This window comes from Glycine soja, chromosome 18 (assembly GCF_004193775.1).
Source record: "Glycine soja cultivar W05 chromosome 18, ASM419377v2, whole genome shotgun sequence".
Taxonomy (NCBI): Eukaryota; Viridiplantae; Streptophyta; class Magnoliopsida; order Fabales; family Fabaceae; genus Glycine; species Glycine soja.
Genome location: NC_041019.1, coordinates 40,029,127 through 40,099,807, shown reverse-complemented (window position 1 = coordinate 40,099,807; position 70,681 = coordinate 40,029,127). Strand labels below are relative to the sequence as shown.

Below are 70,681 nucleotides of genomic sequence, written 5' to 3'. Positions count from 1 at the left end.
AATTTGAGAAAGAAACTTAAATGGAAAAAAGATAAGAAAAAAAATGTTCTATACTCTCTTTTTTCACAAAAGTTTCATCCTCATTATGAATTTCTCCCTTTGCCAAGAGAGGTTACCATTAAAGATTTATTTGCTTAATTAACCATTTAAGTATTTGAAGAACCTACCAACCATTTCCTATGATCCAAAGATCTTTCCTACAAAGAAATTTTTAATAGAAGATCAAACTTTTGGCTTGTGGGAATAAAACTTTGGTTGGCTTTTTGTCAAGAAGCAACAATAACAATAGTAGACCAAGCTGGGAGGAAAACTCCAGCAGGGAGCTATGTACCAAATCATGAGATACAAGTATAAATCTTGGAGTCTAAATACACATTTGTTAACACATTTTCTCAATGTCAATCCTCTAAAGATATATTTATGCTTCTCAAAACACACTTTTCACACTTAGCTGTTAGCTCCTCCTCCATTCCCACTCTCCAGGGACAGCCCTAACAAGTCCGGAGGTATGACGACATAGGACTCACAACTAAAAGGGACCCAAAATATTTAAAAAAAAATTATAGTCATTAAATATTTTTTATATTATTTAGGTTATTTTTATAACTAAATTAAAATTATTTTTATTTTATATCTCATTTTTGTTCAAATTAAGATGTGACATATGCGATTAAAAAGATTAAAAAGTATTATTATGTTCGTTGTTAGTTTCTTTTTTATTTATTACCTTCATAAGCCTATACTGAATGCATTTTTAGCTCAATGCAACCTATCAACATGTAATTGATCTATGATAATGGACTTAAAATATTTTTTTAACAAAATAAGAAAAAAAAACAAAAACTCAAATTATAAATGAAAAAAACTAAATATTAGTATATTAATAAAGAACAAAAATATGAAATGATATTTTGTTGACGATAGAATTGAAACATAGTACAATTAAATTAAATTATAAATATATAATGTTATAGCCATTTTTGTACATTCAATGTACTCTACAGATAGAGGATTACATAGAGTTAAAAATAATAAAATAAGAAATTGAAAGATTTTGTTGAAATTAATTGTTTGGAAAGTTCCCTAAAAGCTAATCATAGGTTCTTTCTGCCCATTGGAACAATAGGGGGTCATTATGCTCATTACTAAACTTGTTGAAGAGATAAAAAAGAACCAAGGTATATATTTTTTATCAGAGGTTGAATCAATCATCAGATGAAGAATTAGGCCAAAAATTGGGATACATTCTATGATAATAAAACTTCCATTGAAGGTATAAAGAATGTGATGGTTTCCTCATAGCTTTACCTAAATTTGTAAAACTTAATCGAGATCAAGATGGATCTAAAAAATATATATCTACCTTTTTAAATGTGAACCTATCTCACCTTTCTGAATGGATGGGATAGGGAGAGTCCATCCTATGATCAACTTGTTCCATTGTCATGCCTACATTATGTGTAAATATTTATGTTATGTAATTGTTTTAGGAATAAATTGAATTAAAAATATGGTATATCATTTTGAGATTTATTAAAGCTATGTTATTCGTTTAATATAAGAAAACATGTAATTTTTAATTTAATTATGTGTCTACTTCTTTTTATATAAGCCAAATGATTTTTTTAGTCCTTTTATCTTATTTTTTTGGTTCAGTTTAGTCCTTTATCTTTTAAAAAATTTATTTTAGTTCTTTATCTTTTTTAAATTGGTTCAAATTGGTCCTTCCATCCTTTAAAAATGGATGTCATTAATAATTTACAAATATCAGTGACTAAATGCATCCTCTCTAGTATTGAATTGAATGACACCAGCGAGGAAGTTGCACGTCTTGATGTGGCCACCGTCGACAAGGGAGAAGAAGTCTTTATTGTGGACCTTGATGGTAAGGGAGAACGAAAGGTCGATAATGCATGGGTTTGGCGTTGGCTTGAATCCCAATGCAATTGAGTCAAATCTAGGCAAGGCAGATCTTCGAGTCATACTGGTAGATGAGGAAGGCGCCACCGTTAGAGGTGTTAGGTTTTGCCATTTGATTTTCGGTTTTGGGTCTTTGAATTTCTGAATTTATGGCATGTAACACAGTGATTATGAATTGTACTCTTCTCCATTATACTGCCTAAATTGTTTAAGTTTTAGTGAATCTTGTTGTGGTTTGATCATTATATTGGAGATCGAGTTCTTATATTTTATGACATTGGTGTAGTTTGAATTTTGTCCAGTCATGTTTTCCTATATGGTGGTGAGTTATAGGAAGTTTAATAGTGGAATTATTATGGTGGCTCGTTGTTGGTCTTTGGGAAGCATGCATTTTTAGAGGTGGTTACCTTAGGTGGGAGGGGTTTGGTTATATTGGTTCACCTGTAGTTTGTTAGTGGGTTCATAACTGTGTGTATATATTTTGAACTTCATTTTGGAACTAGATTTGAAGATTTTTGTTGTATGTTATTGAGTTGAAGATGAAAATGGTATAAGATAAGGGAGAAGGGAGAAAAAAAGGAAGAAGGTGAAGGGAAAAAACTAAGAAACACATTTGTGGCGGCTTTTAGCTGCCAATTTTTTAAAATTATTAACGACGTTAATTTTCAATGGACAGAAGGACCAATTTGAACCAATTTAAAAAGATAAAGGACTAAAATGAACTTTTTAAAAGATAAAGGATAAAATTAAACCAAGAAAAATAAGATAAAGGATCAACTAGATCATTAGGCCTTTTATATAATATATATATTTATATTTTCCAATACCTAAATATAAAAAGGTCCAAATTAATTTTTTGCCATGGGCCTATGAAATCTCAACACCAACCCTACCATTCTCTTATCATCCATCTCCTCTAATATAAAATTTTACAAAACTCCGATAATGCTAAGAAAAAATTAAATAAGAAAGTGTAAAATATGTTTGGGGTCCATATAAAATTTGAAAAGTATTAGTCTTATCCTCATAATATTTTTCATATAAGGACTAAATTAATATTTTTCAAATTTTACTAGAACCTCAAACATATTTTACCCAATAAAAATTTAAGAAAAAAGAAGGAAAAACACTTTTTTTTTTAATTTCCACTTACTTTGTGTTGTCTAAAATGACGTCAACTAGCATAGTCCCACCCTATGGCAACAAGAGAAAGAGGAGTGCAGTCCTATAACAATGAGAGAGAGAGAGAGAGAGAGTTGTACCTGCTGAAGGAAAAATGTTCTATTTTTTTTAATATAGAAAGGATTGGATCTCAACCTTTGAAATATTATAAGGTTAATGTCATGTACTAGTGAAAAGAAATGGAGATGTCTATTAAATAATGGAGAGGATTTGAACTCCCATATTGCCTACCTTCAATTGGGTGTCACATTTTAGAGGTTTCATGACATCCAGTAGAACTCTCACCCTCAGGAACTTATCAAGTATGTTATCCTCCACTACATCCCACTCCATAACACGACCCAATTTAGGGTGCTATTATTGGCCCCTACAAAATTGTTCTTGGCCTCTACTAGCCAAGTGCAAAGACCAAAATACCCTTTGAGCATTTTCACCCCACCCTTCCTCACCCCACTACTCTTTCCTCCTTCCCTTTCTTCATTCCTTTTACCCTTTCCTCTTTTCTTTTCTTAGTTCATTCATTCCTTCCATTTTTCCTTCTCTTCACTCACATAGGTCTCCAATGTTAGGAATCATGATTCCATTTTTTGTGTTTTTGGTAACACAACGAAATCTAGATTCTGTTGTATTATATTTTTTTATTGCATAACAGAATCACGATTTCACTGTACTACAAATTCACATCTCATGCAACACAATGGAATCTAGATTCTATTGAATAACAAAACTTGTTACATAACGAAATCGTAATTTTGTTGGGTTGCAAATTATACAATAAATATTTTTTTTTAAAAAATAACAAGTTATTTTATGTTGATTGTGTAGCCAATGGATTGGAATACATATATATTTGATAAGGTTACAATGCCACCTTGATAGGGAAATATAGATGATGGAAGCCAAGGTTTCTTTTACTATCCCTCTGTTTCATATGGAGTCGAGTCTAGTGATACTGGTATAGGGAATGATAATGATGATAATGTGGGTAGTGGTGACACTAACATGCATTTGCAACCTTGCTATCTTGACTTTTCTAGTTATTTCATGATTTTTATAGGTATGTGTTTATGCAACCTTGTGTTTTGTTATTGAATAATTTTTTCGATTCTTTTAGGGTTTTGAAGAGTGCGATGATTTGTTAAATTCGGCTCAATGTCTGGGAAATGAGCATGGGTTTGTGATTATGATTCCAAAGTCAGAAGTAAAAAAAATGTTATATTGGTTTGCAAAAAAGGAAGGAAGAAAAGTACAAACAATACAAAGACAAGTTAGTGCACAAGTCTACAAGAACCAGAAAATATGGGTGTCCTTTTAAATTAAAAGGGAGGTTGGTAAGAACTATAGGGTGGAGAGTTACTGTAGAATATGGTTTCCATAACCATAAAGTGATGGCAACCTTGCTTGGTCATTCATATGATGGTCGTTTAAGCAGTGAATGAAAAACTATGGTTAATTAATTAACCAAAAACATAGTGAAGCCTGGTCAAATTTTGTTGATAATCAAAGATCAAGACCAAAAAAATGTTAACACCATCAAAACCATATATGTAACAACTTGCCTTGTCGCTACGATATCACCATCCTAAACCGCGATAAATTCAATTTTTTTAAATAAAAACACCCTTAATTTTTTGCTTATGAAAATAAAGTAATTTTGTCTCGACATACATTCACCCAACAACACACCATTACTTAAGTGAATATATAATTATGTAGGAATAGTAACTCGGTACACGTCATACACATAATGGAAATTAAATTTGTTCATACATATATATAAAATCTGAGGTTTACATCTTTAACTCAACAAAATAAAACTTGAAAACCAACTATGGAGGAGTTGATTACAAAAACACAACTCTCTCTCCCAAAATAATACCAATGTCATCACGTCGGCTCGGCGGCTCCTCACTAGAATCTTACTCCCTGTACCCTACTGCTGCCATTCTGCTCCCACGAACAAGGTTCGCGATCATCATAGGTATCAACCACACGATGCAAAATTGCAAGGGTGAGTTCATTATAAAAAAACCAATATCCAATCCAAATAACCACAATTAGCAAGAAACATAGGCAAACATTATGAGCTTACACAACATTCGTTATTCAACATCCACATTCAGCAATTACTCATCATCCATCTATGGATTCAATCAATACTGCACAGAGTGATGCATGCACCTGACCTCAACTCTCAGATGCAATGTGGCACGTACCATCAACCAATACCAGGAAATAGCCTAAGCGTGTCCGCATGACACTCTCACTTAGGAAAACTAGGCAGTAAGTGTCGAGGCCACCCTGTCGTGCAAGGCAACTCCTCCCCCACGGTGATTAACCTGAGTCTCAAGGGAGTTCCAAACCAAGTGACACACCCCCTAGTACAAGTATTCCTCCGCATAAGGTCTACAAGTACTTACTGGCAAAGTTTATACTATTTCCCGTGTCATATGAGGCATGAAACATGGGAGTCTCAAGTACATGACCATAGATGAATTAAAGCGCCTAAGCATTCCCTCCAAAATGCTTAAATTCTTTAACCACTCTATTTCCCTCACCAGGGACATCCGACAAGGTCAATGCACCCCCTTCATGATCATACACAACATACGACGTATGGACGTAGGAGTCTCAAGTACATGACCATGGATGAATTAAAGGGCCTAAGCATCCCCTAAAAAATGCTTAAGTTCTTTAACCACTCTAGTTTCCCCCACCAGGGACATATGACAAGGTCAATGCACCCCCCCCCCCCACGAACATATACAACATCCAACGTATGAAACATGGGCATCTCAAGTACATGACCATGGATGAATTAAAGCGCCTAAGCATCCCCTCAGAAATGCTTAAATTTTTTGACCACTCTAGTTTCCCACACAAGGGACATCCGACAAGGTCAATGCACCCCGCCCATGAACATACACAACATGCACATGTCAATGCATTTCCAACATCATCAACATTTCATTTCAATATCATTCTCAACATAAACATCATCTCATCTCAATGACGTTATCAACAACAACAACAACCTCATTTCATATTCACATAAGCATCAATAATAACATCAATTCATATTGGCATGATCTTCATCACCACATATCAACACTCAAATCATGTTGACGTCATCTCAAATCAATATCATCATGGATATCAACATCACCACATATCAATTAAAGTCATCAATAGCAACATCAACAGTAAGTCACATTCCGCATATACATGTATTTTTCATGCCTGAGATTCACACTCCCTAGGTCTTCAAACAATACAAGTCAAATAGAGACAATAATTTCATTCATCAACAGTAAATATATCGCATCCCATTCGTCAAAACATAGTTTTTCTTGAAAACTAGCATGCACATCAATAATAATTATATCACATCCCATTAGTTAAAAACATTGTTTTCTATAAAGGAAAAAAATCATCATGCAACAAGGACATGCATATATTCTCATAGATAGGTTCCCTGACTCTAACTATGGTGTCAAAACGGTAAATCTTATAATAAACTCCCCTCACCTATTGTGAGCTTCCCATCGACTTTTTCTTTGCGTCACTTAAAGGTCTCTTTCTCATTCATGCTTGTCGGTCCAACGCGAGTTTTAGAAAAGCAAGACAATATTCTGAATCAAAACCCTTGTCAAAACGTAAAGGGCTCAAGGGCGTTTCGGATTTTAGAAAAGCAACATCATTTTGAAATTCCGATCATGCCAATGTGACCGGGGTTCAGTGAAGGTCACAAAAAAAACACCCATTTCATGAAAAGATAACGTTTACGAAGTCTCTTTCTCTAGTGTTTTTCAAAGGAAGCGCAAAACATACAATGGTGGTTCCAAAGTCAGAAAAGATGCAAAGACAAGCTAAAACTAACAAGGAACAAGCATAGAATCACGGTTACCTCAAGGAAAACCACGAAGGTCAGACCGGGCTTCGTTCTCAACCAAAACCGCGAGGCAAGTTTGGAAGATTCCACTTCGGTTGAAGGGTTCCTCTCGGTGTGGGGTTTCAACGGGGAACAACGGAGGTTCGTGGTGGCTACTAGTGGCTGTGGGTGATGGAGAAGAAGCTTGAGACATTGGAAATGGTTTTGGAAGAAAGAAGGAGAAAGAAATGGTTGTTTTTCCAAGGCTATACGAAAAGCAAAGGCTGAAACACTCAAGTGCTTCTGCTCGCGGGAAAGGAAGAGTTCCTCACACGCCAGACGTCGTATTGAAGATCGCAACGGTCAGATCATGGAAATTTGTCCTATGAACCTCTAGGAAAAGTTTCAAGAATATCCAACGGTTAACAAAGGCAGGGGGGCACTTTTACTGAGACAGTTTCAGATAGCTTCCTTGAGAAGCTTCATTAAGAGGCTCCCTCGAGAAGCTTCCTCGTGAGGCTTCTTTGAGAAGTCAACGCTTTAACTACCAACACCCTTCTAATAACTAAACTCACCTCCTTGAAAATAAAACACTAATAAAATAACACAACAAAATAATCAAACATCAAATATAATTACTAATAATATTTCAGGGTGTTACAATATACAATGAACGTCTAAAATATCATTGCGAACAAAGGAGACCAAAACAAAAATACAACATTCAATGAAGTTGATAGAATGCGACGAATATGTTTACTGATTTAGACGGGTAGACAATGAAGATGTTGTCAGATATATATGGTGGGCACATCCAGATTCCATCAAACTCCTAAATCCATTTCCAACATGTTGATTTGTGATAAAACTTATAAAACAAACAAATATTGTCTTCTGATGTTGGAAATTGTAGGTATCACTTCAACAAACATGGCTTTCGTTGTTGCCTTTACTTTTTTAAGTTTATGAGAGAACAAATAATTTTGAATGGGATTTAAGTAAGGTGAAAGGATTGTTTGTGAAAGATGATATGTTGCCTCAAGTTATTATCAGTGATATGGATCTTGCTTTCATGAATGCATTGGAGAGTGTGTTTCCTTCCTCAATCAATTTGTTATGTGTGTTACACATTACGAAGAATGTCAATGTAAAATGAAAAATCCTCATGGATAAGGCTGAAGAGTGGCAAAATATCATGGATGCTTGGGAACTATTGTTGCATTCTCTGGATGAAGAATCGTATAATGAATGCCTGAAAAGCTTTACAAATTGGTAAGCACGTTATAAAGAATTTGTTGACTATGCCCAAAATACAATGGTTGATGCCTTTTAGGGAGAAGTTTGTAAAGCATAGGTTAATCGAGTGATGCATCTTGAAAACACAACAACAAACAGGTACATAAATTATTTGACATGTTTTTAATGTTTCATTTTGTTAAGTTAAAAGTATTTTTTATATTATCATTTTGTTACATAATAGGTTTGAAGGTGCATATGCAAGATTGAAGAGGTTGCTTCATGATAGCATGAGATATTTGTGTAGTTGTTGGAATGCAATGAATAACATGTTTGTCTTGTAGCATATGTTGATTAAAGCTTCATTTCAAAAAAGCATAAATATGGTTGAGCACATGTTTAATTCCCCAGTATATAAGAAGTTACACTACTTTATATCAAGAAAAGCACAAGAGATCCTTTTCCATGAGTTACAAAGGGTTGACTCCATAGGTACTGATAATTCTATTTATGGTTGCACACTTAGAGTTACTCACAGTCTACCATGTGCTTGTGAACTTAAACAATTTTCAATATATATGGCTCCATTCATGTACATTGAAATATGTTATCTATTCATAGTTTAGAAGACACAGGTGACTCTTGGGGAAACTTAACCTTGACACATGAGGTTAATGCATTGTTAAAGAGACTTTCACCACTAGACGTGTGCGGTAAAATCACCTTAAAGACTAAATTTTATGAACTTGCATTTCTGAATACCACTTCAATGTGTCCCCCTCCAGAGAAAGCAAAAACAAAGGGTGCGTTGAAGTCTGTAAAATGTACTAAACGTGAACCTTCAATGTGGGAGAATGTCAATGAAATGAGCACAATGGTTGGTAGTTTTGGAACTCCAAGTGTGGCTCACAAGGTTGGTCGTGACAAGAAGAAGAGAAAAATGGATCATTATATGGATGAATTTCTTGATGAGTTGCAACAATACATTATGAACACTAAAGATGTCACACCAGATGAAAATTGTGGTTATAGGACAATTGTAGCTTTGCTAGGCCAAGGTAAGGAGTCTTGGTCTCTCATTTGTCAACATTTGATTTGAGAACTTCAAACGTGACACTCTCTCCATGTTCAATTATTTGACTCAAAAGAAAGATTGTTGGAATTAATAACCTCTTTGTATGTTGAATTTGGTTTAGTACCCAAAGAGAAGTGAACGATCATTCCTGACATAGGTTATGTCATTGCCAGTAGGTATAATATTGTATTGGTCCACTTATATAGGCTACAAAGTTGGACTTTCTTTCCACTTAGGAATCTCGTGATAGTTGCGTCTTATCTTATTGCAATTGAATTTCTCAATGGAAATCACTTTGTGCATGTATACATTATCCACTAAAGATATCATTTACTTTTGTAAGCTAATATTTATTTATTCACTAACTCCATCTTTTATATGATAATATAGTTATTTTTAAGGGATAATTGTCCCTTGCCTCCTGTTGTACCCCAATGGACAAAATATTGCACACCGAAGCCCGTTTATGGAAAAATCCTTACATGAAATACATTCAAGCTTTCAACTCAATACATTTCAACCAGCTAGAGGATCTTAATATGTAATAGACCTTTCTAAGGATTGAAATTATTTTAAATGCTCAATGCATATCCAATTAATTTTATGGATGTGTATGTCAATATGTAGTAGACATTTCTATGAAATCTCATTTAATACATACGTTTTTTTCTCTCTGTCAAACCACTAGAAAAACAAAAAATGTACAATGGAAGAATCATACTCACTGAATAGTTTTTTATAGAAAAAAATTGTACAAGAGAATTGTCATTTTGCTATACTGTGCAACAAAATCATAATTTTATTGTACATGTCGTATTTAGCCTCCTTTACACAATAAAGTTGTGATTCCGTTATATATTTTTTCATAAATCATAATGCACAACAAAATCATAATTATGTTGTATATGGAAAGTGTAAAATAAAGTACAATAAAATGTCAATTCCATAGAACAATGGTTTGCACAGCTCCCACAATGCGTGATTCCATTGTGAGGGCCAATATTTGAAATTTTAAAATGGTGGTGAGGGCCAATATTTGGTTGGGACCAATACCCAAAAAAAAATTTGGCAATATGTTGAACTATTTTCTCGATCCTCGGTATAGGACTAACGTGACCAATGTTGATTTGAAAGCCCGAATATTCATAGGGCCTTGAGAAAGGACCCTTCCCACCAGCCAAAAGTCTTATAGTTCAGCATTGGCCGGTTTTTTTACCTATCTACACACTGATGTAAGCTCCATTGGAGCCTGTAGGCCTAGGATCTTCTTCATCAATGGATTCCTTTGCTTCTTGGAAGATGAATGGCAGCGGAATGGAGAAGGAAGAGAGACAAGAGACGCCACTTCAGGAGAAGATGAGACAAGAAGAAGCTCACCACTATAGGAGGCCATGGATAAGAGCTTGGAGGAATAAGGAGATAAATGAAGGGAGAGGAAGAGAAGAGCACGAAATTTTGTGCTCTAAAAGAGCTCTAAAATCTAAAGTTTAATTTTCAAATGATCAAAGTTGAAAAAATGCACACACATGATCTCTATTTATAGCTTAAGTGTCACACAAAATTGGAGGGAAATTTGAATTTCAATTCAAATTTCACTTGAATTTGAAATTGAATTTGTGGAGCCAAACTTTGGAGCCAAAATTTCACTAATTATGATTAGTGAATTTTAGTTATGGTTCAACCCACTAATCCAAGATCAATTCCAAGATTCTCCACTAAGTGTGCTTAGGTGTCATGAGGCATGTAAAGCATGAAGGACATGCACAAAGTGTGACTATATGATGTGGCAATGGGGTGTAGTAAGCAAATGCTCACCTCCCGCTTTAAAATTTAATTGGATTAGGCTTCTAAATGACTTTGGCAAGTCTTCTAAATGCATGAAATGCATCATTTTTATGAGTAAGAAATAAAGTCCAAGTATACCTAGAATAGTCATCAACAATTACTAATGCATAGTAGCTTCCACCAAAACTCATGACCCTAGATTGTCTAAACAAATCCATGTGCAATAATTGTAATGGTTGAGTGGTAGAAACAATATTTTTAGACTTAAAAGATACTTTTGTTTGTTTACCTTTTTGGCATGCATCACATAACTTATCTTTTTCAAATTTTAATTTTGGTAAACCAATAACTAGATCTTTTGAAATTAATCTATTTAGATTATCCATGTTAATATGAGCAATTCTCTTATTCCATAACCATGGATCACAATCTTTACTTAGAAAGCATCTATCATTTTCAGATTTTTGTTTTAAATCAATCATGTAAACATTATTTTCTCTGAAACCTATATGTTCAATATCTTTGTCATGCTCATGCTTGATATCACATTTTTCAGAATCAAAAGATACTTTATCCTCTATCACATAATTGACTAACACTTAATAGGCTATGCTTTAAACCTTCTACAAGTAACACATTTTCAATAGGAGTAGAGGAACTCGTACCTATTTTACCGATTCCAAAGATTTTGCCTTTGTTGTTGTCGCCATATGTAACATGTCCACTTTTCTTGGGGAAAATAGTTGTAAATTTTGATACATCTCCCGTCATATGCTTGAACATCCACTGTCGATGTACCACTTCTTCCTTACAGATTCTTCTTTGTTGTTTTCATGAGATTTTGTCATGAGACACAAGTTGACTTGGTCTTCATCATGATCTGGGAATAACCTATTCCTGAAAATACTTTTGAAAAACAAAGAATTTAAAGAGGCCATGAATCTTGAAGTTGTTAAACTTTCTACAAGATACTTGCTCTGATACCACTTGTTGGATCATGTGGCCTCGGAATAATTAAGAAGGGGGGGGGGGGTTGAATTAATTATTAATGAACCTTTACTAATTAAAAATCTATCCTTCTTAATGTTACTAAAATCAATTAGGCTTTTACTATAATGTTAAGAAAGTAAAGAACAGAAATAGAAACTTAACCAAAAGTAAAAGCGATAATTAAAGTGCATAGCGGAAATTAAAAGTGTAGGGAAGAAGAAGACAAACACAAGAGTTTTATACTGGTTCGGCAACAACCCGTGCCTACATCCAGTCCCCAAGCGACCTGCGGTCCTTGAGATTTCTTTTCAACCTTGTAAAATCCTTTACAAGCAAAGATCCACAAGGGATGTACCCTCCCTTGTTCTCTTTGAACAACCAAGTGGATGTACCCTCCACTTGAACTAATCCACAAGAGATGTACCCTCTCTTGTTCTCAGTCACAACAACCCAAGTAGATGTACCCTCTACTTGTACCACAAAGGATGTACCCTCCAATGTGTTAAGACAAAGTTCTCAGGTTGTTCGTCCTTTGAAACTTTGTGAAGGGGAAACAAAAGATATCTCAAGCGGTTAGTCCTTTGAAATCTTTTGTTTATGGGAAAGGGAAGAATCAAAAGAATTCTCAGGCTGTGTCGTTTTGAATTCTTTGACAAGGAAGAAGGGAGACACAAAAGAATTCAGGCGATTAGTCCTTTGTTCTTTTGGAAAAGGGAGAAGAGAGACACAAAAAGAATTCAGGTGGTTAGTCCTTGGAGAATTCTTTTTGGCAAAAGGAGAAGAGAATGAAAAAGACGAATAGCACACTTTTGTTTTATGTGAAAGAACAAAATTTGGAAACCAGAAAACTCAGAAAGCTTTTGGCAAAGGAAGAAGAAGAAGAAGTTCAAGAAGATGTTCAAAGAGATTCAAAGGTTGTAAAAGAATATATATAAAAAGTTTTTGAAATGCAAGTCAAGGTCTTGCTTTTATAGACTCTTCATGTCTGGTCAAGAAAACCATTAGAAGAGTTATAACCTTTAGAAAAACCTGAAAACCATTGGAAGAGTTATATCTTTTGATTTTTATTCAAAACTTGTCACTAGTAATTGATTACTAAAACCATGTAATCGATTACACAAAGCTTTTTATGAAAGGATATGAATCTTCACAATTGATTTTGAATTTCAACGTTCAGATACACTGGTAATCGATTACCAATACCTTGTAATCGATTACACCATTTTGAAATCAATTGGAACGTTGCAAATTCAGTTGCAAGCTTTTGAAATCAAACTTTGCCACTAGTAATCGATTACAGGAAACTGGTAATCGATTACCAGAGAGTAAAAACTCTGGTAACTTAGAAAATTTTGAGAAAAACTCTTCTGAAAAACAAAATTGTGCTATGTTTGTTTTTTTGAAAAATCTTTTCAATACTTCCCTTGTGAAGTCTTCTTGATTTCTTCTCTTGAAACTTGAATTCATCTTCTCTTGAATCTTGAAATCAAACTTCTCTTGATTCTTGAATCTTCTTGATTTCTTTTCTTGAAACTCGAAATTAAACTTGATCTTGAACTTGTTGACTCAATCTTGAAATCATTCTTTGGGATTTTTGTCATCATCTTTGTCATTATCAAAACTACTTGAATCAACTTGATTTATCATCATGAAGCTTGTTTCTACAAAATCTATCCTGAGGTTCATGAGAACCCTAGGGCCTTCTTCAGCAACTCTAGCTCAATCCTCTTGGAGCCTCTTGCTCATGGCTCTAGTGACTGGTCCCTTCCTAGGAAGGATTGCATCATCCCCTTCCCCTTGAAGAGGATTTGACCTCAAATTTGTTATTTCCTCATCCTCAATATCAGCTCCACCTGCAAAAGGAATTAAATCATAAATGTTAAAAGTGGTGCTGACTCCATACTCTTCTGGGAGGTCCAACCTATAGGCATTGTTATTGATCCTCTCCAAAACCTGAAAAGGTTCATCCCCTCTAGGGCTAAGCTTGGATTTCCTTTTCGTAGGGAATCTATCCTTCCTAAGATGGAGCCAAACCCAGTCACTGTCATTAAGAACTAGCTCTTTTCTTCCTCTATTGCCTTTAGTTGAATACACCTTTGTTTGGTTCTCTATTTGGTTCTTAACCCTCTCATGCAACTTCTTTACAAACTTTGACCTAGATTCCCCTTCTTTATGTATAAAAGAAGTGTCCAGTGGGAGGGGAATGAGGTCTAACGGTGTTAGGGGATTGAACCCATAGACAATCTTAAAAGGGGATTGCTTGGTGGTTCTATGAACCCCCATGTTGTAGGCAAATTCTACATGAGGAAGATACTCATCCCAAGACTTATGGTTGCCTTTCAGAAGAGCCCTTAAAAGGGTGGATAAAGACCTATTCACTACCTCTGTTTGCCCATCAGTTTATGGATGACAAGTGGTAGAGAAAAGAAGTTTAGTTCCTAGCTTAGCCCATAAGGTTTTCCAGAAGTGGCTAAGGAACTTAGCATCTCTAGCTGACACAATGGTCCTAGGAAAACCATGGAGTCTCACAACTTCCCTGAAAAAGAGTTTTGAGATGTGGGAAGCTTCATCCACCTTGTGGCATGGTATAAAGTGTGTCATCTTGCTAAACCTATCCACCACCGCAAAGATAGAGTCTACACCTCTTTGGGTTCTAGGAAGCCCAAGGACAAAGTCCATACTAATGTCTACCCAAGGTGCAGAGGGGATGGGTAAGGGTATGTATAGCCCATGAGGCATCACCCTAGACTTGGCTTGTAAACAAGCCACACACCTAGTGCAATGCTTATGGACATCTTTCTTCATATGGGGCCAATAAAACTTTTCTTTGAGTAAGACAAGGGTCTTGTCTATCCCAAAGTGGCCCATGAGCCCACCCTCGTGGCTCTCTTTCACAAGTAATTTCCTAATGGATCCTTGGGGTATGCAAAGCTTTCCCTCTTTGAACAAATACCCCTCAGCCAAATAGAATCCATCTTGGGCCTTTTTCCCACAACTCTCATAAATGGGAGAGAAATGTTCATCTAAAGCATACAAGTCCCTAATATTATCAAATCCTAAAATTTGGCCTCCTAGGGAGCAAAACCATGTGTGTCTCCTAGAGAGGGCATCAGCTACCACATTTGTTGTTCCCTTTTTGTATTTGATAACATATGGAAATTGCTCTAGGTACTCTACCCATTTTGCATGCCTCTTGTTTAACTTGATTTGCCCTCTAATGTACTTAAGTGATTGATGATCACTATAAATGACAAATTCCTTGGAAACAAGGTAATGTTCCTAAGTTTGGAGGGCTCTTATTAAGGCATAAAGCTCTTTATCATAGGTGGGGTAGTTGAGGGTGGCACTATGAAGTTTTTCACTAAAATAAGCAATAGGGTGCCCACCTTGTAACAATACATCTCTAACTCCCACTCCAGAGGCATCACATTCTAGCTCAAAAGTTTTAGAAAAGTCAGGAAGAGCTAGAACAGGAGCCTTAGTAAGCTTTTCTTTGAGCAAAGCAAAGGCTTGCTCTTGTTTTTCACCCCAGGTAAATGCCACATTCTTCTTCACAAGCTCATTGATAGGTGATGCAATTGTAGAGAAATTAGGAACGAACCTTCTATAGAAGCTTGCTAACCCATGGAAGCTCTTAATATCTCCCACACTTTTTGGGGTGGGCCATTCTTGGATGGCCTTGATTTTCTCAGGGTCCACTTGGACCCCATTTCTACCAACTACAAACCCTAAGCAAACTATATTATCTACACAAAAAGTATACTTCTCTATATTTGCATAGAGGGTGTTTTTCCTAAGGACTGAAAGAACTTGCCTGAGATGTCCTAAGTGATCATCTAGGCTCCTATTGTACACTAAAATATCATCAAAATAAACAACTACAAATCTACATATGAAATCCCTTAAGACAAGATGCATAAGCCTCATAAAGGTGCTTGGTGCATTACTGAGCCCAAAAGGCATCACTAGCCATTCATTCAAACCAAACTTGGTCTTGAAAGCGGTTTTCCACTCATCACCCTTTTTCATGCTGATTTGGTGATACCCACTTTTAAGATCAATTTTTGAAAAGATATTGGCACCATGCAACTCATCAAGAAAATCATCAAGTCTAGGAATGGGGTGCCTATACTTTACAGTGATGTTGTTGATGGCTCTACAATCTGTACACATTCTCCACGTACCATCCTTTTTGGGCACCAACAACACTGGCACAACACATGGGCTTAGGCTCTCTTGGACCCAGCCCTTCTCCAACAATTCTTTAACCTGAGACTCTATCTCCATAGTCTTCCGAGGGTTAGTCCTATAGGCTGGCCTATTAGGAAGGCTTGCTCCTGGGACTAAATCTATTTGGTGTTCTATTCCCCTTAAAGGAGGTAGCCTAGGGGGTATCTCTTTGGGAAATATATCACCAAATTCATGTAAGAGTTCTTGGACCTTTGGGGGTAAGGTCTTGGACCCAGCCCTTCTCCAACAATTCTTTAACCTAAGATTCTATCTCCTTAGTCTCCTAAGGGTTAGTCCTATAGGCTGGCCTATTAGGAAGGCTTGCTCCTGGGACTAAATCTATTTGGTGTTCTATTCCCCTTAAAGGAGGTAGCCCAAGGGATATCTCTTTGGGAAATATATCACCAAATTCATGTAAGAGTTCTTGGACCTTTAGGGGTAAGGTCTCAAATGTAGGAATTGTGGCAGTGCTAAGGGATGTTTCCCTTGATAGGAGAGGATAGAAAGATTGTTTAAGAAGGAGTGCTCTTTTAATATCACCTTTTGTTGCAAAATGATTTTCCTTTTTAACAATATTCTTGGAGGAATCCTTTTCCTCTTTTTCCTTCCCCTTGGCCTTTGAAGACAAGACCTTACTATCCTTCTTTTTCTTTTGTTTTTCTAGTTTTTCTTCCTCATCCCTCTTATCTTTCATAGTTAGTTGATCTTTGGCCACCTGTGAAGGTGTTTGAGGATGCAACACAAATTTAGTGCCAAGATGGGTGAGGGTAATCTCATTAGTTAGGCCATTGTAAATGATCTTCCTATCAAATTGTCACAGCCTTCCTAAATGAATATGTCCTGCCTCCATGGGAACTATATCACAATTAACTTCATCCTTATATGTCCCAATGGAGAAAGTACCTTCACTTGTTGGTTAACTATCATTTCCCCTTGCTCATCGAGCCATTGAAGTTTATAAGGTTTTGGGTTGGGAATGATAGTGAGGTTTAACTTGAAAACTAATCTTGTGCTACAAAAATTGCAACAAGATCCACTATCCACAATGAGAGAACAAGTTTTATCTAAAATTTTGCATCTTGTATAAAAGATGTTCTCTCTTTGGGATTGAGATAGATCACAAGATTGACCTCCAAGGAGCCTTCTAACCATTAAGAGGTCACCTTTTTCATGGGGGTAGTCTTCCTCACTAGACTCTTCACCCCTTAATTCATCTTCACTTCCACTAGAGGAAGGGAAAGAAGTAGTCTCCTCTTGACTACTATAAATGTCTTGACCCCTCATGATCATGGTTTTCTTTGTGGGGCATTGAGAGGCAATGTGACCTCTCCCAAGACATTTTAAGCATTTAATGTTGCTAGTCCTTTCTTGGGAACTAGTCTTAGGGGTGTATTTCTCTATGGTCTTACCCTTATCTTCCTTGGGTTTTGAAGGTGCAGCCCCTAAAATTCCATGGGCTTGGTCCTTCCTTGGACAAGAGTGAGAGCCATAAGATTTTGAAGAAGGCTTTCTTTTAAGTTGTTGCTCCACTCTTATACAAAGTTGGACTAGCTCATCTAGGTCCCTATATGGAAGGAGTTCAACCTTGTCCCTCAGTTCCATATTAAGCCCACTAAGGAACCTAGCTATGCTTGTTCTTTCCTCCTCCCTAAGTCCAGCTCTTAAAAGGAGTAGTTCCATTTGTTGTCTATATTCTTCAACACTCATACTCCCTTGTTTAAGCCTTTGGAGCTTGTCCATAAGCTCCCTTTCATAGTAGAAAGGAATGTGCCTCTTCCTAAGGGCACTCTTAAGATCATTCCAATACTCTACTGGAGGATCCCCATGAATCCTTTGTTCCCTAACAAGGGAAGTCCACCAATAGAGGGCATACCCTTGAAAGCTAAGGGTAGCCAATGGAACTTTTTCTCTCTTCTCTAATATGATGGCAAGCAAAGAGTTGTTCAACCTTCATTTTCCAATCTAAGTAGCCTCTACATTGTCCTTCCCATGGAAGTATGGGAGGTTAATGTTAGCCTCTTGAGGCTTTCTTTCCTTTTCTCTCGTATGGGAGTGAGGTCTAAGATGTGACCTATGCCTTCCTTCATAATAGTCACAAAGTTCCTCACTTAGGCTTTTGCAAGAGTTATGACTACTATAGGAGGCATGTTTTTCTTTTCTTAATTCTTTTAGTATTTTCCTTCTTTCTTCTTCCCTTATTTGTTCCCTCTCATCTTGATTTATTTTTACCTTCTCTTTTCCTTTTTCTTTTCTTTCTAGTTTTTCTTTCCATAACTTGAGGGAACTCAACTCATCTAAGATTCTAGATAGAGGGTCCTTATGACTAGTACCCTTGCCATTAACACTAGATGAATGATGACTCATGTTGGTTCCTAAGTTGTGGTTCTTTCTTGTTGGGGGTTTGTAAAAAAAAAAAGGTAAAAGCTAAGGTTCCAAAATAACTCAAGATAAGCGTGATAAGAAAGAAGAAATTACTATGCAATAACAAGATAAACTAGGTGTGACCAGTAAAGAAAATAAACTATGAAAGTAAGCAAGAAATTAAAGTGAAAGAAATGTAAACTACGCGGATCCTAAGAGTCTTTGGATGACCTCATTTAAGGTTCCCAACAAAACACTCACTATCCTAAGGAAAAATTGCCTAAAATTATTACACACAAATGGAAGTAGGGTGACTTATTGGAGGCTCCCAACTTACTTCCAATGAAAGGCCTTTTTGTTACAAAATTTGAAAGCAATGAAGGTAAGTAAATTCTCAATTAAAAAAATTACAAAAAGATCCTCAATTTTTGGTGATTGTTCTCTCTTTAGTGATTCACTCAATTTGGAGTGCTTCTTAGTCCAATAGCTCTTAAGGTGGTTTTCCCCTTGCTTCTTGACTCAAATTCTTCAAGGGATGGCACCAATCCTCCTTTTCAATTCCCTATATGACAACTCACAAACAAGGAAACAAAGAGACAAGCAATAACCAAAGACCAAAAAAATTAAATGAAAGCTAAACCAATAGAGTTTTAACAAGAAAAATTTTCAAGGATTATTCAACAATTAAAGCAATGAAAAGCACACAAAAGCAAGCTAGGACTCAAAGAGAAACCTAAAATGGCTCTAGAGTAGAGTAGAAAAAAACTAAAAAAAAAAGACTCAAGAAACCTCTAGTTTTGGAACTTGTATTAACAGTAATTTTCAATTGAAATTTCAAAACTAGGATTGGTATAAAATAGGCACCAATTATAGAACAAATTTTGAGCCAAAACAACAAGCACACTTCCCTTTCACTTTTTTTTTTCTTGGACACTGATTTTTCAGCCAACTTGTGTGATTTTTATTATTTTTTCCTTTAATCCAAATCGCTTGGTTCTTTTTTCATAATTTTTTTCCATATGTCTAGCAAATTCATTAACAATTTCAGCACAAAACACGTAGTGACCAATTCCCAGTAATTTATACAAGTTCGTATGTTCAAGCTGCCAACACCAGCGATTTCAACCTAGAAATCAAGAGTAGTGTTTATGTTGCTTAAGGCATGAATAGTTACAATTTATGTTTGCTTATGCTCAATTATCTTGAATAACACAATTCAAGAGAGATTAAGACTTATTTTGATTCACAAATCCAGCCACAACTAAGCACCACAACTCAACTTCATCATAGGCATCATGTAGGAAACTTAGAAAAAAAAAGTTCAACAACAAGACTACTTCTAGGAATTGATTTAGAACATGTTATGAACTAAATAACATGCATGAATTAGACTCAAAATTAAAAAGATAGGCTAAGAATGACAAGAATACATGAACAAATGTATCTAGAATTCAATCAACAAAATAAAAATTCAACACAAACTTAGAACATAATGTAACAATTACCATGACTAAACATGACTCTAAGACAACATGGATTAAGTGATTTGCACTTAGATTTTTGTGTTTTTTTTTCTAATCAATATTTTGGAAGAAAATTTAGATCTAAGGTTCAGCGCAAGAATATTATGAATGAAAAATGATAGAACATAAAATCAACACAAAAACATGATTCAAAAGTATGTCTACAAAATTTGAACCATAGAAACGCAAGAACAAGTGTAGATCTAAGATTTAATCGGTTTATTTTTTTGAATCTACTCTAAACAGCACCAAACCACAATACAATGGAGGGTATACATGGGGAATAAGATGAAGAACAAGGAATTAAAGAGAATTCATCGAACAAAAAGATAGAGGAAGCAAAAGAACATCACCTAGATGAAGATGCTCTTGATACCACATGATGTAAGCTCCATTGGAGCTTGTAGGCCAAGGATCTTCTTCATCAATGGATTCCTTTGCTTCTTGGAAGATGAATGGTAGCGGAATGGAGAAGGAAGAGAGAGAGGAGATTCCACTTCAAGGAGAAGATGAGTCTAGAAGAAGCTCACCACCATAGGAGGCCATGGATAAGAGCTTGGAGGAAGAAGGAGATGAATGAAGAGAGAAGAAGAGAAGAGGATAAAATTTTGTGCTCTAAAAGAGCTCTGAAATCTGAAGTTTAATTTTCAAATGATCAAAGTTGAAAAAATGCACACACATGACCTCTATTTATAGCCTAAGTGTCACACAAAATTGGAGGAAAATTTGAATTTCAATTCAAATTTCACTTGAATTTGAAATTGAATTTGTGGAGCCAAACTTTGGAGCCAAAATTTCACTAATTATGATTAGTGAATTTTAGTTATGGTTCAGCCCACTAATCCAAGATCAATTCTAAGATTCTCCACTAAGTGTGCTTAGGTGTCATGAGGCATGTAAAGCATGAAGGACATGCACAAAGTGTGACTATATGATGTGGCAATGGGGTGTAGTAAGCAAATGTTCACCTCCCCCTCTAAAATTTAATTGGATTGGGCTTCTACCAATTCAATTAAATTTTATTTCCCAACACACACATCAAATATTCATGTAGTGCATGCGAAATTACAAAATTACCCCTAATACAAAAACTAGTCTAGGTGCCCTAAAATAAAAGGGCTGAAAAATTCTATATTTCTAGGGTACCCTACCTACATTATGGAGCCCTAAATACAAGGATCGAATATAATGACATTCTAGTCTAATATGTACAAAGATAATTGGACCCAACCTTGGCCCATGTGCTTAGAAATCTACCCTGAGGTTCATGAGAATCCTAAGGCCTTCTTCAGCAACTCTAACCCAATCCTCTTGGAGCCTCTTGCTCATGGCTCTAGTGACTGGTCCCTTCCTAGGGAGGATTGCATCACACACACTCTCTTATAAAAATACCTAAACTACACTACTTTTGTATCTTATTCCTAAACTACACCAGTTTGCTTTTTTTTTTTTTTCTAAGGAAGTCGGGTTTGGCCACCCCAACTTCCATTGGTGATGTTTTGCTTTATATATATATATAAATTAAAATTTAATTAAAATTAAATATTATATTATATAAAATTATTTTTATTATATATTAAAATATATATTTATTAAATTAATTTTTGAAGGATTATTTTATAATTTTTTTAATTAAAAAATGATATTATTAAATTTAATTATTTTTTTTATATTATTTAATTTATTTAAGATATTTTTTGTTGAATATTTGTTTTAAAATTTGAATTTAGTATAATAATATATTGATTTTAGTCAAAAATTTTAATTTTAAATTTAATTATTTTACTAAATATAATTAGTTTATTTATGTCATTTGATTTAATTAGAAATGATAAAACTAAAGCTTTTAACAATTTATCTACAGAAGAATATTACATTGCATTATCAATAAAATATTTAAACAATGACATTTGGTTAGGGAAAAACTTAAGATGAGGATATATTAGGACAATTGTTTATGCTATGATCGTGTTGTCGGCAAAGTCCACATTTTTTTCTACGTGCTCGTTCATTTTTGTCTTCGTCTCTAAAAAAATTAATGTCGCACCAATAAAACTGACATGACGTGGATAACTCAGTTTTTTTTCACTCAATTGTTTTTTTTTTCACTCTGCAATTTGCACATTATGGACCCTTGTAAATATGCTTAAGTGTTCATTTACCCGTTCATCTAAATGCACAATTAACTAGTAACTCACCCAACTATAACCAAATTCTATAAATACCCCTACAACTAAAGACATTCGCAACAATTTCAAATTTTCATCTCAATCCCTACCACAATGTGTCACCTAACTGCATATGTTTGTGTTTACTACGACGACCAAATTTGCAATACTAATGAGGGCACCACCTTCGTTAGTAACAACACAAAAACTTTCATGGTCAACAAGGTCATAACCTTTACACAATTGTTTGAACTTGTTCACCAAAAACTAAACATTGACCCAGAACAACATATCCAACATCTCCACTTTCGGTGCCCTATATTTGAGTCAGGACAATGTTATATGTACATATCTTTTATTCTGCGAGATGATGCCGATGTTCGACAAATGTTCAACATTTTTTACAACAACCCATCACTACCATTTGTGGAGTTATTTGCCATAATCTGTCACAATAATAACCCACCAGGCAACCAACATGGCTCAACCTCTAATCTTGAGGACTTATCAAATGAATACGAGACTTGTTGGGTCAAAAACCATGATAGTGATACTGACTCCTCTTCCGGGCTCGAAGGAAGTAACCTATTTCCATCCCACGAACCTATATTCAAACAAGATTGGTAATCTACGGATTATTCATGTCTAAGTTATTTCTTCTTTGAGATTTCCATGTAATGTCTTATGTCCGTCTTCAGTTATCACTTTACGTATTGAAATAATTTTTCCTTTAAATTTAAATTAGCAATTTTCAGTTTACCCACTTTTACTGCAGTAGTTGACATGGTAACATAACTATCAAAATTCATAATACTTTGCCATTTACACTACATTATTTCTAAAAATTAAATGTCTCATCGACAAAACTGACATGAAATGGACAACTCATAATCTCTTTGTTCACTCTGAAAATAATCATGGGCGTTTGTTGCTTTAATTACAAGGGAAAAATCACAGTCCAAATTGACAACACTCTGCAATTTGCACACGTCTCTAAAAATTAAATGTCTCACCTGCAAAACTGACATGAAATGGACAGCTCATAATCTCTTTGTTCACTCTGAAAATCATCATGAACGTCTGCTGCTTTAATTACATGGGAAAAATCACAATCCAAATTGACAACACTCTACATTATGAGTTGTCCATTTCATGTCAGTTTTGCAGGTGAGACATTTAATTTTTAGAGACGTGTGCAAAACTGACATGAGATGGACAACTCATAATCTCTTTGTTCACTCTGAAATTATAATGGGCGTTTGTTACATCACTAACTAGGAAAAAAGAAACATTGGATTCCAATACACATCAAGGTGGCAGAATACTCATACAACTATAAATAACACAACACACACAATACAAACACACAATCTCACATAACATAATTTCACAAACCAAATTCAATCTTATTACTATGTCATTTTTGGGAGAAACAACCAGTTAGACCATTGCTAACTCCATATTAGCTTTCATTTTTCCAAATGGATCAATCACTCACAACCAAACTGGTGTTTATTTTCAAAGTCTCACCCAACACCAATGTGAGTTCCTAACAATTGTTCTTTTGATACACTCAAGCGTAGAATGCACAACACCCTTCAACTAACCAACGATCAATTACTGGATGAAATCTACTACCGACAACCATTCATAGATGTAGGTCAACAATATTTTTTTCAATCTCTACAACTGAAAAAATGATGATGATATTTACACAATGTTAATGTGCAATGAGCAATACTCGTGTGTTGGTCCTATAGAATTATTATGTACCATTATTAAAACACTGGATGGTATACTCAACCTGCTTCAATCAGCCATCACTCCTACTCATAATGCAATTATGTATTACAAGGGAAGTGGAACATACCACGTCAAGGTAAGTTTTTGGGTTACTCCTTTACTAGAACTAATCCAATAAGATTTGGCATTTCTTCGGGATATGGCATGGAGAAACTCAAGGATTAATCAAGCAAGTTGCACCTATAGGGGTTCTCCCTAATGGAATTCACGGGTCGTAGTTGGTTAGACGATTGTTCTTTCGACAACCAGGTCATTCTAAGTATTCCGAAAATTTGATTGAATATTGGACAACATAATTGAAAAATGATGAAGACGTGCTAAAGGTGTTAGCACAATCCAATTATTGGAAACGATTCTACACAATAGAAATTTTGGCTATTTTTAGCAAACCAGTAATCCAAATAGAAGAAGACATGTATTCTGCCCAACATATTTCAGATTCTCATTAGTTTTGTTATGTTTGCGTTGTAATTGTAATTTTTAATATGTTTCATTATTGTTGAGTATCATTTCAGTTATTGTAATTTGAGTATTTTGTCTACTTTATAAGATAGATGTGACATATATTTTTTTGCGGTGTTTTTTTTTACTGTATTTTAATACTACTAACTAATTTTATTATTTTTTAATTATAAGAACATAAAAAAATTAACAAAACATAAATTTAATTACACAATTACATATAACATAAATAAAAAATTATACTCTAATTTTATCCAGTTTTTATATTTTTCTTTATATGTACATTTTTGTTAATAAAAAAAATAATTTAATCAATATTAAAAAAAATAGTTTAGTAATTAAATAATTTTAAAAATAATTAAAAATATTTGTATATAATATAATATTTAATTTAAAAAAAAAACACATGAAGGGAAGTCAGGGTATCCAAACGGACTCTCCTAAAGGAAGCAAAACTGGTGTAGTTTGAGAAATAATTCTCAAAGTAGTGTACTTTAAAAATTTTGATGAGAGAGAGAGTGTACTTTGCCAGCAACATGGTTAGATGTAATATTGATAATGCAGTGTAATAAGTTTTTTCTTAAATTTTTGTCTAATATATTCTCATCCTAGTATATTCTATTGATAATGCAGTGTAATAAGTTTTTTCTTAAGTTTTTTTCTAATATATTCTCATCCTAGTATATTCTATTGATAATGCAGTGTAATATTTTTCTGTAGATAAATATTCTCATCTTAAGTTTTTTCTTAACCAGATGTTATTGTTTAAATATTTTATTGATAATGCAGTGTAATATTCTTCTGTAGATAAATTGTTAAAAGCTTTAGTTTTATCATTTGTAATTAAATCTAATGACATAAATAAACTAATTATATTTAATAAAATAATTAAATTTAAAATTAAATTTTTTGACTAAAATCAATATATTATTATACAAAATTCATATTTTAAAACAAATATTCAACAAAAGATATCTTAAATAAATTAAATAATATAAAAAATAATTAAATTTAATAATATCATTTTTTATAAAAAAATTATAAAATAATCCTTCAAAAATTAATTTAATAAATATATAATTTTAATATATAATAAAAATAATTTTATATAATATAATATTTAATTTTAATTAAATTTTAATTTATATATATATATATATATATATATAAAGCAAAGTTTAGGTATTTTTATGAGAGAGTGTGTAGATAGGTAAAAAAACCACATTTGGCCCCTTGATCGGTTTTCCCCATAACAAATATTCTATGAAATGAAACCTATAAATTAAATGTATTTTATATCCATTAGATTCAAAACTTTGTTTTTTTATGAAAAGATCCATTGGAATCATAACTAAAGAAACGTGTATATGATCACTGTAATTTCATAATTCATGCATTATTGAATATCCAATCTACGGAGATAATAAACATTAACTCTTATTTTGCAACACTACTGAGAGTGGCCCAGAGTAATCATTTCTTCTCACAACAACACACGGCATATCCCAAACAAGCACCTCTCTTGAAACCACGGATAATGCATTGATGGTCGCAATCTGGCACGCAGTCTCCTATGCAACCTCCTAACTCTGGTAGTTGCCCATATTGTTCTGGTTCCCCTTGTTCGAGACATATTGCTGGACCTACAATTTTTTTTATTTAAAAAAAGTTAAGAAATTTATGCACATAGCTCATATTGCTTATTATCAATTATATCTCCGTTACATATTGACAAAGATTGAAACGAAACACATGAATAAGAAATATGGCTTAATATTATTTTTTAAAATTAAAACTACTTATTTTTTTTTAAATAATATATAAAATAGATTTTGACGGAAATCACCAATCGTACATATATGACAAAAAACTGGTTGGTACTAGATAGCATTTTTCCTCAATAGAACATATCTAAAAAAAATCTTCTATTTGGTTCTTTAGAGATTTTATTACCAATATAATGATCTTAGGTTTGTGAAAAAGGTGTTTTGATTTTCTTTTTTATTATCACTTTTAGTTTCAAAATAAGATTTTTTTTTTAATTTCCTATCACCATAAAAAAATATTATGAGTACTCGTAGAAAAATTCAAAAGTTACTTTTATTTTTTATTTTTAATTCCAACTTAAATATTTGAAAATAAAAAATGAAAAAAATAATTATTTTTTATTTTGGAAAGTTAAATAAAAATTAAAAACAAAACATAATTTCTGAAAGTAAGCAGGATCATAGTCATTCAAATATTAAATGTCATTATATTAGTCCTTCAAAGATTTTCCCCACGACATAAATCAATGCCTTAAAACATAAAACCTTTGACAAATTTATATTTTGATGTGATTGATACTTTAGAGCTTTAAAGCTTTTTGCAATACTAACACGATAACAAAATTCATATAAAAAAATATGCTGACACATTAGTTAACATTCTAATGGATTAATTTAGCAATATAAACATTTAAAAAATTAATGTAATTATATCCTAATTCTCAGGAAAATGTATGAAGACTTTATTTAACATATATCTTGCTTTAAAAATTAGCTTACAAAAGTTCCAATTAAAAACTATTAAGAATTTTTTGAAGGGGTTTTACCTAGCACCAAATGATATATTCTTGGATAAATATGAAACAACATTGAAAATATATATATTTTTTCATAACTGTTTTTTCTTCAGAAAAAAAAAAAAAACTAATCTCTTTTTGTTACCTGAGGCACATAGGATTAAGGCGACGCATAGAATTCCAACGATCGAAGATTGATAGAGACTACTTTCCATTGTGCAAAGTTTTGTCCTTTAAACACTTATATTTTTCTTTTTTGAGGGATGTGTTTCTTTTTTTTTTTTGACAGCTTGTGTTTTAGTTTGTAAAAAAATGATCCTTATATATATGTTTATGTTGTAAAATAAAAGGTAATATGCATTAATTTTTTTAGTCTTTAATCCTCAGATTTATTTCCTTATAATGAATTCTTGACTTAACATTCATTAAATATTGAATATTGAATATTAAATAAGAAATATTCAATATTCAAGTTTTTTTTCTTACCCGAGGCACATAAGATTAAGGCAATGCATAAATTTCTATCGACCAAAGATTGATGTTACGCGCCATTATGTGAAATTTTGTCCTTTAAACACTGATACTTTTCTTTTCTAAGTTGTATTTTTTTTAGGGATGTGTGTGTTGTAAAATAAAAAGTAATACATATTAATTTTTTATTTTTAATCTTTAATCCTCATATTACTTTCCTAAAACTGAACTATTGACTTAACATTCATTAAATATTGAATATTAAATACGGAATATTGAATATTCAATTTCAAGGATTAAGGCAATGCATAAATTTCTATCGACCGAAGATTGATAGATGTTACGCGCCATTATGTGAAATTTTGTCCTTTAAACACTGATACTTTTCTTTTCTAAGTAGTATTTTTTTTAGGGATGTGTGTGTTGTAAAATAAAAAGTAATACACATTAATTTTTTATTTTTAATCTTTAATCCTCATATTACTTTCCTAAAACTGAACTGTTGACTTAACATTCATTAAATATTGAATATTAAATACGGAGTATTGAATATTCAATTTCAAGGAAGCAAATTGCAAGGACTTTCTAGACTGTATTTGAATTTAAGTCTTTCTAACAGACAAGGAGATTATTTTGTTATTAGTTCTTTATTTAATCTTCACCTACCAAGATAAGTATTATTTGGTTTCGTGCAATTATTCTTTTTTCGTAGATAATCATTTCAAACTATCATTTTTCGCTTTTACTTCATATACTCTGTATTTAAATTAACTTTTAATATATTTTTATTATAAAAAATCAATAATATAATTATGTAAAATATAATGTGTATTCCAAATATTTTTTGATATTAACTATAGTTTTTAATTATAATATAATTTTTGAATTCAAAATATATATTTATCAGAAATTTTAATTATTGTATAAAATAAATACATATTATATGCAACTTATGAGAGCTAAAATTCTATTTATATTTATTTCATGACAATTATTTATAGTAATGAGTAGTGCATTTCATTAATCTATTATAATCAATAAATATTTTAAATATCAAATTTATTCATATTTAAAGTTTTTTTTCCAGGAAGTCAACATATTTGTGTTATTTGAAGTTTTTCAGAAGAAATTTTTTGAAAAATTGAGAGAAATTCCATTACTCGAGATTTTAAATACCTTTTTATCGTCATCTATTTGTTAAAATTTATATTCAACATTATGTATTTTAAAAATTATATTTATTTAACAAAGCACCTTTAATTGATTAAATAATAAATAAATTGCTAATACGTTGATAGAGGAAAAAGTAAAAAAAAAATGCCTAAGATCTTAAAACAATAAATATTTTAAATCTTTATATGTTTTTTTGGAAGGACAAACTATATTTTGATGAACTTTCTTGAAAGACCGAGAGAAATTTCAATATGATAGAAAGTTGATCACACCTTGTCTGTTGTACGCATCATATATGTACGTATAAAGCCCCGTCCTTCACACCTATTTAATCGAACTTTCAAACTCAACACTGCACACACTCTCTAAGTGGATTTCATAGGCATTATTTATGTTTTCCTTTGTTTCTATTATGTTTCAATATTTCCCGTTGACTTCAGATATCCTATTAGCTAAAACCAAAGCAAACCTTTTCCAATGTTGCATCCTCCTTCCACAATTGCCTATGCTAATTCAAATATATTTGGACGTTCAGTACAAGTTAACACTAGCTTAATTTTTATCATGTTTTCTTTTAATGTTGCAGTGCCGCCGTCTCGGACATTTTTTAGACTCGCAAAAATTAAAAAAGAGATCCTTAAATAATGGAAACATATTTTATAAATAATTTATTAAAAAAATTTGTAAATTTATAAATTTAACCATAAAAAAATAATACACAAAACCCTTATATATTAAAAAGTTTACCAAAATTAAGTTAATATTTTTTTTTTCAAATTTTAAAAAGCCTTGGAATCTCTAATGGAGGTTCTGATCCGTCGATCACCTTATACATGTGTTCGAGATGACATTACAATGTTGGTGTCAGTCAATACCAACAAAGCTAGCATTCCTATGAGAGTGGGAGAAAGAGCAAATAGTATGGGAGGCGCAGAAGGAAAAAATCCAGAGAGACAATCAAAAGCGATATGCCATTTTCAAGGCAACAAGAGTTTGGAGGAGGAAGTTAGAAGGAGAATGAGACTAGAAAGAGAGCTGGGAAATCTGAGGCAAAGAGAAGAGGGGATTTTGGCTCCACAAATGCCAGGGGAGATCTTTGTTCCAAAAGGATTTTCAGTGTCTTTTAGCCCAAGAATGAATCTAGGTCATCTATTATGAATGTCAGCAGTTACATCAACAAATGGGTTCTTTCGTGGAACACCGTCATTCTCTCCTGAAGCAGATGGCAAAAGATGATTCTGCCTACCTTGCTGTGACAAAAGATTTAGACCAGGTATCTGACCTCGAATTCCGTATCCATAAGGTGCAGATTCATTCCCATCGAGGAAAGATCTAGACCAGGTATCTGACCTCGAATTCCGTATCCATAAGGTGCAGATTCATTTCCATTGAGAAAAGATCGTCCATTAGATAATAAAGTCCTAGAATCTGGAACACCATCAAGAGAACTATAGTGGATAGAGGGTGCAACTCTCTCATATGTCTCATTTCTAACAGAGGGCTTCTCTGGAATAAATTGATATTCATGCAGAGTCCTTGAAACATCCTAGATAATGAACTTTTCAGCCAAGCCATAAAGATGAATATAAAATATGTTTTTCACCTAGATAAGATATATAATTACAAAAACAAAGGAGATAAACAAAGATATAGATAAAATACAATATTTAACTAGTAGCATGCTTGGTACAATATTTAATCAGTAACAAAAAAAAGTGATTATTTCTATAAAGTAAGCTGAACCAAACATGCACTAGTACTAACCACAGTTGTAACCTAATGACTTTTAAAGTAGTACTACATTATTCAAAAAGATTTCTTTAAAACTGTAAAACTGCAGAAAGAGAAAGAATAAAAGAAATATAACCTTGTCCAGTTGTTCATAAATTTTTGCCTCAAAAGGCCTTCCACATTGCCTGTGCACCATCCCTGGAATAATAGAAAACATTGTTGAGGGTTCAATAGTAGTACTTACAGCACAAAGTCATGCCAACTGAAACAAGTTTACCAAACATCTGTCATGCACAACATTGACAAGAATATGTTTTACGTATCCTTTCCAAAATTACTTTTTAAGGGCGCAAATGTTGTGCCTTTTTAAAGGAAAAACATTTTCTATTAAAAAATATGATATAACTATTATTAGACAAGCTTTCCAAAAGGTGAAACAAGTGTTCTAGTGCTTCTCTTAAAAGCTAAAAATAGTAGCCTCGGTGGGAAAAAATTTAGAAAATAGTTGTAATATAAGAGAACTTTTTCAAAGCTTATTTAAAAATGCACCTTAAGTGCATGTTTGGAAAAGATTAATTTTCTGGAAATATTCGCTTATTCTTTGAAAGTTCTCTTCAAAAGCTAACAAAAAAAAAAGTGATTATCTCTAGAAAATAAGTTGAATCAAACATGCACTAAATATTTTAAGAGCTCAAAAGTGATTATTGGCTGCAAAAAAAGACTTCAATTAACCAAATTTATTCAAAACAAGCACTAACCAAATTTCTCTCATGTACAACATTGACAAAAATGTGTTCTACTTCTATGTGCCCGTTCCAATTTCCAAATTCAGTTTCTAAAACTTTGAAGAGCTTGAGTGAATACTGACCTTAAAAATCATATTTTCAGAGCCAAAAAGCAGTGAGTTATGGCACTCTATTACTTACAACAAAAAAAATGCCAAATACCTGTTATCAAAAGGGAGATAATAATTTGAAAGCATATAAATAGATATCATTCTCTTCAAATTAACCAATAAATGTGCCAAGACTAAAATGGACTACTACCCAATCAAATCCAGATGAAGACTGACTCATTTAAATGAATTATTAAAGTTTACTTGCATGACAAGTGCATTTTAATAAGCAACTAAACTTTTTTTTTTCCTATATAAGTTGTGTTTAGGTTATTTTCACAATTAGCTGGTAGGTTTGCTTGTTCTTATAAGCTATGAAAAATATCCATTTAAATGCACAAAAGAACTTGTATAATTGCCATACTTGTGACATTAATCCATTGGGATCATACACTTACAAGCAACAACAAAAAAAAGTTAATCCATTCAGCTCATACATACCCTATACTAGTCTGACATTGCAAATATCTTGTATGACCTTGAAGTCACAATCAGGTAAGATCCTTAGGCTTCATTTGAATATCTAAGTGTATGGAGCAATGCACAATAAAATAAAGTGGGGTGGAATGGAATGGAACAAAATAGAATAAAAATACCACTCCATTGTTTCATAGTTCGGATACTTGAATACTTTATGATGGAATGGTATAAAATTTCCATTCCTTTGTTTGGGAAGTGGATAAAATGGCATGAGCTAAATTATTAAGAGAGCAAATATAGATCCATCATCACAAACAACTGTTAGAAACATGTTAGTATGTCAAGGCTCATTGTAATATCTAGGTTCAGTGCATCAAGTAAATATGGTAATCAGGAAAACTGAATCTTCGTATTTAATATATTCATTAGATAAATATTGAGTCCATGGTGTAGTTGAGTTGATACACATGATTTTCAGCATAAGCTTCTCTTTTCTATCTCTACGAGAAATCATAAGTTCAAGGAATAATTTTAGGACAAACAAGACCTTGAATAGGGACCTTAAAGAAAGAGATAACCTGGCACAAACAGGTGGAGAAAAGTATACTTACACGATAATGAAAAGCTTGTATAAGTTCATCCAAGGTAAATGGCCATATTCCAAGAACATCAGCAAGGGTAATCAAGAACCTCCAAACCTAAATACAAAGCATTTATATTCATCACACAGTTGAGAGAAAATTCAGTAAACCACATATAGTTACTAAATGCAATAAAAAGAATTAATTTTATATTTTGAAAATATTGGTATAGTTTAATAGCTTTAATTAATGGTCTTTTAGAAAAAATAACTCTAATTAACGTGACAATAAATATCTTCACAAGAAAAACTAAGCTCAATTACAGGCTCAATCCGGGTATTTGATTGACCAGTGGAGCAGAGAGAACACAAATGACAAAGTGATTTTCCCAAGTGGTGAGTGAGCAGGTCACATGGTTCAATAACATTACATTCCACGAGAAAGTAAGACCATGCAGAAAATAAAATGAGTCATTTATCACAAGATACAATAATGCACAATCAGAAACATATTTGAACCAACTATAACTAGGTTGCAGATTTTATATTGGTGAAGGGAGATAGTTTTTCACAACTTTGGTTAGCCTCACGGACAGTAATAACATCAGAGTCTCAACAAATTTCATCTACCAATCAGAAAATCCAAAAAAAAAAAGATACAAAAAATGAGAAAAACAATCTTACCATTAGAAGATTTCCTATGTTCTCATCAGAATCTGGCCAAGATTTTAACCGAGGGAGAACAAAATTCTAAAACACGGAGCAAGCTTCTTGTTCAATATGGATCAAACAGCAATGTGATAAAAGTTGTGTGCATACACTACTAGACAAAGCGCTTTCTACATCGGTTATTTTTTACATTCTACATCGGTTACACAACGTCATTGTAGCGTGTGTCGTAAAAAGTTGGTTGAACGACCATGACGGTTGAGGGAGACCGCCTTAGAAAGTACTACATTCTAAGACAGTCGGTGCTCCGACCGTCTTAGAATCTTCTAAGACGGGTGTCTTAGGATGACCGCATTAGAATATAGTGCATTCTAAGATGGATTTAGGTTTTAACCACAAAAAATAGCAAGAAAAAACTCAAAGGAACCTAAACACAACACAATTCATGGTTCAAGAAAAAGAATAAGAAATTTGAACCATAGAAAATCAAATCTAGCTTCTATAACAAGTTTAATCGGTGGGAAACTCTAAAGAATCATGTTAACAACATTTAGCACAAGACATGTGAGGAGATACATGGAGAAAAATGAAGAAACAACAATGGAAGAGAAGGTAAAGATGAAAACTAATGGAGGTTTAAGGAGCACCTACTTGAAGCTCTTGTGCTCTGATTACCACTTGATGGAAACTTGCTTGAGAAGCTTCTATGGAGGCTGGATCTTTGAGCTTCATTAAGGTCCTTCAATGGTGATTTTCAACCATGGATATGTAGCGGAAGATAAAGAAGAAGAGGTGAGAAGAGACACCATCCACTAGAGAATAAGCCATGGAAGGAGGAGCTTCATCACCAAGAGAGTGTCTTGGATAAGAAGCTTAGAGAGAAAGCTTCAATGGAGGAAAAGAATGAGAGAGGGGGGGGGGGGGCAAGAAATTGAAGGAGAATAAAGAGGGAAAGAAGTGGAACTTTGAAGTATGTCTCACAAGACTCTCATTCATCAAAGTTACAACAAGTGTTACACATTCTTCTATTTATAGCCTAGGTAGCTTCATTGAGAAACTTCCTTGAGAAGCTTCCTTGAGAAGCTAGAGCTTAGCTACACACACCTCTCTAATAACTAAGTTCACCTCCTTGAGAAACTTCCTTGAGAAGCTTCTTGAAAAGCTTCCTTGAAAAGATTCCTAGAGAAGCTAGAGCTTAGCTACACACACCCCTCTAATAGCTAAGCTCACCTCCTTGAGATGAGAAGCTAGAACTTAGCTACACACACCCCCTATAATATCTAAGCTCACTCCCATACCAAAATACATGAAAATACAAAAGAGTTTATATTACAAAGACTACTCAAAATATCCTGAAATACAAGGCTAAAACCTTATATTACAAGAATGGCCAAAATACTAGGCCCAAAAGAAGGAAAAACCTATTGTAATATTTACAAAGAAGAGTGGACCCAACCTTGGTCCATGGGCTCAGAAATCTACCCTGAGGTTCATGAGAACCCTAGGGCCTTCTTTAGTAGCTCTAATTCAATCTTCTTAGAGTCTTCTATCTAATACCCTTGAAGGGTAGGATTGCATCAGTGAGGATGATAAACCTTTAGTCTTCAAGAAAACAAAAGTTGCACCCCCTTCGAATGAGACCTTTGTGCCTCAAGTGAAGAAGGTGAAACCATCTCAATAGGCTCCTCCTCCTCCTACTCAACCTCATTCAAGCAAATGATAAAAAAAAAAGGAGCTCAGCGAACCAAGCATCTAAAGGGTGAACAATCCTCAATTCAAGATAATGTTGCTAACGACCCCCCTCTAACTGATATTCAACTGGTTCGTCAACAGGCTTCAATTGTTCAACAGGTTAAGCGAAGCCTTCGAAGAACTGAGACTATACACCTCAGGAAGAAATGAACTGAGTGCACTACTAATATGACAATGATGTTTAGAATGAAGCACCTCCATCTCCCATCCACCTTGATCACTTTCAACATCAAGGCCCTCCTGTCGTAGATCCTAACCTTAAAGCTGAAGACATTGCAAGGTTGTGTTTTCCCGTTGTTTATGCTTACAACATTCAAAGAACAATGGGAGCAGAATTCCAACCTCCAATTGATTGGACACGGTTTTGACTTGACATTGAAGAATGGAAGCATAATTTAATGTTGCATCCATAGCTTCTAAGCAAGATCCACCAACAAGGATCAAAGTTCTTCCTCCACTAAAGTGGAAGTGACTTCACCCTAAGGTATCCAAGCCTTCATCTCTCGTGGCCCAACGCAAGAATATCTACATAATTCCTTTTGGAGCTTGCAGAGAAAAGGTTACATATGACAAGGACACCATTGGGTGGTTTCACAAGATTGACGCACAGATTGATCCATCTTCTGATGATTTTCTGCTTTCTTTCTACATCCAAAATATGTCCAACTTTTCACTCCCATGTCTAAGTTTGTTCCCTTAGACTATGGCCATCAAGCTCTCCCCCTAACTAAGGATGATGTATATAATGTTGGGATGATGAAGATGCGATGTGGGTTGACAGATCAATGGCCAAGCTATCCTCCAGGTCTATATATCTATTGCAAAACTACTATCAAATTCATGCCTAACAGAATAGCTCCAAGATTGCCACCCTTGGACCTAATGAAGCAGAAAAACAAAGTTCCTCCCCACAGTAAGCACTAGGGGTGGAAATAGGCCAGGCTGGCCTACAGGGGCCTACGACCTGGCCTACATAAAGTCTGGCCTGAACTGGCCTATTTAATTAAAAGGTTAGGCTCAGGCTTTTTTAAAAGTCTATTAAATTAAATAGACCAGGCTTAGGCTTATATATATATATATATATATATATATATATATATATATATATATATTTATTTATTTATTTATTTATTTATTTATTTTTTGGGTACCAATATATAATATTATTTTTTGGATACAATTAATTTTTTTTAAACTATCAGACTTTGATTACACATTACTGCTCCATAACTTTTATTCCTATAATCAAGGACTTTAATTACAATTTAGGTGTGAGTCATGTGACCTTTTATATTCCTCATTATTTTGATTGACTTTCCTTTTTTTTTAACTTTCCTATTACGTTCCTACTCCATAAAATATTAAATATTTATTGCGAAGAAGGCTTTTAAAAAGGCTATCAGGTCAGGCCAAGCTTTTAAAAAGATCAGGCCGAGGCAAAATAAAAGTCTTTGATAGGCTATAGGCCAGGCTCAGGCCTCAAAGATTCATCGTAGGTAGGGGTGGAAATGAGCCAAGCCAAGCTTTACTAGGCTTGAGCTCGGCTTGAATTGAATAGATAAGGCTTGAGCTTGGCTCATTACCTGTCATAAGCTTTTTTTTAAAGGCTCGGCTCGGCTTACATAAAAGTCTGGCTTGGCCCACGAGCCTATTTAAAAACTTGCTTAAAGACGTCTTTGATTAATTAATTATTTTAAAACCTAGTGAAATACTAACTAAAAAAAGAAACTTATAAAATTTGGTATAAGTAATGTACAAATCCAAAATTAATTGAGAAACAAAATCATATTGAATTCAAGTTGTTAAAGCACAAAGTATATCAAAAGAAAATAAAAAGAGCATAATATTAAAAAATGTATGGATTAGGTCCTCAGCCCCAAAGCTTACAAATTTATTTTAAGTCCAACCCCATAAACGAAATAAAATAAAATCTGGACAAAATAAGATAAGATTTGATGAAATAAAATCTGGACGAAATAAAATCTAGATGGAATAAAATCTGGATAAAATAAAATTTGGATAAGATAAGATTTGATAAAATAAAGTTATTATTATTATTATTATTATTATTATTGTTAGTTAAACAGGCCGGCTTGTCAAGCTTAACAAGCTTTTTTTATAGTTTGGGCTTGGTCTTTTTATCTAAAAAGGCTTTTTAAAAAGCTTGAGCTTAGCCTTTATAGTAAACAAGCCGAGTCGAGTCGAGTCTTACATAGGCCGAGCCAAAGGCCCTTGACAAGCTGCTCGGCTCATTTTCACCCCTAATCGTAGGCTAGGCTCAGGCCTTTCAAAGTCTGGCCTGACCTGGCCTATTCCCACCCCTAGTAAGCACGTGCCTTATCAAGGCCCAAAAGATAATGCTGCCTTGGGTCTAATTTTGTATGATTGGAGTAGGTACTATACCAAGGATGTGACTACAAAATCTCATGCATTAAAGCTTGGCATTGAGTTTGATCAGCATGATGCCATGTTCTTTTACTATAAAGACATGTATGAGAACTCACGCCTTGCTTCCACCTCCAACTATGATCAAGAAGACAACTCCAACCCTAAGCGGATGGCATAAATCTTGTGTCTATCCTAGATATATCACTTGAACGACTGGCAGATGTGTTTCCTAAGATAAGAAGGAGATAATGAGTTCTATCAACGCCTTATTCATGATACTCATCCTCCTCACTCTCGGTTTGTTTGTGGCTTGCATAAGTACTCTAAAGATGCAATGAGAAGTCCATTGTCACTGTCTGGGCAAGGTTTCCTGGACTCAAGGAGTGTCCATATTCTCCTTATCAAAATCCATGGGTTCCATGTCAAGGCATGGCAATTGAGCTTTAATGAAAATAAGAGAAGCTAAACTGCTAGTTGATGGAGATGCAAAAAGAGGCCGAAGAAAAACAACAACAGAAAATGCTTGAATCTGAAGAGCTATTCGACAATATTCATGCACACCTTGGACCTCATGTCGATGCTATTGAACCTTTGCTAATTGAAGTTATTCACAACCTCTACTAGTTGTTGAAGATACCATAACCACTGTCAGCACTTTCAATACTCCTCATGTGATAACTCCTTTGACCACCTTTGCTCCAATTGGTGTGTCTGAAAAGAGGATTCAAGAACTATTGTGCCTTTAATAGGCTAACTTGGAAGAACCCATGGAAAGAAGGTTCCTTGCTGAACATATGGAGACCAATTTACTGATCAAGAACACCCTGGTGTCCTTACTCAAATCCTTTAATGATTATGTTCTCTTTAACATGAATCTACTGATGCAACAAAGGTTGCCTCTATTCGTTAAACACTAGTCTACACCTATACCTCAACCACCTCCACCACCAGCAACCACATTATGCAACCTCACCTTAAGGTTCCTACATCAGAGGTTGTAATCCTTACTGATCCTGTTCCTACTCCTCTGCCTTCACCACCAAAGTCACCACGTTCTACCCCTCAACCTTCGTCCACTGAAGGTTGAAAATGATGTTCATGTCTTTTTCTCTTTCTTTTAGAACCAACATCTTTTGATAATGACTAAGGGAGAGAAAGTAGAATAGGAATTTTGATGTGTAAACACTTGTATTCTTCTCTGCCAATTTTAATAAAACAAGTGTTCTGGTGGTAACATATGTGTGTTTCCATGTTTTTAAATTTTTTTTGCTACATATATGCTTTGATATCTATAACATGCATGCTTTGATTGATACATGCATAAGGTAATGAACTTAAGGAGAGTTTCATTTATCTCCACATAATTTGCCTATGCATATTGATAACATCTTTGCTCTGATTATGTCTTTGAAAACTCTCTTTATACTTTGATGCTTAACAAGTTTGTTGTATATCAAAGTTACATTCTTTAGATACACTCACAAAGGCTAAGTGGAATACAACAGTACACTCAAAACACTTTTGGTACCTTAATCTTTTCATCTTATCCTTCTTGGTATATATCAAAATTTATATTGTTTGTTGTCATAAAAAAGGAAGAGATTGTTAAGTCTGGCTACGTCCAAGTCACATTAGACTGTACCAAACAGTTAAGTCCCTAAGGTTTTGATGCTAGCAAAGTATAAATTTTATGTGTTAACCTTTCATGCTTAAGCTACAGGTTTATCTATCTCTATAAGATACAAGCAAAAACCATGGGTAGAAAAGCTCTGGACGATAGCTGAAGCATCATTCATTGGATGATATTGCCCCAGCGTGCAGTCCCAAGAAGACAAGTACTTTGACACTTGGCTCACAGTCCAAAGGCAATGAAACAATTACTTAATCCTCAAGAATTGAGAAGTTATCGCCATAAAGTAACATCCATGGTTCAGTAAGTCATAGGTGCCATAGCGCACAAGAGAGAAGTTTTTTAAATTGTCTTGTCTTGACATTCTTTATTATGTTTATCCTGCGTTGTTAGCGTTGTATTTGAATTGTACCTTGAAAGCCAACTCCGAGCCCAAGACGACACTGTGAAGATGTACTTCTCTGAAGATATGCTACAGAAAATGTTTGTGGCCTCCACACTCTTTCTCTCTTTGCAGAGTACTTGTTGTAACCAGAAGTGACAGAGAATACTTGGTTGTCATCAAAATTTTGATTAGTGAAACCCTTGAAGTTTTGAAGGAGAAGTCAACATAACCCAAGAATTGGAATGAACCAGTATAAAACCTCTTTATTTTCTTTACTGCTTCTATATAACTAGTTCATTTCTATAGTTTACTTCTACAAAATACATTGATTTCAAACCAACACATTGTCCATTGATATATGTTTGAAAAAAGCTTCCAAAGTTTTCGAAAGACAATTTTTATCCATTACATTATTCAACCCCCCTTCTAGTGTGTTTCGGATACTTTATAATAGACATGAAACTTGTGTATAGCCCACGCGACAATTTTTATTGCACTTTTTTGTCAAAATTAAATTAAATTTAGATTTCAATATTCTATTTTGAACTCTTAAGGGTCATCAATTTGTCCTAGATATCAAAAGACCCATAAATAATCTTTTACTTGAAATCAATTAAAATTAAAAAAGAAGGAAAAGTGTATGGAGAAAATTATCTCTCTATATATAAATAGATAAATGGTAAAAACCCGAGTGTCCGTTCCATCCCTGAAAATGCTATGAAATGTTGGAAAATGATTAAAGTAGTTGAATAGGAGGATAGCTATGTTTAATGAGTTTGACAGTATGGGATATTAGGGGATACCAAATCTTAAAATGAAGGAAAAATTATGTTTGTTATAAATAAAAGATATGTCAAAAAGTAGAATAATTATAAAATTCATTTTCATATTCAGCATAAACATATAATAATTTTACATCGCACTCCGCATCGCAGCAACCACAATGGCCGCAACCGGTAATCGTAACTGCGATTTAAAACCATGTCTAACAAGGTCCTAATATAGCACCCGGCACCTTATCACTTATTTTTAAAAATTCAGCCATTTCTGACAATAACAATGCCCAACAGATTATCAGAATAGTCCAAGGAGTTTCTGTTAGCTGCAAGACAGAAGGAATTGAGATGCAAAATAGGCATTTGATTTCCATTCGTTGGAAGTGTTCTCCATGGGAAAGTTTAAATTGAATTGTGATGGGGCAGTTGCTGTTGGTGATGTGACTGGATGTGGAGGAATTATCAGGGACCATGAAGGTCATATGGTTGTAGCTTTTGCAAACAACTTAGGTAGGTAAGTGGTGTTAATAGCAGAGCTCTGGGCCATTCTCATTGGGGTGCAGATTGCATGGGGAAAAGGTTTTAAAAAGAAGCTGGTTGAGTCTGATTTTTTTTTTATAAGGACAAGTCAAAGATAAGTATAAGTGAATTTACAATAATTCACGCATCCTACTAAGGAAAACTTTCAGAGTGGTTGAGTTGGTTTCTAGTCTTGCTATTTCTCTTAGTCAAGGGGATGTTCCTCGACGAATATTTGTTTCCCTTTAGTTCAAGCTATTCAGGATTTTGTTATTAAGGGGATGTTTATTCTTGGATGCACATATATCTTGAAGCCAATCAAGTGGCAGATGTTCTGTCCAAGTAAGGGTCTTCATTAGATAGTGAGGTCAGAGTTTTTGATGCTGTTCCTGGTTTCATTTCTTCGCCGCTGTTAGTAGACGTATCTTCGGTCTCTTTCTATAGAGGTTTTTAATTGACTTAGTAGTGAGTGTTTTTGCCACTGTTTCTTGACCAAAAAAATACTCCCCCGGAAGTCAAACTACTTTATCAGTGCACACCACGTCCAGCTAAAGTTTTCTTAATCAAAGACTTCAACAATATTTATCAAAAAAGAAAACAAGGCTAAACAATAGGCATGGAAATGGGGTGTGGCGGGTACGGGTATGGGTATTGTCTCCCCGATCCCTTATCCCGACCCCCCAACATATCCCCATACTCGTATCTGATATCTGACGAGTTTAAGTTTATTGTCTCATTTCCGTACCCGTCGGCTATCGGGTATCTCCGATCCCGTTCCATACACGATTCAAATTAGAAAAATACTTTTTTATAAAAAAAAATATTAAAATTTTGATTTTAGAAAAAATAAATTGATTGTTAAACATTTATTTTTAACTACTTATATATCAATAAATTTATTATAACGAGTGTGTCTACAAAAATAGTTAAGAAAATAATATTAAATTATATAAAAATTCTAAAATAAAATTAACTAGTAATAAAAATTTTATGTCTTTTAATTAAATTATACAAAAATTCTAAAGATTTTAAGTGGCGGGGCGGGTTCGGGTTTGGGGTCGGGACGAGTCTAGTAATCTCATATCTGTACTCGTATTCAACTTTTGGTTATCTGGAAAAATCTGAACCCGAATCCGAACCCATACCCGATCAAATCGGGTATTATCTGTCAAAATCGAGACAAATTCGGACAGATATTAACGAGTACGAGTTTTCTTGCCATGTCTACTAAACAACAAAAGTTCAAAACAATCAGTGTGGTTCCGGGAAGATCTCACCAATAACCTCACCGTGTACATCAGGCTAATTGATAAATCATAATATTGATTTTGGAAGATGTAATGAGATTCCCTTTATTTTTCTTTCTATATCGGTATTAAAAATAAGGAACTTAATACTTGATTTTTCTTTTACAATATTTGTACTCTCATAAAAAAATATTTCTTCCTTCCCGTAATAATCATTCTAAGAAAAAAATTGTCTCAAAATAATTGTTATTTTAATTTTTAAATATAACATTAATTAATTTTTCTACTTATATCCCTTATAATATTAATGACATGGGTTACAAAAATAAAAAATAAATTAATGATAATAAAGTTAATTTTATAAAATTATTATTCTCTTTTATTTATTTATTGATTTTTTTTTGTTTGTGAAAATAACTTAAAATAATAATTATAATGAGACAAAAAGATTATAATATTTGTACTTTTCTTTTACATTAATTTTCTCAATTTTTTATCACCACATATTATTTATGATCTCTTTTAGTATATAGATTGACCAAACGAGTGAATCACAATTTTTTAAAGTTTCCTTATATTTTTGGCTTTTATAATTTATTAAACGAGGGATTTTAAAGCACGTAATTTCATTTGCTTAAGTCAAATTAATTTATCATTAAATTCTTAGTTGACACAAATTTTACATAAATATAAATTCTTATTGGAGATGATATGATACTTATATGTCTAAACTAGGATTAGAAAATTGAAAAATATTAACATACTTTTAGTCCCTTTTAAACTCTTAGTAAGACAAAATAAACCGTTAAAATTGTTGGAACTGACATGACATTATAGATAATTTGTTGATATGTTAAGTTAATAGACACATAAGCAGCTAATGCGTGGACATCTAGAAACGACATGTATATAAAATATAAGTTTTTAAATATTAAAGATAAATACATTTTTATTTTATTATGAATATAAATCAAAATTTGAATATTTATTAAGTAACCAAAAAATATTTTAAAGGATAAAAAGTTTAAAGACTGAAATCAGTCTAGGATCTAAAAGTAATTCAAAAAAGTTTAGTGACCATAAACATATTATTTGGGTAATTAAAATCTAAGAAAATAAAAACTTTATCACTTTTATTAGAACCTTTGTAACCTATCACTATCAGCCGATAGGACTCTTTAGCCATATTGATAATTTAATGTACTCACATGGCTCACATTAATATGTAATTAAGACACGGGCGTTACCTCAGACATTCACACAAAAAGCCTCATAAGACCATAGCCTTGGACCTCAATTTTGCCATCGTGGCTTTCTCAATTTCACTCTTTTTGCTAGTCTTGCTTCTTTCTTTCAAATGTTCATCTTCCCTATTGTCACTGAACAAGGGGTCTTTCCTCTCAGTGGAGAAACACGCAGAAGACGTTATTGTTTCCCAAAATCAAATGTTCTGTGCTGGCTTCTCTCAAGTTCGTGAAAATGCCTTCTCCTTTGATATATGGTTCAACGAGTCCCACACTCATAACAACAGCAACACCGTGGTTTGGATTGCGAATCGCGAACAACCCGTTAACGGAAAGTTATCAAAGATTTCCCTCTTAAACAGTGGTAAAGTTGTCTTGGTTAATGCAGGTCAAATCATCACTTGGTCATCAAACACAGCACCACATGCCCCAGTTGAGTTGCATCTCCAAGATGATGGGAATCTTGTGTTACGTGAGCTCCAAGGAAAGATTTGTGGCAAATTTCGATTCCTCAACCGATACTCTTCTTCCCGGTCAACCTCTTACTAGATACACACAACTTGTGTCTTCATGAAGCCAGACTAACCTTTCTTCTGGTTTCTATAAGCTGCTCTTTGACGATGACAACGTTCTTCGTCCTGTTTATGATGGTTCTGATGTTTCAAGCACATATTGGCCACATCCTTGGCTAAGAAGTTGGGAAGCTGGAAGGTTTAATTACAACAGCAGCAGAGTTGCAGTGTTAGATTCTCTTGGAAATTTCAATTCCTCGGATAGTTATGCCTTTTCCACGGATGATCATGGCAGGGTGATGCCAAGAAGATTAACACTTGATTCTGATGGTAACGTTCGTGTGTACAGTAGAAATGAGGCTCTAAAGAAATGATACGTTTCATGGCATTTCATATTTGATACTTGCACCATTCTCGGGATCTGTGGCGCTAACAGCTCTAGTAATTATGATCCTCAAAAGCAAAGAAGATGCTCCTGTCTACCAGGTTACAGAGTAAAGAATCACAGTGATTGGTCTTATGGGTGTGAACCCATGTTAGATCTTACTTGCAATGGAAATGGGTCTACCTTTTTCGAGATGCAGGGTGTTGAGTTTTACGGCTATGACCGCAATTATGTTGCAAACAGTACTTACATGAATTGTGTGAATTCATCTTTAAAAGATTGTAACTGCAAAGGGTTTCAGTACAGAGATGATGGGGACGAAGGCTATAGCTGCTATACAAAGATACTGCTGCTGAATGGGAGGCGTTCTCAAAGATTTAAAGGAACAATTTACTTGAGACTGCCTAAGAACAAAAACTTCTCCAAGGAAGAATCTGTGAGTGCAGATGATCATGTTTGTTCTGTGAAGCTTCCCAGAGACAATGTTAGAAAGCCAGCAAATCGTTTTGAGATTTTTTTTCCGTGACTTGCTACCGTTGTTGGAGCTTTGGAACTGATTTGCTTTTTCATGATTTGGAGTTTCTTGATTTGGAACCGCCAAAAGTCCGGTGCAGATCAGCAAGGCCTCCATCTTGCAGAAGTAGGAATCAGAAAATTTAGTCATTTTGAATTGAAGGAGGCGATAAAGGGGTTCAGCCAAGAGATTGCAGGGGGTGCAGGAGGGGTTGTGTACAAAGACATTTTATCAGATCAAAGACATGCTGCAATTGAAAGACTCTATGATACCAAACAAGGAGAAGGAGAATTCCTTGCTGAAGTGAGCATCATTGGAAGGCTCAACCTCATGAACTTGACTGAAATGTGGGGATATTGTGCTGAGGGAAAGCATAGATTGTTGGTGTATGAGTATATGGAAAATGGTTTTTTGGCAGAGAATCTGTCATCCAACAAACTTGATTGGAGTAAGAGATATAACATTTCTCTTGGAACGGCAAGGGTATAAAGCCTCAAAACATACTCCTTGATGCTAATATCAGCCCAAGGTAGCAGATTTTGGCTTGTCCAAGCTACTTAACAAAAATAACCTCAATAACAATTCAAGCTTTTCAATGATCAGAGGAACCAGAGGGTATATGGCACCTGAGTGGATTTACACTTTACCAATCACCTCAAAGGTTGATGTTTCCAGCTTTGGAATTGTTCTCTTGGAGATGATAACTGGAAAAAGTCCAACAATGGACATTGAAACGGTTGATGGAACAGAGCCACACGATGGTAGGCTGGTAACATGGGTGAGAGAGAAAAAGAGGAGAACATCTTGGATAGAGCAAATATTAGATCCTTCAATTGAACCAAGTTGTGATGTGAATAAGATGGAAATTTTGGCTACAGTTGCTTTCGACTGTGTTGAGGAAGACAAAGATGTTAGGCCTACCATGAAGCAAGTGATTGAGATGCTTCAAAGCTATGAAAGTGATGCATAACGATGAATGCTTATGTTAACAAATTCTATGTGCAAGTCTTAGACGATGGGTTTAGGAACCCATTGATTATCTTTGGAAATTGGTGGATTGGTTTCTTTGTTTTAATTAGCATTTCAAGCTATATCTATGTTTAAAATTTCATATATTGATGCTTCTGTTTGTAGTTAATCTCAGTACTTGTTTCTGATTGTACTTCTTGTTTTTTTTTTCTTTTTTTTCCCTCTACAGGCATGTGGGTCTTTTACCCCAATAATAAAAAAAATTATCCAAATAATACAACTCTCAAACTATTTATCCAAATAATACATATTCCTGTTCACGGTATGAAATTGATTTCCCCCAAATTGGTTCTCAGTTCTTTGAGAACTGATTTCTTAACGCGAATTTTTTAAATTGATAATTTTTTTGTTTTTGTTTTTGTTTTGTAATTATTTTTTGTCTTTTATTAGTTATTCCTTTGTATTTTTTTATCTCTTTCTAAAACAGAAGAATTAATTTGTTGTTAATAAAAAAATTTTAACCCACAAATTTACTTGAACTAAAAATGGATTTAAGTTAACATGAAATATAATAGAATTACAAAAAATACGACAATTTTATTTTTAATGTTGTTGGCTTGAACTTCCAACACGATGATGGTATTTGTTTTTTGAATGATATGGGTTGCGACACAAAACATTTTTTTGGCTGACTTGGGTCTCTCATATTCATTTCGGTGTGTAAAGGAAAGGATACTGGACGACTTTTAGAATTTCTTAACATTTTCTGGTCGAGTCAAATAGGTAGTTCGTGACATTGTGGTCAATACGCTTAATTGCGCAATTTGACAAACAATCCTTTGTATACATTGGAGACACTTTTCAACGTGTACACATGATCTATGTAATCCTTATACTCGTGGTGAACATGTTTACAAGTAGCAACAACATACGAACAAGACATGTGTACCTTTTGGAATTTACCGCAATTGCACCACCTTTGATCTAGCCTAACCGTGAAATTTCCAACTGATTAGACCTCTCTTAGGTTAATTGTCTCTTGCACTAAAAATCATGTATCGCATCAATCAAATTCAAGAACATGGTGAGTGTTGGTCTTTCTTTGTGCATCTTCCATAGCCTTGTTCAATATTTTTGTATAAACATGGCCAAATCTAGTCATTGCTATGATTTCACTCCCTCTTTGGTTGAATAAGTTATTACACCTTTGATAGGTCGATTTGACGACCAACACACTTAGTGGAAAATTTCTTGTTTTCTTGAGTATTGATTTAATTGACATAACAAGATTGATGTTCATGTGTCCCCATCGTCGGCCTACATCCCATGTGAGAGTCCATTCTTGTGGAATTTGGTTAAGCCAATTAATGGCTCGTTCACTATCTACTTTCTCCCTCAATTTTTCTTAGTAGTAGTTGAAAGTAGACTCCACCCTTGCATATGTTGAGTAGTTAAAAACATACAATTTCAATATTATGAATAATACAAAATTAAGTGATATTTACTATGAAGAGAAACAAGTTTGGCACTCACCCATATTAATAATCAGGTTTGTTATGTCATTATTTTTTACTTCCTTATGTAATTTTGTTTAATGTGTCGAATGCATAATACATGCCCAGAATTTTCTAGTGTTCACCCACTATCTCGTCTTGAGTAGACACTTTTGATTGACTTGTGTTTGTCTAAAATCAAGCAAAGACCATTTTATGGTGTGACATGCCTTTTCAAACTATTGAGGAAGAAGAACCAAGTTTTCATTGTTTCATCCTCGACAATGATGAATCCTATTAGAAGGATTTTTTTTTGTTCCCATCCTGTGCAACTGCCACAAGGAAAGTCCCTTTGTACTTTTGGGACAACTAAGTTCCATCGACCTGAACAACGGGCTTGCAATATTGAAACCTTTTGAAAGAAAATGGAATTTTACGACACCCTCTACCATATGACCTTGATTGGTGGGCATTGGTAGTGTTTCATTCTCTACAACCATACCAAGAAGATATGTCTACATAGCTTGCAACAATCTTGGTAAATCGTGGTACAATTTTTTTCAGTTGTCATAGATGTTTTCAATGGTTTTTTGCTTTGCCAACCATGTTTTCCTATACATCATAGTGTATCCTTTAGTGCTTTTGACATGTGCTATCAAGGTTGGCACTGAAGTTGATCTATAGTTGTTGATCAACATGCGGATACTTTTACTGATGAGCATATAAGATAATTTTACATGACCTTGTGATATGGCAGGATTTGAGCATGTATGGGGTTCATGGAGCTTTCTAATTTCCCATTTCTTACTTGCTAGGATGTATGCTGTTTTGTACGTCCAAGCACATCCATCGTCATCACATTTGACAATTAGCTTTGTTGAATTTGACAATTTGGTATTGTAATTAACTCATTTGTTCACATGATATTGTTGCAAAACATGTTGAACTTCTTCTTTGATTTCAAAGCACATCCCTTCAAAGAGGGTTCCCATCGAATGTTGAACATCTTCACGATCCAACGTATGACCGTATTCAAAATCTTGGAAATTAGATTTAAAGTCAACATTATGCATGTGTGCTGCAATGTAGTATGTTGGTGCAGTTGTTGATGAAGGTATAAGATCAGCCTCTTCATCACGTTCTTCATGGGGTTGGTTGCATAAAATTTTATCTTCATCATCACTAAAGGGACCAAGTTCTTTGTTAGGTAAGCCAAACTCTACAAATTCAGGCTCATTTGGTTGAGTTGGTGGGATAAGCTTTGCTTTAGGAGTTCTTTAGTATGCATGGGGTTAATCCTCAGTAAGACAAATTATTGTTAGGCTAACAAATTTATGGAAAATGGTGTGGAAAGAAGTTGTGTAAAAGAAGATGTGGTTGATTGTCATTCATGTTCTTGTCATTGGGTTAAATCTAATGTCGGCTAGTAGAAATCAACATGAGTATATGATGGGGTTGCATCGAATACATGTGAATAACTGGATTGGGGATATGAATAATAATGGGGTTCATGACGTATTGGCTGAGGAATTGGGATGGAAAGCATTTTTAGCACAATGTTTGCATACAATTCAATGGTTGAAAGAATCTAATGTTGGCGAATAACAACAACCATACCTTTAACGTCATCATCGTCAACAACTTTTACTGACGTAAACTTGAGCATTCCGCATCCAACTAGTTGGGGGTATTCTAATGAGATATCACTGATTCGGTCATGTGGTTGAAGTATGACCTTTTGGTGAATTCTCCTTTTCAAAGGCTTCAAGTGTGATGTCTCGCTTTGACGTAAAGAACACTGGGTTGGGGAATTCAAATGTATCCCCTTCATTTGATTTGATTATTTGACCATTGTAGTGCACTAATCAATGGATGGGTGAGGAAGACATGTTGTGTATTGTGTTTGCAGAGTTGGAAGTAATTAATTGAGAAAGAAAGTGTTGTGCGAATGTGTAAATGAAGGTGAATACACCTTGTATATATAGCAAAAATCTTAGACGTCATGTGAACCGTTCATTTTTCATATACCATATGAATCATTCGTTTTAGATTGTTAATTAAAGCATTGGATTCCCTGACACCTTGACGCAAAGAAAAGGATTCCCAAATGCACTAACGTAAAACATCGAATTTCCTAACGCAAAGCAAAGGATTCCCTAAAGCCTTGACGTAAAGCATTGGATTTCCTAATGACCTGACGCAAAACAAAGGATTCCCTGATGCACTAACATAAAGCATTAGATTCGCTAACACCCTGACATAAAGCATCAGATTAACGTAAAGCAAAGGATTTTCTAATGCCTTGACGTAAAACATTGGATTCTTTAACACCCTGACCCAAATCAAGGGATTCCCTGATGCACTGACGAAAGCATCGGATTTCCTATCATCTTGATGTAAAGCAAAAGATTCCCTAATGCAAAACATTTTTTAAATATCACAACTATTTTTATTATAAAAATAAGAAATTAGCAACAACGAAAATCACAAACTTAATACAACTATTTGCAAACACATAGTAATACAACAATAAACAACACACATGAAGACTACAAATCTTGAAAACCAAAATAAAACCTTTTAAACTTACAATATTAAATTAAAACCAAAATTTCATATCAGAAATCAAAATTACATTTCTTCCTTTTTCTTATAAGCTTAAGAGTCAATATTAAACCATACTAATATTGTATAAAAATATATTCTCATTATTACTATTTAATTTTATTATTAGACTATGTTCAATAAAAACAAGTTAAAAATAACTCAAAGTTAAAAAGTTAGTTAAAAACTAAAAAGTTAACTAATAACTAAAAGCTTTTTAAGCTAGTTTATTAAATCTTAAGTGATTAAAACTATAGATTGAAGTAGCTAACAAATATAAAATAATAGAAATGAACATTAATATGATATTTTAATATAAATTTCAATTTTTATTTTATGATTAAAAATATTTTTTGAGGTGTTATAATTTTAGTTTTCATTTTAAACTCTTGTAATTTTTATTTATGGATAAAATATTTTCAATTACATTTTTATTTTTAATTATCATATTAATTTTCATAATATGTATTATACTATTAATCTTATAATATATCTTAAAATATTTTTAATAATTTATAAAATAAAGTAAAAAAATACTTTTTTTACTGCATCGATATCTTAAAAAAAACACCTAAGTAGATATTATATTTTTATTGTGTTAATCAGCGTAATAGTTAAAATAAATAGTCTAATATTAAATTATTCAAAAAATGAGAAAACAAAATAAATCTAACATATTATTATCAATTTTGTGAAGCATAATGTTGAAAAAATAAATTAAATATTATAAATAATACAATGGTTAAAACAAGTAGTGTAATATAAAAAGTGTAAGAGGAATGAATGAAAAAAAAAACAATAAAATTATATTTTATTTAAAAAAGATTATAATAAATTTTAAAAAAGATTTTAAGGATAAAAATAGAATAAAATATAAAAAATTTGAAACTAAAATATTCACTTTGAGAAACATTAGAAATTATTAAAAGAAATTATTGATCGAACAAACAAACAAGTTGATAAATAAGTTTTTTAGCTAGTAAAAATTAATTATAATGACTTGCCAATATAATTTTATTTCTAATAAATACTCAACTTTTGTGTTTGTCTACTAATAAATTTTTATTTTGTGCTAAGTTCCTAATAAAATAACTATTTTATTTTTTATTTTTGATATTTTGTTTTAATCATTGAAAAAATAGATAATTTTGTATTTACTCTCTGATAAATTAATGAATTGTGTTTTAGTCTCGACTAATTACAAATAAAATAATTTATCAAAAACATACAAAACCCATTAATTTATCAGAGACTACAAAAAGTGTAAAAGGCCAAAATTAAAATTAATTTTTTAACAGAGACTCACAAATACAAAAATCAAATATTTATTAAAGATAAAAACATATTTAACCCTTATAGTAATATTATTTTAATTATAATATTATAATTTGAAAACGGGGAAGGGGAACTTCCTTCATGCTTTAATTTAATCGATTATCATGGGCTGGATAATGGTTGTTGCAGGTTTTATTCATACTTCTGTGCAATTCCTTGCTCACTTGGATAGAATATTTTTTTTTTGAGTTCAACCAAAATTTTTGAATATTTTCTTATAATTTCACTCTACCAAACAATTAGTAATCTCTTATATTCTCACTCTATTCCTTTATCTCCCTCTCTATTTTCACTCTACCAAATATCTTCCTTCTTATTTGATAGTTGGAGTAGGTCTAACTAGCATCTGCCATAACATTTGGTAATGGCTGAAAATTTCCCTTTGAACCTATATTAGCCAACTTACGTGAAGCCATGCATCCGTATATGAACCGTAGTAATATATATACTATACCTCAGTTGCTGACAACCAATTCATATAAGTGGACTTTCTTTTTGTTTTCTAAGTTTGCTTTTGTGGCTCAGATGAATCCCAGCTGGACAAGGGGCACAGTATTGTTGTACATACACTTCAATCACGACTTATCTTCTGTGTCTGCATTGAATGCAAGATTAAGCGGGTGCTCGGATCTTGCAGGAGTATGGTATTACAACAAGATATAATTTTGGATTTACTTACGATATTATCATTTTTCAGTATTGACGTGATTTTGAACTATTTTTACAATGTTTTAAGACACGAAATTGGTATCGTTGGATTCATTGGAATGCAAATTAAGCAACTCTACTAAGGTGAAAGCAACAAAACCAAATTATTGAGGTGAAAATCGGATAGTAAGTTACCGACATGTTCAACTTTTTTCCATTATATTTAAAAGTTTTTTTTTTCAGTTTTCGGGAATAATTTTGAACTATTTTAACACTTATTCAAGACACCAAATAGGTACCGTTGGGATGCATTGACATGCAAACTAAGCAACTCTATTAAAGTGGAAGCAAAAAAACCAAACTATCAAGGTGAAAATTGGGTGATGAGTTACCCACATGTTCAACCTTTTTCCATTCAAAAGTGATTTTTTCAGTTTTTAGAAACGATTTTGAACCTTTTTAACACATTCAAGACGCAAAATTAGTACCATTGAATTCAGTAACATGCAAACTATGAAACTCAGATAAAGTTCAAATTAAAAAACTCATTCACTCACTCAAAATCAAACAACAAAGGACCTCCTGCAACAGCCAATTTGGATGTTTAAAATACTAAATTAACTCAAACTTAACAATTAACACACTAAAAATACAACTTAAACTACACATCACCATAACAAATTTAGTACAAATAATAAACAAAAATATATTTTATATATGTTAAAAATTAAATACAAAATTAATATTAATTTAAAAATTAAAAAAAACATAAAAAACATTCAAATTCTGGTCGGGGGACCGAATTCCCAACGGTTTTCTTATAATAAAAAAAAATACAGTGTGAACTGTGAAATTGGGTCCTGCCAAATCAAATTCAGCACAGTGAACAATAAAGGAGATTAGTTATGTAAATAATTTGGGGCTTAATTAAGTAATTAAAAAATTAAAAATAAATATTAATGTAAAAAAATCATCATGCAATTATATTTTTTTAAGCAATCATCATGCTATTATATTTATAATATTATTATAACCAATGGTATTATAAAATTTGTGCAGACACCATCTTAGACTTACATGTTAGCATTTTATACATATGAACCCACTTTTAAAATGAGTACTTTAGTAAGTTTTTAAGCTAATTTATAATTTATTAAACTAGTTTAAAAGTTTATTTAACCAACTTCATTTGAGTAAAAAAAAAGACTTATTTCAATAGTTTTTTCTCTCACAAGTATACTCTTTTAAAAGTAATCATATTCAAAACAAGGTTAGACCAAACATTGTTTTGCAGGGAGATTTGGATTTTAGTTTGTCACGTTTTGTGAACTACCCCACTACAAAAAAGGGAATTTTGCCTTCGGTTTGTTTTTTATGGTCTAAATAAACTTCTAAAAAATATTACAATTCTGACTGAAAAATTAACCGCTACAATCGAACCCAATTTTTACTACTCATGTCATGTCCCACCTGATTCAATACTCATTTTCACTAACATTAGGGTGCTTACCCCCCCTCCCCCTTCTCTCCCCTTCTTCTACATCATCTTGTTACCGTGTCGCTCGAGTCTCCATTGAAACCCTTGCAATTATCACCGCAATCACAGGGCTTCAACGTTCCGCCATGAAATCGTGATGCTTGCCGCTTAAAGTACTCTAAAGGAGAAGCTCCGAGTGATTGATGTCGATTCCAAAGTAAATTGCTTTTTCCGTTTTCGCCAAGGCTTCTCTAAGGTTTTGGATTCGCTTTGTTTGAACTTCGAGCTCGTGTTGTGTTTGGGCGAAACCTAATTTCGCCACTATGAAGGCAATGCCAGTGCGGGTTTGGGAATGGCTTTGGAGTTGACTCAATTGGATGAAATATTAAGACAGTTCTCGTTGACTGGTTGTCAAAAAATTTAAGAACCAAAAATAGCAAAAAGTTCTGGATCAAAAAACATAATCTATCCATAATTGAGTGTGTTTGTTTTTCTTTTCAATATCCCGCAAACAAACGTTCAAGGAGACAAAACAAATTGTTGTCTCTCATAAAACAGTGCTTTGGAACACATGCCCATGGAATAAAAGGGTAAAACAAACATAACCTAAATGATATAAAAGTTAAAGTTGCTATGGTTAAGACGTAAAAACCACATCCTTAATGCATGACCAAACACACATGATTGCAAAGACATAGAATGAAACACATAGAACACTTATATCAAATTTATGGTGAAAATCATGTTTGATATAAAATTAGTTAAACATAAATCATGTTACCAGTTAACTACTTCAATTTTGACCAAAAAATAATTTGTAAAATTGAATTAATTAAAAATAAAATTTACAGGCTCTAATCTAGACACACTTTGATAAGCATTTAGATTAAAGCTTCTAAAATGAGAACATATCATATGTATTTTATTCAATAAAAATCATTTTTATAATTTTATGTTGATAAATTTAATCGCAAAACTTATTGAAATAAATTTAGAAAAATTAAAAAGTCATGAGCCACTTTACTTTTAAGGTATAATTATACTTTTTATCACTATGTTTTTATTTTTATTCTTTAACAAATTTTATCCAAACAAATTATTTTAATACATTTTACCTCTAACTTTTAAAAAATTTATAAATTTTACCTTTCCACGTTTATCCATTAATTGACTAACATAAACAAACTTAAGAATTTTACCTTTTCACATTTGTCCATTAATTGATTAACATAAAGTTGGCCTGACACGTTGACATGGCAAAAGTTAGAGAGCAAAATCCTAATATCAATGAGCACGATATCAATGAACACGATAAGCACTTTAGAATTATTTTATACTAAAGTTTTGACCCAATATCAATATGGATAAGGCTCTGCCAAAATCCTACCAAAATGTTACCATTTTTTTTAGGAAAACATAGAAGATCCTTATCGGTTTTTTGATATTAAGTCGAGTACTGAAGATCCTTACCATCCCACACTCTTTGGGTCTTACGATGATCTTATTTTCCGTCAAGCACCAGTCTAACCATAAAGGACTTCCATTGCTTTTCAAAAACAGATATCAAGGGCACACCTTTGCAGACTTACAAATCCCAGGTTTTAAAAAAAAACAAAAAAAATTCAAAAGTAAAGTAAACATCTGAGTTCTAAATCATATTCGCATTTTCTAAATGAAGATAACTAAGGTCCCTTGAGTGTGCCTTCGAAGAATTTAGCTAGACATGGTGGATATCATACTTACAGATTGATAGAAAAATCAAGGGGGGAGATCTGAAAAGAAGCTGAATATTATTGCTTAAGACACTATTACAAACTTTTTCTTTCTATTTCTCTTACTAGTTTTTCTAGTATCCGTCTAGCATGTTTACAATTGAGATCTGAGGCTCTTTATATAGAGAAAATGGAAAGAAAATGACAAAAGGTCCCTTCAGTCAAGAATAGTAAAATTACTATTCATTTACTTTGTCACAAGACCCATTTTACAATGCACATTTGTGGATAGACTCAGTGTCAGAGTCTTAGTGAACGTAAAAGATTCCTGCTTAAATTTCTCAACTGTATTTTGGCAGGATTCTTTTGTCTTTTGGTCAGCTCTTTGATGACTTTGTAATGCTAACATTTTCTTCTTCTTCTTGGATGTTTTCGGAGTAGAAAATGTCTGATGAGTCTTCCATAGAGAGATCGGTGAATGGAAAAGGAGGAGTTTGTTGTCCATGACACCCACTAGCTTCATAGATCTCTTTATCTTTCTTTTCCTTTTGGAAGAATTGAACTAGTTTGTTGTTGTGATCAACCGGGAAAGGAATGAAAAACTTTCTATTGTATGATGGCTAGAAGAGTTTTGTATCGTGGATTTCTCTTATCAGGTCAAATTCTCGTTTGTCTGAATCTGAGAAGAACCATTGGTATCTTTGTATTTGTGCCCTCATGAGGCTGTATTGGTACTGTATATTTCCTTGTACATTCCAAGTCTCATATTCATCATTGAATAGGCAAGGAAAGTCTCTATGATCCTTTGGTAAGAGTTTCATAACATGGCAGAAAAATTGCTCGGACAAGTTATTATTTTGATGGAAATGTAATCCATCATTTTTGTCTGTATTAGGTTTATGGCTTCATTAATTGAAGGGTTAAACCCTTCAAATCTATCTGATGGAGGAATCAGGATTGATTCCAAACATCCATAGTTCAGAAGACTTTTTGTGGAAATTGCCAAGTCCTCATATCCGAAGGACTTGAACTGGTCTAGGTCTAATCTGACTTTTCTGAAAAGGAACTTTATTTTGCAAGGACAATTAATTTTGTCTTCACAAAATGGGGTTTTGTTGGTGCATCCAAATTTTTGGTTGAAATAAGCATGCACACCTATGTAAAGACCCAGAATCTAGGTTTGGTTGCTAAGTACCCTAAATAATAATTTTTGTATTTTCTTGAAGTTGTCTAGACTCAAGCTATTTATTGGTCCGGGGACATTTGGGCTGATTGAGTCCTTATAGGTTTTATGGCAGGTTTTTTTTGTCAGCATTTATGACTATAATCGCGGTTTCTGGCTCAAGGACCTTCTTGATTTTGTTGATATCTGTGGTATTTAATTTAAGGGCTTTTTCTGCTTCTTCCCTTGAATAGAATCCTTTGTAAATTAGGCTTTGAATACTCTCCTTTGCCAGGCAAAGGTCTTTAAAATTGGTGTAAACACCTTTATGAGGTCCTGATAATAGGACAAAAGTTGAATAACCTTTCCCAGAAGGAGAGGCTTTTGTAAGGAGGGGGACTCTTTGGTTATCTGCTATGTAGAAATTGTATAAGGCACACATTATGCCCTTTTTTACTGAACAAACAAATTGCTCATTATTGTTTGTGTGTTTTGGAATATTCCAAATATTGTCAATAAGGCAATTGAATTTGTCGTTGATGGCTTCTCTACCATGGTAGTGAAACTCATTTGTAAGTACAGGTAATTCTTGATTGCCAAATTTCATTTTTTGTTTTATATTTTGATATGAAACCTTAGAAGGCTTCATCTTGTTGTATCCCTGCAAAACGAGAAAGAATATTAGCAGCAACATTCTTGACCCCTTTTATGTGTTCAATTTTTTTTTATTGGAATAAAAGCCATCTTTTGTCAGGCTTTTTATCAGTATGTATTTGTTGGCTACCATAAGCCACTATTGCTTCGCAATAAGTTCTTAGGGTAATTTCTCTTTTATTAACCAAGAAGAGTTTAAATCCTTCTAAGACATTTATTATGGCATTTACTTCGTAATTTGTAGAAGTTGAGTATACTTGTGGTTTTGTGTGGTATTTTCCTGAAGCATACCTACAAATTTCTTCATCATGAAATTTTTCATAGTTATGTTTCTTTTTCTTTAGGATGGCTCTCCATCCTTGTTCACAACCATCACACTCTATGACTAGATAGTCATAATCTAATGGTAGAGATAGATATGACAAATTATTAACCATTTCTTTAATTTTTTGAACTAATTTTATATCCTCTGTGTTAAATTTTCTTTGTCCAGTTAAAGATATTTTATTGTAAAGAGAAGTTGTGTATTTCCCTAAGTCTTTGATAAAAGTTCTTGCATAGTTAAGCAGGCCCCTAGAAAGGCTCTCAGGGTTTTTATGTCCTCCATTTTATCTGGGAAACCAAGAATCTTTTGGGCGATATGGGACTGAAGCCTTATTTTCCCGTTTCCTATTTCTGTTCCTAAGAAAGAAATATGAGTCTTACAAATTTCCATTTTTTATTTTGAGATAATTATACCAAATTTCTCAAATGAATGAAGAACTTGTTTAAGATGTAGATAATGTTCTTCTTTAGTTTTCAAAAAAACAAGTACATCATCTATAGATGTACAAGTAAATTCTTTGAAATTTCCAAAAATTTTATCCATTTTTCTTTGGAAAATTTGTGGTGCATTTTTCAATTTGAAAGACATTACTTTTCATTCGAATAATCCTTCTGAACAGGAAAAGGCAGTCCATTTTATTGAGTCAGGATGCATCTTAACTTGGTGAAATCCTGATTTTTAAATCAAATTTTGAAAGCCACTTGGCTTTTTGTATCCTGTTTATCAACACATCTTTAGAAGGAATAGTATATCCGTCTATGTGGGTGTTATCATTAAGCCTTTTGTAGTTATAAACCATTCTAGTTTTTCCTCTTTTTTGTTCTGAATGTTTATTAACGATAAAAGTAGGGCTTCTATGAGGACTAGTGCATGGGACTATAACTTTTAGATCCAAGAGGGATTTTATGTGGTTTTTACATTCCTCTTGTTCGAAATTCCCATACTGGATGTCTTTAGTTTTAATTATCTAATATGGGTTTATAATTTCTAATTTGTATATAACATGATCTTTTTTCCAATATTTTGTAAGGTCTTCTCCTATTATGCTTGTTTTATTTAGTCCGTCTATAATCTGTTGTATATTATCGAAAGTTATAATTTTGTTGATTTTGATGGAAATATAGTCAGATTATTTTATCTTATGTACTATTGTATTTACCTTTTTCTTGTTTATAATACAAGTGACTCGGTACCTTATTGGTATCAGAGCCATTATTTAGCTCTGGATAGACATCAAGAACTAACATGTTCTAACAGTCCTATTAACAAATTTTCTAAAAAATTGTTTGAAGACTTATCTAAAACTTTAGAAAGTTTAACAAAAACACAAAACTTGTTGTTTAACAAAGTACAAATTTTAGAAAATAAAGTTAATGATATTTTGAATATTCTTAAATCTAAAGACCAACAAATTCGTTTTTCTACAAACGAACTCGATAAAATTACAACACAGTTTTCTAAATTATCTTTAGGAAAGACCACCTGTCAAACCTCAAATAAATTTGTATTAGCAAAGCCAAGAAAATGAGGACAATACCATTTACAGGAACATCACAAACAATTTCAGGACACAATCCTGTCACTGAATCTATAAACCATCATCCTGGAATCTTAGATAGATTTTATAGGAGAACAAACTTCCAAACCATACAACTAGAGCAAATAGTAGACATAGAATCCAATATTGATATCGGATCAAACTCTAGGATAGACTCCCTCAATCCTAGACAATTATACAACTTAAACTGGTTAAGTTCTTATAGAACTAGCCTATATAGATATAGAAGGATTGATGACTTCCATCTTCCTGACGGAAGACATGAGATTATCATATTAATCTTAAAACAAACCGGACGACAACTTCTTAGCACAAATAGAAGATATGTACACCTAGGGTTAATTGCCATAGGTGTTAGGTCTCTAACAAGATCTTTGGTAGGAGCAAAAGCTTTTGTAGTGCTCTTCGATCAAAGATTCAGAGATAATAATTCTTGAGCCATAATAGGAATGATAGAAATAGACCTAAACCAAACAGTCTCCCTAATTTATATTGCCCCTAACTACACAATGAATCTTAGTGATTTCATACAAAACATAAACCTAGAAGTCCAGACAATAGGTTTTGGAAGAAACTTTATGGGACATAACTTACACTTAGATATTACCTTCATAGGCAGAATAAGTGACCAAATATCCCCTAGATATAGGATAAACACAAATCCTTTAATGACAGTCTTATCATCTGATGGAATTCAATTTTTGCCACCCGAAATCTTTGATTCCTCCAGAAATCAAAATAATCAATGGCAAACACATATTGATGTTGAATCCTCTAGGAGTGCTATAACCACTCCCGGATCGGCTATAATAATAAACAGAAGAAATAGTCTTTCAATAAAATTTACTGATTACGAAGACATACAAAATCTCCCAGAAGAGGAGATGGTAACTATTGTTTCGAGTCACAAATAAAAATTCATTAATATCATTTATGATTTTAGGCTTTTAACTTCAAACATTTAGTTATATATTATCAGTGAAACCTCTAGCCCCAATTGCGAAGCTCTATACTCTATCATTTGAACCAACACATTATTGAAGTTATAAAAGGTTATTTAAACTAGAAAACAAACTTAAGAATTTTACCTTTTCACATTTGTCCATTAATTGATTGACATAAAATTGGCCTAACATGTTGACATGGCAAAAGTTAGAGAGGATAAAATTCTCCAAAAAAAAGTTACTAATAAAATTTGCCAAAAAAATTAGAGATAAAACCCATAAAATATTAGACAAAAAAATACAATTATTTCTACATATCACATCAACTCAATTAACAATGAAACGGCAGAAGACAAAATTAGCAAGTTTTTTAAAAATAAGTTGTAAAATACACCAAATTAATTTGTTACAAAATAAAATTAAAAAAAAAAAGTGAAAAGTTTAATTAAACCTAATTTTAAATGTACATGATAAGAAACTCAAATAACCCCGTAAAAAATATTTTAAACGCTCTCATAGTACACATCCTATCATTATTAAAACATACTAGAAACACTTAGCCGTGCTTTGCACGGCAGTTAAAAAAACCCAAAATTATTTACAATGCATAGAGAAAAGGTGTAGGGTGAAAAAGTTGATATAAAATGCTAACAATAGCATGTGTCTAATTTCTGGACAGCTTATATATAATTATGGATGATAACACAAGCTGCTCCGGGGTATATATTATTCACAATGATGTGCCTATTATTATTAATATTATTGCAACAAACACATTATCGTAGATCTCAGACAAACTCCTAGAATATGTACATTCCCGAATATGTTCAAATAACCAGGTTAAGTACAAGATTCTTACCATCAAGGCGTAACAGAATTGCTTGTGCACCTAATGCAATAACATAAAATAGCCACAAGCTGGAAACAAATTCAGTTAAGACATAAATACACTGTCAAGTTGGCATGCAATAGAAAATCACATAGACCACGTAGAATTGAGAATTCCTCAACCAATTGACTAGCAAACTTCCTTGAAACATTGCATTATTTGCTCCTCCCACAATTAGGAGTTATCCACTTAACCCCCCCACCAAAAACATCAATTATTAGATCATGGACTTTTTTTGTTAAGCTCATTTTTTCAATTGGTGGCTTCAGAATCATTGTGGTTATCTTCTCCATCATCAAACAAAGCGGCACCATCTGAAGTAACTTCTATGTTTGCTATAGACTCCAGGTCAATAGAACCTTCTCCTAACTGTGCTGTGGCCAGCCTCAACATCATGTTATGAATAATGTTCGGTGGTACAAGCTTGAACTTATGCTCTGAGGTGTGTTGTTGATTAAATCGACCGGGAAGCTTCGAGCGGCTTGCGTAGCAATCACCACAAAGATCAAAGCCCATCTTCTCCTTACAGTCAATGCATCTATATCTATCTCCAATTATTGGAAACATCTGTACAGAGAAGTCACACATTAGCACACTGCAGAGAACTAGAAGAATAATAGTAATGAAATTAGTTATGACATAAATATCTGTGAAAGCAATCATTAATTTAGTGTAGGTGATCATCTCGGACCATATGAAAATGCGTTTAAGTATTGTAAGTTGGCAGTGTGCTGCAAAAATGCAAATAAGCAAGTTAGTAACTAGAACAGGGAATTTCTAACTCCCTTTGCAAACATGTGAGACCTGAAATGTCAATACCCATTAGTTAACAAAAGACAAGCAACCACATAAAGTGGCCGCCACCTATCTAGGTCAATGAAATAGAGAAATTTGGAGAGCATGTCCTACTATAGAACAAAAAAAGAATATTAATAGAGTAATGATAACAAAAGGGAATAGAAAACAAAAAGATGCCAGATATGATGGACTAGAGCTTTTACCCCGCAAAAATCGCAACCAACTCCAATGTGAACTTTTGGGTCAGGATCAGACCACCAATCTATATTTTCTACTCTTTTACCATTATCCAATGAACCTGAAAGACAACCAATACATAGTAACAAAAACGTGAACAAAAATAATCCAAGAAACACCAAATTGTATAATGATAAATCAACCACTTGGGAAATCTAGAAATATCATATAATATCTTTCTATTGTATTTTAGAGTAATGTAGATGATATCAAAGGAGTAATTTCCAAAATCCATATTTTAATATATTCCATACTTGGTTTGCTTATTTAACTAAAATTAGGAGTCAAATATTTAGCATAAATAGGGGGTTACGCTTTACTCTCAATACTTGAACAGGCCAAACCATATAAAATATTCTAACACATTCTTAAGGGAAAGGTGAAGGATATACACACATATTGCAATATTTTCACCCAAATTATACGCTCCAAGATATCAGTCATGTAAAAAAGATGTAGGCAAATATGCATACAAGAAGAAGGGGTGTCGGGTTTGACTTTGATTTGCTTTAGTTCAATGGCATCTCTCCGCTGTCCATATTCTTCAGGAAATTGTTCCTCCAAAAAGTGATCCAACTCCAAACACACTTTTGGTAATCCTCTAGGATGTGGACTTTGACAAACTTTACATCTGAGCATCTCGTCATCTATGTTGATGACACAAGTTTGACAGTACACTGTAGGTAATGAGGAAAAGTATAACAAAATCAATATATCATTTCAGTGTTCTATAACTTCTATTATTAACAATACCGAACAGTTATAACTGAAAGAAAACTTAAATGCATTGAGTACCATGACCACAATTAAGAACTACAGGATGAAAGAGCAGTTGCTTGCACATCGTACAAGTCACATCTGCAACTGATAATTTCCTTTGTACAGAAAGCTCTTCCTGAGGCATTTTTTTTCCTTTAGCAGGAGTTCCAATAATATCAGACTCTCCATCATAATAGATGGTGCCATCATCTCCTTCATTGGCAGCTGACCCTGATTGCTCCAGACATTCAGAAGTTCCCACATTGCATGAGTTGGACGTTAAATTCAAATTAGAGGAGGAACTAGGGATACCAGAATGACCAAATTTAGCTTGTGATTCACATGTATCAGGATCAAATTGAGGGGAGTAGAATCCTGATTGCTTTTCTTCCTCTGAAACAAGATGTGAATAAGAATAATTGTCAAAATTGGCCCAACAAAGTAGACAAAAGGATTACTTCTATGCTAAATACAAATTTACTAGAAAGTGGCATCAAAGAAGAAAGGAGAAAACTGCATTATCAAGAAGTATAAAAGGAATAACAGGCATCAGAATACAATAAAAAAGATAAAACAAAACCATTTGATAAAGTTTTGGATACCCATATAACATAGAGTTTTGGTCATGGATGTAAGAATTAGAGATAGGGCAAAGAGAAGAAGTCCTATGGTAGCACCAAGGATCAAATGGTGGCACTTGAAGGATGAGAAACAAGGAATCTTCCAACAAAAGATATGGGAGGGATGGTGTGGACAATCACAAGGAAGTGCAAATGATATGTGGAACAAGATGTCCCAAGAGATTATTAAAGTGGCTAAAGAGACGTTGGGTGAATCTAGAGGTTTTGGACCTAGGGGTAAAGAATCGTGGTGGTGGAATGAAAGTGTTCAGAGCAAAGTTAGAGTAAAAAAAGAGTGTTTCAAGGAGTGGTCTAGGTGTAGAAATTCTGAAACTTGGGATAAGTATAAGATAGCTAGAAATGAAACCAAAAAGGCGGTGAGTGAGGCAAGAGCCCAAGCTTTTGACGGACTATACCAAGCTCTAGGAACCAGGGACGGAGAAAGATCTATATATAGGCTTGCTAAGGGTAGAGAGAGGAAGACTAGAGATTTGGATCAAGTAAAGTGTGTTAAGGATGAAGAAGGCAAAGTCTTAGTGCATGAAAAAGATATCAAGGAAAGGTGGAAGGCGTATTTCCACAACTTATTTAATGATGGATATGGATATGACTCTAGCAGTCTAGACACAAGAGAAGAGGACCGGAACTATAAGTACTATCGTCGGATTCAGAAACAGGAAGTAAAGGAAGCGTTGAAAAGAATGAGTAACGGTAAGGCGGTGGGGCCAGACAACATACCTATTGAAGTGTGGAAAACTCTTGGAGATAGAGGTCTTGAGTGGCTCACCAAACTCTTTAATGAAATTATGAGGTCAAAACGCATGTCGGAGGAATGGAGGAGAAGCACGTTAGTGCCAATCTATAAGAACAAGGGGGATATACAAAATTGTGCTAATTATAGGGGAATCAAGCTCATGAGTCATACCATGAAATTATGGGAAAGAGTGATCGAACGGAGATTAAGAAAGGAGACTCAAGTTACTGAGAATCAATTTGGTTTCATGCCGGGAAGGTCGACCATGGAAGCGATCTATTTATTACGGCGGGTGATGGAGCAATATCGCATGGACCAACAAGACTTGCACTTGATTTTTATTGACTTGGAGAAAGCGTATGATAGAGTGCCTAGAGAGATTTTGTGGAAAGCTCTAGAGAAGAAAGGGGTTAGGGTTGCATATATTCGAGCTATCCAAGATATGTATGATAGGGTATCGACTAGTGTTAGGACACAGGGTGGAGAGTCAGACGATTTTCCCATCACAATTGGTTTGCATCAAGGGTCAACCCTTAGCCCCTACCTTTTTACCTTAATTCTGGATGTTCTCACGGAACAAATCCAAGAGATAGCGCCGAGATGCATGCTTTTTGCAGATGACATAGTCCTCCTTGGAGAGTCGAGAGAGGAGTTGAATGAGAGGTTGGAAACTTGGAGACAAGCTCTAGAAACACATGGTTTTCGCCTAAGCAGAAGCAAATCGAAGTATATGGAATGTAAGTTCAACAAAAGAAGGAGGGTTTATAACTCAGAGGTGAAAATAGGAGACCATATTATCCCTCAAGTCACACGGTTTAAATATCTTGGGTCTGTAATACAGGATGATGGAGAAATTGAAGGGGATGTGAATCATCGCATTCAAGCAGGATGGATGAAATGGAGAAAAGCATCGGGGGTGTTATGTGATGCAAAGGTACCGATCAAGCTAAAGGGAAAGTTTTATCGGACTGCGGTAAGACCGGCGATTTTGTACGGAACAGAATGTTGGGCGGTCAAGAGCCAACATGAGAATAAAGTAGGTGTAGCGGAGATGAGGATGTTGCGGTGGATGTGTGGTAAGACTCGACAGGATAAAATTAGAAACGAAGCTATTAGAGAGAGGGTTGGAGTAGCGCCTATTGTAGAGAAGATGGTGGAAAATAGACTTAGGTGGTTTGGGCACGTAGAGAGAAGACCGGTAGACTCTGTAGTGAGGAGAGTAGACCAGATGGAGAGAAGACAAACAATTCGAGGCAGAGGAAGACCCAAAAAGACTATAAGAGAGGTTATCAAAAAGGATCTCGAACTTAATGATTTGGATAGAAGTATGGTACTTGATAGAACATTATGGCGGAAGTTGATCCATGTAGCCGACCCCACCTAGTGGGATAAGGCGTTGTTGTTGTTGTTACCCATATAACATGAGAATATAAAATTCAAAACACAGCGGCAAAAATTTATCCATGAAAAGCCTATTTTGGATAAAATTATCAATAAGTACCCTATAGGAGAAGAAAATGAGGTAAAATGGATCAAACTTCTCTCACAAGTTAAAGCCAACTTATGGGCCACAAATCACAAGCGAAGAAGAAAACCTAAACTGACATGATAAGAAAAAGGAGAAAACAGCTACTCTAGACAGCTAGAATTAGAACATTTATTTCTTGATAACAAAAATTCTTTTACTATGTTACCTGGGCATTGATAAGAAGAAAGCCCTCTATCACAAGAAAAGAAACGACCACCTAGAGGAGGAAGGTATAATAATATTATAAACTAAAGTTATTTGGAAGTTAAGGGTTTGTGGCTACCTTTATGGCTTATTAAGCTTCAGATTGAAAGTATAATTAGACTATCTCAATGGGTACAGTTAACAACTTTTTACTTCAGATGTATTTTCTTGCAAGGTTCAAAGTTGTATGCATCTAAGAGTCTCAGAATTGTGCAACAATAGTCATACAACAAACTCAAGTCACCAATTAGAAGTAATGCATCTTCTGTTTAGATGCAGAACCAACCAGAAATGATTTGGTATCTGTTCCATTAGGTGGTCCAGTCATATGTGAATTCAAGGACATAGCAATAAAAACTTTGAATGGAGGTGTGGTGCCTAGCCTAATTGAATCTCACATCCGACATGCACAAAAAAACCCAAACCTTATGCCATGAAGTGAGGTTGGCTAACTGCACTAATTAATTGACGATATGACACCATTGGGATCTACTAAAAGGAAAATTTTCAGTATTTAGAGCAAGGTCTTTTATAATGGTGTCTCTTAATCTTTTGTTGGGTCTTCCTCTAACTTTTATAATTGAACTATCTTCCCTTTGATCCACTATTCTCACTAGAATACATATTGATCTTCTTCTCACATAAATTCATAACCAAACAACCTTAAGTGAGTTTCCATAATCTGCTCCTTAATAGATGCTACCCCAACATTTTTCTCATAATCATCCATCCATCCACCCATCTTAGCATTGGGATATGTAAAATGAAACAAGGGATCCTAAATTGAGTCCGCGTCACTTGGGAAAAAAGAATGGGCCTGACAGAAGTTGCCAATCATACTCAATCATGTTGCAATGCATTGAGCATACAACTTGAACGGATCACCATTAACAGATAATCATTGTAATTTTAGAAACACCGTTGGTATTCAATGCATTGCAAATAAATCATTGAGAACATTGCACATGTATATTCAATATGTTCATGCATAAGTCATTAGAAAAAGAGATATACCAAGAGTTTGGTTTTCCCTTCTCTTGTAAGCAGCGGTATAGATCTTGAGAAGTAAAAAGTGAAGCAATTGGCAGACTGTTGGGAAGTGATAATATTGATTCCTACATACTGGACATTGAGACTCCCGCAGACAATTCATTGAATTATAGACACACCAGAAACAGCATATGTGACCACAAGCTGCAAATAGAGAGAAAAATGGACTGTCACACTAATAACATATTCATATGTATTTCTAGAAAATAATGCTGCCTTACATAGCACAATGGGCTTGTATAATAGATCCCTGCATAATGAGAGTCAAGTCAAAATCAGTACATACAAATTGAAAAACAAAAATATGGGAGCTCATACACCAACTAAAAATAACACAATAACCAATGCTTTTAACTTTAAACAATACAATAAAAAATTCAAAGCTCGTGAATGTGTAACCTATAATCCATCAAGAGGCAAGATTTTTGGGTTTTAGAGTCAAATTTTTATTTTCATTTTTCAAATAAAAAATGAGGAATCGTTGCTCTGATTTATTTATTTTCTCAGCATGTACATCACGTTCAAAGAATTTGGAATTCAATTGTAATTTCGGATATAAAGCAAATCTATACCAACTTCAGATCGAGAAGAAAAAAACAACCTTGGAATTTTCCAATCAACTTGCTTAATTCATGGATACATTTCTTTTTACAAAAAAAATAAAATAAAAATAAAGGCATCCCTGGTGCCCCTTTTGAAATACGAATAAGAATTAAGGCACAAAATTGAGGCTTGATGACTAACATAGCAGAGTATTTCACATTCAAATATATATGCAACTGAAAGAGGAGACTCACAGACAAACGCAGCAAACAAAGGAATCAGGGATTTCTTCGTGTTCATTGTCCTCCAAGATTCGATCTCTGAATGCGTTGTTCTCCATTTTCTGAATTGTTTTTTTCGGCTCACTCTCCTTTTTTTTTCTGAATGTTCTCCAACAACGCAGAGAGAGGGCGAGAGAGAAAGAAAGCGGTGGTGCAACAGGGGAGAATCAAGATAGGAAGGAAGGAAGGAAGCTGTTTGTTGTACAATATATATTTAATTAATTACGTCACCAAACGATATAGGTTTAATTACTTACTAGTATATTAAAAAAATAAAATGTTGAATTAGTCCATATATTTTCTTTTACCAATTATTACTTATTCTACCCGAATTTTGAAGCGGTTATTTATGAACAAAAACTAGATAATATCAATATTAAAGGGAGGTTTGAAGTCCAAATTAGCCGGAAAAAAGGTCTAACAAAAACAAAGAGAAAATATTGAGAAAAAGAAAAAAGAACTCGGTAAATAAAGTCAAACACTCTCACACCTTTAAAAATCTCACATAAGGACACACTCAAACAATAAACTTCTAGGATCCAAAGAATATAAAATACTAGAGAAATGTGTTAAAAAAATGTGTTTCTAATAGGAATGAAAATAGGTTGGGATGATCAAAACTTAAATTAGCTTATTTAAAAAAATTAAAGCTCAAATATATAGTTTATTATCTATTATAAATTTATGCTTTAGGTTTACTTGTATGACCTTTTTTAAAAGTTTAATTTGGATAATTGATCTACTTAAAAAGTTTATTATCTATTATAGGCTTATGTTTTAGGTTTACTTGTATCTGACCTTTTTAAAAAGTTTAATTTGGATAATTGATCTACTTAAAAATTTTATTTCATATTAAGTTTTTAGGTTTGTCTAACCTAATCTTATATATGACAATTGTCTAATAGGCTAATGTGAAAAAAAAATTATGTAAAACAAATTATAAGTTATAAATTATAAAAATTGAAAGAATTCCTACTCAAGACATGAAACAAGGATGGAAATAGGAAGATTAGGTTTTGTAAGAGTGGAGTTTAATCTATTTATATGATATAAGCTCACTTTTAAGGTCTAATTTAACCTTCATGATAACTTATTTAAAAATTTCTTTTACAAAAATGTTCAAACAAGACAGTAATATACTAATTTTATCCCTGCATATAAGATACTATTTAAAAAATTGTCTTTTTCTATAAGATTTTTTTCTTACTTTTTCTAGCATTAATTGTTTTTTATACCAAAATATCCTTAATTATTTTTTCCATAATTAATAAATTTTATAAGTTGTCTCTTCCTCTCTTTTATGAGGATTGAAAATTGAAGAATTTAATTTTAAAAATTAAAACTCCTAACTTTTCATTGGACTTAACTCTTTGTCTAAGTCAACATGTGTAATATTTAAAAAGGTATATAAACATATGGTTTTTAATACATAAAAAATTAAAATAATAATAATAATAAAATTATTATTTATATTTAATTAAATAGGTCGACATGCTAGACTTAAAAGACTTTTTGAATAGCCTAAAGTCTAGTCTTTTAACCAAATAAGTTTTCTTATAAAAGTCTTGACCTAGTTTATTTATTTGTATAATTGATTTTCTTATCAGCTTATTATTATGAATAATCTATTTGTGACTATCCAAATCTATTTCATTATCTTTTATGATATTTCATTTATAATTATTTATCTTTTGTAACTTTCCATATATCTCTTGTATCTATAAATACACTATTCCAAGGTTGTCAGACTTGCGATTCTACATAGACTCATGAAGGTTTCGTAAACTCGACTCGTAAAATCAAATCATAAACTCGTAAGAGTTTACTCAATTTAAAAAATATATTAATATTCCTATATATAAAATCATAACTAATTCAACCCTAAAATAAATCAAAATAACAAACTTTAGCAATAATTCAATAAACTAACAAAGTCCACAGTCCACACCCAATCAAACATAAATTCATACAATACAAAACACAAGTTTTTAAAATAAAAACACTTAAAAAAATATATATAGTTCAAATGTCCATCAATCCTTTAATAAAATAATCTCCAATATCACCACCACCACCATCATCTTCATCTCCATCGTCTTCAAGCTCTTCCTCAATTGAGAAGTGATCTTCCACATTGTCATTCAAAACCAAATTGTCAATATCAAATGCATGCAAAGTTGGATCAGTTAAACTTCCTCCAACCAAGTCAATATTGCTTCCACGACCACTTTCACCTAGAGGTTGCTCTTGCTCAACTTGGACATTGCCTTTATAAAAAATATCATCTCCTTCTTCTGCTATCCACTCATCATCATATTCCATATCTTTAAATGGAAGAGCAATAGTTTTTCTTATTTGTCTACTTTTCAGCTTCAAGTTGTACAATACATAAACTAAGTCATTTCATCTTCTTTTGATGCAAACTGTTTCTCCTATTTGTACGAACCTATAAATCACAAAAATCGAAGTTCATAACTTAACTAAAGTCTAAAGTGTAAACTAAACAAAAAATTATTAAAAAAAATACAAATAAAGTCATGAAGTTCAATTACCATTTCAAATGCGCTCCAATTATGCTCACATCCAGAAGAGCTACAAGTTAAGCTCAAAACATGAATAGCAAACCACTTTAATTCTGGGCATTCATCCCTAAATATTTCCCACCAATCTATAGGTGGCATAGTCTTCCTAGAGTTTATTGCATTCTCAATAGAAAAAAGACCTTTAGAAAAATGAAATTCAAGAAGTTGCACATTAATTTTGTTCCTTACCCCAACGTCCTTTACCAATCTCATAATACAAATAAACAATCCTTCTTTCACTTCTCGATTATCTTTTTTAAAATCATCTTCAAAATGCAATTGAAGATTAAGATAATATGCAGCTGCTGCAAAGGCCTATAAAGTTGGTTCTTCCACCTCTTATCAATAATTTTTCAAACAGGGTCTTAACTACACATATAAATAAAATAAATTATATTTAGAATTAGAGAGATAAATAAAGTAAACTATATTTTAAAATTTAAATGATATAATTTAAAAAAATTACTTTTTCTTCACATTATTGAAGTTGCTTTTAATCTTTTCCTTTGCACGATCCATCTCAACATATATGAAAAACCCATGGTGGGTTGTTGATCAGAATCCACCAATCAAAGGACTACCATAAGAAGGGCAGTAACTTTGAGGCATATGGATACGTTCTTCCAAAATCTACTATCCAATACTAAATTTTCTACTTTTCTCCCCTTTTGTGAAGTTCCAAACTTACTTTTTTTCCACTCTTCAGAACTGAACAACCTCATCAAAGATGCTTTCATTTCATGGAGACAAGCTAAAGTCAAGTAAGCAGTTGCAAATCTAGTCATACCAACTCTAATAAAGTCCCTCCCATTTGTGTACTTCTTAAGCATGCTGATGAGCATTGTTCTACCATATGTATAAGTGGTTATCTTTCTTCCCTTCTTTATAGTAACTTCATGAACCTTCAAATGTTTCTCCAAGCCCTCAAGTATCAGATCAATGCAATGGGCAACAAATGGAGTCCAATACAAATTTTGTCGAGTGTGCATCAACAACTCTCCTGCTGCTTTGAAATTCCCAACATTATCAGTAATCACTTGAACTACATTCTCTTCTCCAACAAATGTGACAACATCATCTAACATCTTAAAAACT

The 70,681-nt window shown here is 33.3% G+C and overlaps 1 protein-coding gene, 1 long non-coding RNA gene and 1 pseudogene across 3 annotated transcripts; 1 reads left to right on the top strand and 2 right to left on the bottom strand.

Annotated features, from left to right (window-relative positions):
* Positions 1 to 25,968: 25,968 nt before the first annotated feature.
* LOC114395862 lies at positions 25,969 to 27,448 on the bottom strand. The gene is made up of 2 exons (XR_003663129.1): positions 27,315 to 27,448; positions 25,969 to 26,249 (listed from the first exon to the last, which is right to left on the bottom strand). It is a non-coding gene; the product is annotated as an uncharacterized LOC114395862 (long non-coding RNA).
* A 12,983-nt stretch (positions 27,449 to 40,431) lies between these two features.
* Positions 40,432 to 45,655, top strand: LOC114397239 (annotated as a pseudogene).
* Positions 45,656 to 60,067: 14,412 nt separating this feature from the next.
* On the bottom strand, positions 60,068 to 67,199 carry LOC114396614 (E3 ubiquitin-protein ligase PRT1-like). Of its 2 annotated transcripts, XM_028358688.1 has the most exons (8): positions 66,978 to 67,199; positions 66,402 to 66,430; positions 66,145 to 66,324; positions 62,337 to 62,417; positions 62,061 to 62,255; positions 61,739 to 61,942; positions 61,232 to 61,326; positions 60,068 to 60,797 (listed from the first exon to the last, which is right to left on the bottom strand). In XM_028358688.1, the coding sequence occupies exons 1-8, from the start codon at positions 67,061 to 67,063 to the stop codon at positions 60,483 to 60,485; spliced, it is 1,185 nt and encodes a 394-aa protein (XP_028214489.1). In that variant the 5' UTR covers positions 67,064 to 67,199; the 3' UTR covers positions 60,068 to 60,482. The 2 variants fall into 2 exon arrangements, with proteins under 2 accessions (XP_028214489.1, XP_028214488.1); XM_028358687.1 differs by having other exon boundaries at positions 62,061 to 62,417; positions 66,978 to 67,198.
* Positions 67,200 to 70,681: the final 3,482 nt, after the last annotated feature.

Excerpts from the sequence above, each read along its gene's own strand:
- LOC114396614 (XM_028358687.1), bottom strand. The coding sequence starts at position 67,063 with ATGGAGAACAACGCATTCAGAGATCGAATCTTGGAGGACAATGAACAC. Across the intron at positions 66,325-66,401 it reads ATACAAGCCCATTGTGCTAT|CTTGTGGTCACATATGCTGT; the intron begins GTAAGGCAGCAT and ends CTCTATTTGCAG. Across the intron at positions 60,798-61,231 it reads TTGGTTGCGATTTTTGCGGG|ATGTTTCCAATAATTGGAGA; the intron begins GTAAAAGCTCTA and ends TTCTCTGTACAG.